We start from the raw sequence: 70,210 nt of genomic DNA, 5'->3' as shown, positions 1-70,210 counted from the left end.
GTCCTTAATTAATTAGTACAGTTGTTTCACATGTAAGTGAGAATTACCCTGAGAAGGTATGAGGACAAGCAAGGCTAGGAGGCTACGATCCGACCACGTATCAGTGAGTGGGCATTTGTTTTTATATATTATATATAAAGTTTATAGTTTCCACATGTGCTTTTAGATTGATTTTACGCCTATCATGCCATGTTTTATTTAATTTTAAAAAATGCCATTATGTTGTTGAGATTTATATATTGTCATGGCATGTTCATATATATTATACTTGCTCATCATGCATGCTTGCACCGGTGTAGTACTCGTTTGTGCCAGGGTCAGGCTTCATGTGTATGTTCACATCACACCGCACGCTTACCTTGGATCCATTGTAGGTGCTAGTCCTGTCATACAGGTTGCAATAGGCAACTCCGACTCGTATGTGATGCTCCTAGCGCCTGTCTTCACATGATTGTAGTACTAAAGCATATATTATGATCACACCCAGTCCTGTTCATGGCAAAACTTATCTGCATGAGCTCATGTGTTAGCATAGGTTGATGAGCACTTGATTTTACTTATGCTACTGTTGAGATATTATGATTGGCGTATTTATGGATTTACAGTTGATTTCATACTTATATGTAGTATGATTTTTTGGAAACTATACATGTTTTACGGCGAGTGGTTAGTATGTTAAAAAATAAATGTGTTTTATAAACCTTTGTTTTTGCCCACTCACCCTTCTATTTTTTGCCCCTCCAAGACTTAGATAGCTGAACTCATTGTGGCATACAAGGAATCTTCGGCGTATTTTGACATTTCCATAGATAAATGTAAGGCTTTTTTCCGGTTGTGTATTAAGTACTTTAATTAGTTTCGACTGCACTACTTTTGTCGTACTGTCATCTATGCTCTGAACATTTGTGTTTTATAGGTTCTTCCCACTACTGCGCACCCGCTACTTTAGATTAAATAAATGTTAGCTTTGGTTTTAAATTTATCCACATTTTTCTTATGCATCATTTTCCTTTTTGGTTACGTCACCTTCGGGTGTCGGCCATTATGCCTAGACTCCAGTCGGGGTGTGTCAATTCGAGTTTGTTGCAGCATGCCGGTCTACTCTGCTTGTCCAGTGTTTCTTATGAAGTAACCTATTCTAATACTACGTTGTTTTCTCGAAGAAATATTTTTAAGAAAATTAATAAGAAGAGCAACTCCTATATGAGATATTTTATCAAGCAGTTGAAGAGCATGCATAAAGAACAACTCCATAAAAAAAACAACATCTAAGTCATTTATAAAGATTCACAAGAATTCGGAAGGTCAACTAATCATGCTCCTTCATCCATCCACCCTTTGAAGAAAAAGGGAGGTAAAAAAGAAAATTATAAGAAAAGAAAAAAAAAGGGGGGGGGGGGAATGGGTGTACCCTAGACCTAGAGAGAGAAAGGGGAACCGCACTTTGAATTCCCAAAATCAAGAAAGCGGGAGGGGAGAGTGGGTGCGCGCCAGCTACATCTTTTGCAAGGAAATGGTAGACTTCAAATCAAATTTCAAATTTATTCAATTTTCTTTCTTTTTCCTTTTTTTATTGTATTTTTATTTTTAAATTAAATTGTTAATTTGTTACATAAAAATGGTGAGTGGTATTTTGCTTTCTTGCTTGCTAGTAGTAGGGCAATTTTTTCCACCGTGGTCTCTCAAATGTGCACTTGCTAGGATAAGATCCGACAGCTTTGTTCCTGACACATGTACGTCATTTACCTCTCTCTCTTTTTTGTTTGAGAAATTATTCATTGTAATTGGAATATAAGTGGTACACATAGAAGTGGTGAGAAATTTTATTTTTTAAGTTATTAACATTTTATCACACATACTCTACTATTTTTATATTGACACGTGATGTAACACTCCAATCACACTGCAGAATCTCTCCCTTTTCCCGGTGACCGCTTACTTTATCTCCTCCTTCTTTTTAGCTTCGGTTTGCCTACTGGCTAACGACTATTGGCTGGCTTGGCCTTTTATTCATCTTGGAGGTGGAGCCCAGGTAATACTTTTGAAAAGACTAAACTACCCCCATAATGCCAATGACAGCACATCTGATCGTACTTGGGGAATGATTCGAATGAAGGTGAGTGAATCGCAACCGTAGGTTTGGTTGTCGGACAAATGGCAACAAATTACATCACATGCAGTTTACAAATTACAATATTTTAATACAAAAATTACAAAAATTTACAATGCTTTTTTCAAAAATACTTAAAACAAAGGGAAATTTAACGAAAAGCTTCTGGTACTGTTCACTTTAACGAAAAATCACATTTTTACACTAAAAAGTCAATCATGGTACTATTCATTTTACCCTTTATTTTGTCCTTATCGTTAAAACTCAAAGTTTTCAACCATTTTTCATTAGTTTTCCTTAAAACAAATTACAATGAATATTCTCTCTCTCTCTTCTGATAGGATTTACAATGGTAATAGATTGTTTGTTATACCTAAAGCCTTTTATAAGTATTTTGAAAAGAAAAAAAAAAAGTTTAGGAAATTGACTAAATAATTATTCTACAAATTTCAATGAATGAACTAGTCATAATCAAATACTTACAATATATGGATAAAAAAATTAACGAAATATCTATATCGAAACACATTCACAAAACAAAACGCTTGAAGCTAAGTGTCTATGGTTTCTTGGATTGTGGGCCTTAGGCTACATGCCTCTTTCAGGTTCCCACCCTTGGCTACATTCATTACAATAATTTAAATCTCATAGACGCCAATTATTGAACAAGGGTAATGTTAGGGAGAACAAGAGTAATGCTAAAGAGACCAAATTTTTTAACCAAAGTTTGCAAACCAAAATGATGTGGTTGTTGATAATTAGATTATTACTCAAGTGTTGATTAACATGCTTATTTTTTTGTTTGTGGCACATATTTAATTTATAAATTTAGTTTATAGTTTGGTCTTCCTTAGCATTATCCATTGAACAAATGAAAACTACCTTGGGTATCATTTTTTTGTTTGTAATTTCTAGTTTTTACCTACTGTTGTGGTCTATATTTATCTGACAGAGAGACTAGGGCCGACGGCAGGGAGAGAGAGGAGAGAGATGTGTGTTTGAAGAATTGTAGGGGAATGTGTGTGTTGTTATCCCTCCTACATTGTGCCTTTATTTATAGTAGTAAAAGGAGAGAAGATATTCCTTCTCCTCCAAGTAATACAAGTTGTAATAGGAAAGGATAACTAGAATCAAATCTAATCTAGGATTTACACAATCATACTTATTCTAGGAATGTTTACAACACTCCCCCTTGAGTGTGCAAATACTTAAGGTAGATTCAGCATCATGCAGAAGTTGAGGAAGTCGACTCGTCGGCACTGATTCCAAGGAACAACGCTTATTCTCAATAAGGTATGAACTTGCATAAGTAGTAAGTCTCACTAAAAAACCCTAAGGCTATGGCAAAAACCCAAGTAGGGACAAAATCCATAGTCTAAGGAAAAATGCGTGAGAAATGCAAAGTCAAAAGAAACGTCTACAGGACGTCATCAGGGATATGACCAGCCCAAGGTGGGTGCCTCGTTAAAACCTAGTTAGGTAGCAAAAACCCAGTGGGAAAAATGCTCCTAATCGTAGGGAAAAAGAGTACATTAAGATCAAGCAAGTATCCAGAAGATACTCCCCCTGAGTTTGACATAATTCCAAAGAGAAATAGCAAAGTTACAACTCAGAAAGTTTACGCATACCAATTCCATGAACAAGCTTCTGAAACGTCGCCTTCGGTAGTGATTTGGTGAAGAGGTCGGCCAGATTGTCTTGTGATCGGATTTGCGTGACTTCAATCTTCTGATGCTCTTGTTGTTGATGTGTAAAGAAGAACTTTGGCGTAATATGCTTGGTGTTGTCTCCTTTTGATGTAACCCTTCTTGAGCTGTTCGATGCAAGCTGCGTTGTCTTCAAAAATCGTCGTCAGGGCATTAACGGCGGGATGAAGATCACAGGAGCTTCAAATATGGCCCATTACTGCTCTCAACCAAAAGCATTCCCGAGTTGCTTCATGTAAGGCGAGAATTTCAGCATGGTTAGACGAAGTGGCAACTAAGGTCTGTTTAGTTGACCTCCAAGATATTGCGGTGCCTCCAACGGTAAAGACATAACCCGTTTGAGAACGCGCCTTGTGCGGATCAGATAAGTATCCAGCGTCGGCATAACCAACAAGGCGAGAATCAACCCGATGAGCATAGGGTGCGGCATCACTCGAGGATTCGTAGGGATAGAATAAGCCCAAATCCGTAGTACCCTTAACGTAACGGAAGATGTCTTTCACGCCAGTCCAATGTCTGCGTGTTGGTACATTACTGTATCTTGCCAAAAGATTAACAGCGAAGGAGATGTCGGGTCTAGTGCATTGAGCTAAGTACAATAAAGTGCCTATCACACTTAGATAAGGAACTTCAGGTTCCAAAATCTCTTCATCATCCTCCTTCGAACGGAAGGGATCTCGATTTGCATCTAGCGTACGAACGACCATAGGAGTACTCGAAGACTTCGCTTTATCCTCATTCAAACGGCGCAACACCTTCTAGGTGTAGTTCGATTGATGTACTAAGATTCCATCCGAACAATGCTCTATCTCGAGACCAAGACAGTATCGAGTATTTCCTAGATCTTTCATCTCAAATTCCGACTTCAGGTGCGAAGCAGTTCTCGCGAGCTCTTCAGGAGTTCCGATGAGATTCATGTCATCGACATATACTGCAACAATCGTAAATCCGGAATGTGACTTCTTAATGAACACACAAGGACATAGTTCGTTGTTCACATATCCCTGACTAGTCAAATACTCACTCAGACGGTTATACCACATTCGTCCGGATTGTTTCAAACCGTATAGTGAACGCCTCAGCCGAATTGAGAGCGTGTTCCGGGGTATGGAAATATTTGAACCAGTCAATGTAAGTCCTTCGGGAACTTTCATATAAATTTCCGTATCAAGATCCCCATAGAGATACGCGGTTACTACGTCCATCAGCTGCATATCCAGTTTTTCGGAAACTACCAAACTGATAAGGTATCGAAAAGTAATCACATCCATAACGGGTGAGTAAGTTTTGTCATAGTCAATCCCGGGGCATTGTGAGAAACCTTGTGCTACAAGACGAGCTTTGTAACACACAATTTCGTTCTTCTCATTATGCTTCCGAACGAAAACCCACTTGTAGCCAACGGGCTTCACATGTGGAGGCGTAGGAACTACAGGTCCAAACACCTTACGTTTCGTAAGTGAATCAAGTTCGACTTGGATTGCTTGTTTCCAGTTTGACCAATCAGCTCTACGTTGACATTCATCAACGGAACGCGGTTCAATGTCATCGCTCAACATGATCTCAGTAGCTACTGCAAATGCTCATGCATCGTCGACAATCATCTCATTTCTACGCCACACATCATCTAAGCTAGCATAATAGACCGAAATCTCACGATTCTCGAGAGGAGGATTCGTCTCTTCAAGGACGCTTCCATAATCTAGAATTTCCTCATGAGTTGGGTAAAATGAGTAAGCGATAGTCGGATTCACGGTAGGCTCTTCAGGACCTTGTGCCGTGGTTTTCCTCTTCCGGGGGTGTGAATCCTTTGAACCAAGGGGTCTACCACGCTTTTGTGTAGGGGTAGATGATTGGCTAGCCGCTAATGTACGTGGATCACCAGAATTGGCGTCCCGGGCTTCCAGGAGGGTAGTCCGTCGTACATTTGGTACATCTATCTTTGCAGGCGTATTCGTAGCTGGAATATGTGATCTTGTCACGCGCGCTAGATCGGTGAAAGCATCTGGCATGCTCTGAGCTATGCTCTGGAAATCTAATATGTGCTGCACTTCAGCTTCAGACTGAGCGGTGCGGGGATCTAAATGAGACAAAGTGGGAGTCGTCCACGATAATTCGCGTCGTTCATTAGGAACGTTGACGTTCTTATCTCCCCCTAACGGCGGGAAGATTGTCTCATAGAAGTGACAATCCGCGAAACAAGCGGTAAACAGATCGCCTGTCAAAGGTTCTAAGTAACGAATAATCGAAGGAGAATCATATCCGACATAGATTCCCATCCTTCGCTGAGGCCCCATTTTTGTACGTAAGGGCGGCGAAATCGGCACATAGACCGCACAACCAAAAACGCGCAGATGCGATATGTCGGGTTCGCATCCGGTGACCAACTGAAGGGCACTAAATGGTTGTGTCGCAACAGGCCTCAGGCGGACCAACTTTGATGCGTGCAATATTGCATGGCCCCAAGCAGCGATCGGGAGCTTGGTACGTATGACCAACGATCGAGCAATCATTTGTAAACGCTTAATGAAAGCCTCTGCCAGGCCGTTCTGGGTGTGAACATGGGGTACAGGATGTTCAACTTCAACCCCAACCGACATGCAATAGTCATCAAAAGTTTTAGATGTGAATTCTCCAGCATTATCCAATTGAATAAATTTGATCGGATAATCAAGGTGGTGAGCCCTGAGCTTGATAACTTGAGCCAACAGTTTGGAGAATGCAACGCTCCTTGTGGATAACAAGCACACGTGTGACCAACGAGTAGAAGCGTCAACCAAAACCATAAAATATCTAAATGGTCTGCATGGAGGTTGAATTGGTCCACAAATGTCCCCTTGAATCCGTTGTAGAAAAATGGGAGGATTCGAACGAATCTTGTCATAAGAAGGCTTAGTAATAAGCTTTCCCATATAACATGTTTGACATGCGATTTCATGGATCGAACTTAAGCTTCTGGTTAGTGGATGCCCGTATGAAGTTTTGAGGATACGGCGCATCGCTATTCGTCCAGGATGTCCCAAACGATCATGCCAAAGTGTAATTTCGTGCGCGGTCCCTGTGGTAGGGTCGGCCACATAGTGGCATTCGATAGGGTGTATGGTCGTAGTATACAGACCACTCGGGTTACGCTCCATCTTTTCTAGAATACGCTTCTGGCCATATTCGTAGGAAGTTACGCACAGAAATTCAACTTCGTTTTCTACGTGGATTTCAGCGTGGTAATTGTTATTTCTAATGTCCTTGAAACTTAGTAACGTTCTTCCGGAACGTGGAGAATAGAGTGCCTCAGCAATGGTCAAGATTGTACCATTGGACAACATTATACGTGCCTTACCGTATCCTTCTATCAGGTTGGATGGGCCTGAGAGGGTTGTCAGAGGTACATTCTTAGGTACGAAGTTAGTGAAATAGATGCGTTCACGCAAAACAGTATGCATGGTTGCACTATCTGCCAGACAACTAACTTCCCCACTAGTCATACCTAGAATGAAAAATTAATTTGAATTGGTCACATGCATAAAAGTTTATAAAAACAAGTATCAATTCAAAATAATTTCATTTATTCAAGGATTAAAACTGAATATCCAAAATAAATCGCCAACTAATAATCCAAAACATGAAGGAAAATTGTTCAAAATCAACCAAAAAACAAGGTGGGGTGCGGCCACTAGGTGGAATTCGGCCCCAATTGTCTTATTTCAACTAAAAAAAAAAGTCTATGTCTAAGATTCTAATCTTCAATAGGAATGGTATCCTCCTGAAAGTCAGAAACCTCCATCTTTGTAGTCTCTGGTTCGTCCACTTGCATGAAGTTTGATTCAAACTTCTTACGACGAGAATGATATTCATCTACAACCTTCTTAGGAGCACGACAAATACGGGACCAATGGTCCTTTAAACCACAACGATAGCACATATCGTCATTCATTGTGGCAAGTGCTTTGCCCTTATTCTTGAAGTTCGGGGCCTTAGGAGCGAGGTTTGGGCGCTTATGGGCTTTGTTTCCTCCCTTGGATGAGCCTTGACTCTGTTGACCTTGGTGGGATGGCTTCTGGCCGCCCTTACCACGCCTGTTTTGGCGTTTTGGGTGCTGATTAGTGCTATAATGTGCTTCAGGCACAGCAGTAGCCCCAGTAGGTCGAGCTTGATGATTCTTCATCAACAGTTGGTTCTGCTTTTCAGCAAGAAGTAAAACAGAGATCAAATCCGAGAACTTAGTGAACTTCTGAGCTCTATATTGTTGCTGCAGGACAATATTAGAAGCAGAGAAGGTCGAGTAGGTTTTCTCCAGGAGATTCTCTTCAGTCAAAGTTTCATTGCAAAACTTGAAAAGTGATCGGATTCGACAAACTTCAGAATTATATTCATTCACAGACTTAAAGTCTTGGAAACGCAAGTGCTGCCAGTCGTGTCTTGCTTCAGGCAATAATATGTCCTTTTGGTGATCAAAACGATCAGCCAAAGCGACCCATAATGCACGTGGATCCTCCTCAACAAGGTACTCAGTTTGTAGAGCATTATGAATATGTCTTCGGATGAAGATCATAGTAGTGGCTTTTTCAGCTTCGCCAACAGGTTCAGTTGTTGCTTCTTCAATAGCAGGACGCAAGTTCTTGGCAGTGAGGTGGAGCTTCACATCTTGAACCCACTTGAGGTAGTTCCTTCCAGAGACCTCCAAAGCGGTGAAGTCGAGTTTGTTCAAATTCGACATGTTCCTATCACAAATAGATGGACAAGATGTGGTTAGTGTAATAGAGAAAAATCAATCCATTCACATAGGAGTAGAACATACAGGTTCTAATAGACATGTATTGGTTTAATTTTGCATGAAAAACTTCGGGTTTTCATGGGTGATATGTTTAAGAGAAAACTTCAGGTTTTCAAACAAGGCATGTTTATAAGAAACTTCGGGTTTCAAAGTAATTATGAACTTCAAGTTCATATATTCCTGCAGGCAAACACAAATATATATGCAAACAAATATGCAACAAATATATGCAAAAATATTGTATAATGATAATTGAATTAATTTATTTGGTCTTCGAGGCCAAATTAAAGTGTGGGGGAAAAAATAAAAACCCATATGATTAAAAAAATATTAAATAGAAAATCTCGGGGCCTAAAAATATAGGCCGAGAACCCTTGGGTGTAGGCTGCAGGTCCACGGGGTGAGAAGGGGAATGGGCTGCTGTGTGCAGCCCCAAAAAAATCTTTTGTTTCACAGATACGGGCTGCAATAAGCAGGCCCAGAAAAAAAACTAAAAAAATATTTTTTTTTCGGTCTGGGCCGCTGCAGGCGCGCCCAGGAAATCAAAAAATTTTCTTTTCTTTGCGGGCTGGGCCGCTGCAAGCGAGCCCAGCAAAAATTTGTTTATTTTTTTTTCTTGTCACACGGGCCGAGAAGCGGGAGCCCGTTAGGGCTTCGGGGTGCAGGACAAAACAAACCCAGCAGCGCTGGGTGTGCGTGGCCGAGGAAGAAGGTCAGAAAATTTGGGACGGCGCCACTGCAGGTGGTTGTCCATGGTTCAAAAATCACGGCGAAGGCCGTGGGGGTTATTGCTAACCATAAATTTGGACGGAGAGTGAGGAATTCTCAACGTAGTAAAACCCTAGACTCGTCGATTGAAATTTCAAAGAAAAAATCGACTGTCAATAAAAAAAAACTCGTCGGCGACGACTGCAGGTTGTCGGGGGTATCAGGGCATGGCTGCAGGCCATGTTGTTTGACGGTTTCATGGGTGGCGACGCCTTCTGGGCGTCGGGTCTGGGTGTTGAGCCTGGAGTCGTGGCTCCAAGATTGGTTCTCGACTCGGGAAAGCATGGGGGATGGGTTGGGCCATCGCAGGCTGCGGGCCTGGTGGCTTGTAGCCTTGCGTGATGCAAAGGCACGGGTTCGAAGAACCCTAATTCCCCAATCGCAAAAAAAAAAAAAAAAAAATTTATTTTTAATTCAATTATATTATATGCATGTATAATTCTAATGAATCACATATTTACGTTGATGCATATGCAAATAATAGTTTCAATGCATGTACATATGTAAGATTCAATTCATGGTAAATATCAAATTCACATAATTGTAGCAATTTTGGTTATGAAACATACACAATTTATGTAGAATCTAAAATACGTAAAACGTAAAGTTGGGTCATGCATCATGGTGAATGTTCATGCTATCAGGGCTTGCAAAATATTGAGTTAAAAGCCGTTGTTTGGAAAAGAACATGATTGCGTGATGATATGGATGAACTGGTTTGATGCAGAAAAAAATCTCCAACGTCAAATTCCTAAGCGCAGCGGTAGGAGCGTGCTGATAACGTGTTGTGGTCTATATTTATCTGACAGAGAGACTAGGGCCGGCGGCAGAGAGAGAGAGGAGAGAGATGTGTGTTTGTAAAATTGTAGGAGAATGTGTGTGTTGTTATCCCTCCTACATTGTGCCTTTATTTATAGTAGTAAAGGGAGAGAAGTTATTCCTTCTCCTCCAAGTAATACAAGTTGTAATAGGAAAGGATAACTAAAATCAAATCTAATCTAGGATTTACACAATCATACTTATTCTAGGAATGTTTACAACACCTACATGATTATCTATTTTTTTTGGAGTTAAAAAAAGAGCCCACAATATCACGGGCAAGATATGTATGGGCCACACATTTACATTAGGGTGCATTTGTTACATTGGATTGTCTCGAACTGAACTAGCTTAAGGAACTAAGTTGGACTGGCTTAGACTAAACTAAACTAGACTGACTTAGTGAAGCGTTTGGTACATCGTCAGTCAAAAAACAAAATAATTAACAAACTATAATATTATATTATTTAACACATTTCCAATAATATTTTATTATTAATTAAAAATCTTTCTTTCTTCTTTTTTTTTTTTAAAAATCTCTACCCCTCTCTGGAAATTTCTTTCCTCTTCTCCCTCTTTAGCTTTGTCCCATCTCTTATTTCTTTCACTTTTTCCTGCAAAAGCCAGATCCTTCCCATCTTTCCTTTGAACTCTATAGTCTATACAACCAATCAATCATCATCTCTATCAGTTATCTGACTAACTCCATTGATCGAGAAAGAAAAAATCCTTGAGCATTATTTGAAATAGAGCAAAAGGGTATTTTAGAGATGGGTAGAAGAAGAAAGCAATTCCTAAGGTTTTTTTGGAAATTTTCTATTCATCCCCAAAGCTAGCCATCTAGGATGTTTTTTAGGAAAAAGGAAGAACAAGCATCACCTACTGCTGGCCACGGTGACGACTCAGCAGAAGAAGAAGGAAATCCAAGGATTGGATGTTGTTGTTTAGCAAGCAAAAGCTGGGGTCTAGATCTTGGCCTCAATTTTATTTTAGTCTCGCTTAATACGAAGCGAAGTATGGAACTAGATAATGGGGTTGAGCAAAGCGGGGCGGGCCTCGTAGTCGAGGCAAGTCCTATTTATTGTAGTCCAAGACCTTATCAAATGTAGGATAATAATCTCAGTTAAGGCAGTCCAAGCCAATCCTTCCTAAGAAGGTGAAACAAACACACCCTTATGAGGCATTTGTTTGCCCTCACAAAGTAGGATTGGACTAGACTGGACTAGCTGTTAATCCAATACCATGTTTGTTCCGTGCTAGGATTAACATTAATGAGACTAAAGGGGACTTGTATGGACAAAACCCTTCACTAAGAGGTCTTAGTGAAACCTCCCAATAACCATGGGACTGCTAAGACCTTCACTGCGTCTTCATCTTCTCACGTTCTCTCTCATCGGCATCCTCATTCTCCTCTCTTTGCTCGCTTCGTCTGCTCGCGTTGCCAACATCGTCAAAACTCGCCAACCCAGAATCGCATCGTCTGCTTGTTTCAAATCTCGCAAAACCCAGAACATTCTCTCCCTGCTCTTGTCGTTGTTTGATTCACTCTTATTTGAATCGCAAAGCCCAGACCCAAAAGTCAGTAGATAGAGCCCAGATTCGCTGAAATTGCAACCCACATTCGAATCGCGAAACCCAGATTCCATTACAAATCCTAGACTCGAATTGCAGAACCAAATTCGTTAGAAGCTATGCATCTTTCAATTGCCAAACACGGATTTACACAGAACAACTTTTCAAGAATAAAACAGTGAGAGCTTTCATTCATTCAAGATAGTTTTCTGGAAAAAGGAAAGGGATAAAGAGAGAGGGAGTTCTTTGGTTCTTGAGATAGTGGAAAAAGGAAAAAGGATAAAAGAAGAGGGAGAGCTTTGGTTCTCAAGAGAGTCTGGAAAAAGGAAGAGTGTTCTAGAAAAAATGAAAAGAAATACGAAAAAGAAAAAAGAAATAAATAAATATTTTTTTTGTTAGTCCGACACTGCAACAAACACTTTACTAAGTCAATCCAGTTTAGTTTAATCCTTTAAGCTCCCACTACACGACAAAACCACCCGGCTCACAAAATCCCAGCCGAGCCGGAGCCTCCCATTTCAACCGGCACTACCCGTTTCTACCGGTTACAAAGGCGTGACTGTACGGCAAATGGCAGGTGGTTTCCTTGGCAGTTGGTAAGCATTTAGTGTGCTCCTTCCTTCCTTCCCCACCCTCTCTCTCTCTCTCTCTCTACTTTCTCTCTCATCAGCAAATTCCAATCCTTTTCACTCTTTCTCAAAAAAGCTTCTGCATTTTTCATAATCTGCAAATCCTCCATTTCTCCAGTCTTCAAGGTCACTCCAAATTATTCAAAAACTTGTTTTGGGTACTTTTTCTTACCTGGGTTTTTCTCAGAGCTTCCTATTATTTTCTCGGCATCCAAACAGGTAATGCACTTTTTCTCTGCTTTTTTGAATTGGGATTTTGACACATTTGGTTTCACAGCCATTTGCAGTTTTTACTGGTTTAAGTTCAAGTCTTTGCTGAATTTGGCTTCAAAAGCTGCTATTTTTTAGCAGCTCCCTCACTGTTATTAATTATTTGAATATTTTTTTTTGTAAATTTCACAGGTTGTAATGCCATCAAGTTGTAAGAATTCATGGTGGAGCTTATTTTTTGAAATAAAAAATTAAAAAAAATCCAGTAGCGGGGGCACAAACAGTTGAACCAAAAATCCAAAATTTTGTGCCGGTTTTGCTTGTTCTACTTTATTTAATCATGTTGGTTTTTATTTGTCTGATTAGCTCAGTCAAGTGGGCTTTTTTAAATAAATTTTTAATTCAGTTTTTAAATAGGCCAAAAAATTTGGAAAACTTTTAATTTTTGAATTTCTGACACTTTCTCAGCTGCCAAACAGAAGTTTTGGGATTTGCTTTGGTTGAGTGCTGACGTAATTTCACCATAGAAGTAAATAGATTTATTTATTTATGTTATTATTTTCTGAAAAATGTTCAGCTGTTTCTGGTGAATTTTCAAAGAGAAAAATCCCCTTGAATCTAAATTCAATGCAGAAATTGTGAGAAAACAAATCGAATATATAATACATATGTATATTGTGTGTGTATTGATTCAGGTTTTGCATGCAGAGAGAAGCTTGGTTAAAAGCATATATCTTTGATCTGAAGGAAATAGTGCTTCATTTAATGTGATCAAGCTTAGCCCGTGAACCAGTGATTGAAATTCTATGTTTGGCATTGAAGATTTCCCTAAAGATTTCGTGTCAGAGCTCAAGAATTACTCACATTCATAAAGAAAGGTTCCTCTCTCTCTCTCTCTCTCTCTCTCTCTCTCTCTAGAATTAATTCCAGTCCCTGCAGGTCTCTGGTTTTATTTATAACATAAGGCCTCCATTTTTCTTGTGCCACAGGATCAAAGTTGGTGGTAGGGATTTTCTTGGCTAAATTGGTTCATAAGTCTGTCTGGTTAAGTTTAGCAGTAATGAATGTAAGCAAAACCCATGTGAGAAAACGGATTTAAGATTGAAAACGATGGGTTTTTGTATCTCGAATTGTCGAATTCAGAAGTTGGATATTGAACTGTGAAGTGGTTTTATTTTGGTTGTTTGATTGGGTTTAGTACAAGTTGTACTGTTTGATTGAAAGTGGGAAGAATGCTGGAGGCAGAGCTCTGTGGTTCTCGGATTCTATCGCCTTTTCGCGAAGAAAGCGGGGATGAGGAACTTTCAGTTCTTCCCAGGCACACAAAGGTTATTGTCACTGGAAACAATAGAACAAAGTCTATTTTGGTGGGTCTTCAAGGCGTGGTCAAGAAAGCTGTTGGCCTTGGGGGTTGGCACTGGCTGGTATTCTTCCTTCTCACTTTTTTTCTTCAACTATTTTTGTTTTAATTTAATTGTTTCTTAATTTGGTTATTTGTGGACTTGTTTACCATTATTGCTTTTATTTTTTAACTGTTTTGCCAATTTTGCTCTCATGTGGATTTGTTGTATTCTATGGAAAGAAAATATCTTTCAAATTATGGGATACAAAATTAGGCATTAGTTGCCAGCAAGGTATATCATTTCATGTGGTTTGTTGTTTCCTGCTGTGAGAATAATTGTACAAATATGATTCCGGATTAACTAAATGTATTCTAACAATAATTGAGGTTCTTGCATTTCAAACAAATTTAGGGTTTTAGGTTTCTTGGAGTGGACAACTACAATTTGTAGTTCTTTTCCAAGTGGGTTTTCATTGGCGGGAATCGGGATTTTGCTCTCATTCTTCTTGATCTTTTTTGCATCATATAAGCAATCATGTCTTCCATTTTTTTTTTTTTTTTTTTATGTAATTGTGAATATATTTTGTATCAGAAATTCTGTTCTGTGTTTCTGTTTATTTGGAATCCTTCTCATCATTGGCCATGTAGGGCTTGTTATTATCCAAATTCTTTCAAAACTTGAGTTTCATGTATGGATTTTCATTGTTATCCTATTCTGCACTTTAGGGATTTATTTTTTAAACCGTTAATTTTTTGCGATACAAGGTTCTGAAAAATGGGGTTGAAGTTAAGCTGCAAAGGAATGCATTGAGTGTGCTCGAACATCCTACAGGGAATGAGGAAGATTCCAATCTTGAGTACTCTAGCAGCAGCTCTGACCACGGTGATAAGGAAAATGATTTCTGTAAGTTGCATATACCATACCTAACGAAGCATCAATTGAGTCAATTCTAATTTCTTTAGGTGTGGTATTCAACTGGTAAGGTTGTTCCATCGCAACCTAGAGGTTGTGGACTCGAAATGGGAAAACAGCCTTCAGAGAACGAAGGATACGACCCTACATCTGTCCTGTTTTGGATCTTGATGATGGGATCCTTGTGTATGGGGTCACTCTTTTTATGATGGTTTACATTTGGCTTTCATTTAGAGCTTCAATCTAATGTTAATAATTGTATTTCTTTTGGCAGCTAGATGTTTTGAGTTCCATAAGCATAGTAAACCAAGAGTTCGATTTTCAAGGCCATATGTTCCATCCTCAGCAACCAAGTCAATGAATCGTGGCAGTTATAGAGAAGTTCAATACATCCAAGCACCCCAGTCGGTAAGTAACTTGGAAAGAGAGATCTGGGTATTCATGTTTGTCATTGAAAATTTATCTTGTCTACTAAATGAGTCTCCTCAATATGCTTTCACTTATTTGAAGAACAACGCTGTAAATTTTGTGAGGAATAAAAATTATGAATTGGGAGTTTTACTGCTTTAAGTCCTTTGAATTAAATGGTTTTTATGCTTATGATTTCCTACTCAAGTAATAACAAACGGTTTGCTTCAATATGCTTGTGTCGGTCACTCCAATGGTTCTAGTAGATGACACGTTTTCAGGCTAAGCATAATGTTCATGTTCTGATATATAGTTATCCTTTTACACTTAATGCTGTATGAATATCTGAATTTCTATGTACACCATTATTGTGTTGCCTAATGTGTTGCGTGGATGATCAGAGAGTAAACTTGGGAAAACTAGGAACAAGCTCGTTGAGGAGGTATTGCAGACACTTCAATCTTGTGGGTATCGCTGATTCCTGCTCTTCTTTTGTTTGTTCTGCCTGGTGATGAAATCTTTCGACTAAATCCAGCTCTTGCAATTTGAAATTGTAGTTAAGCGGGAATTCTAATCCAACAAGGGAACAATTGATCAATGCTGCACAACGACATTTTACCTCGCAGCAGGTCTCTCTCACTCATGATTGTGTACACAGAAAATTATATATATGCTTTACAAGCATAAATAGAATACTCGGTGTCATATTTTTTGTTCTTGGTTGCAGATGCCGTTGGATGAGGTATCTGTGGTCACTGAGTTCGTCGATGCAGGCAGGAGTAGGAAGTGGAAACAAGCAGAGCGACAAATGTGAATGTTAAAAAAAGGAAGTATGTTTGTATAATAATATACATATGTATCTACTACCCTAACCGTTAGATCAGATCTAATCATAGACTGATGTAGAGAGTCTTCGGCTTTAGTATCGTCCCCCTCGAATCCTAACATTGTAGTACAGGGCTCATACCTGAGTTGTTCTATATCAGTATTAGATATTAATCTCATCATCATATCTGCCATTTGAGTATTATATGATGTGCTTGGTTTTAGAAGCATATGGTTTTGTACAAAATCTAATGTGCAGACTGCCGAGGAGAGTGAATAATTTACCTCTCTCTCCTTCTCTCTCTTCCCGTGATAAGACATGGTCTCACGTGAGGGGAGAGCGGTTTTGCACCGTGGGAGTTGTTTTTCTCCAATCATGTAGTTTTTTCAGGTTCTTTATTTACTGGTGTAAATTGCTGAGATGGTACCTTTATTTCCTGTTTAAACTTTTGAACGATGGAAAAGCATGGTGGAAATAGAACTAATCAATCCTCAATTATTTTTGGTGCATTTTCGATCATGTATTTCAAAAATAGATACGTATGAATTATGTGTAAATGGAAAGTCTTTAGTTCGAATGTCATCTACGAAGCTTGGTAACAACAATCAGCAAACCCAAACAAAAATTTCAACCAAATAAATATAATAATTTTTAGGCATTAACTATTGGACTTGTACTTTTTGCCCGTTTCTTCTTTGTCGGCCGGAACCCAACAACTCCAAAATTATCCATTAATTATTTATTGTAGTTGGCCTTGAAGACTTACATGCATTTATATGTTGCATATTTTCTGTATATATTTCGTTTCCTTGCAGGAACCTATGAATGTGAAGTTTATAAAATTCGAACTCGAATTTTATTTTTCTTAAAATAAGTGCTATGAAAACTTGGAAGTTTTCTTAAAAACACTACACCCATGAAAACCCAAGTTTTTCAAGAAAATTTAAACCAAAACATGTCTAATAGAATCTGAACGTTGTACTCCTTGTGTATGGATTGATACTTTTTTATTTCATTGCACTAAGCACAATCTTGATCCCTTTTGTGACATCGACATGTCAAATTTGAATAAACTCAATTGTACCGCTTTGGAAGTTTCCAAAAGAAACTAAGTGGGTAGAAGATATAAAGCTCCACCTCACTACTAAGAGCCTTTCAGCTACCATAGAAGCTGAGACAGATGTCCCAATTGGTGAAGCTAACAAAGCCATTGCCATGATGTTCATACAAAGGCATATGCATGATGCACTGCAAACCGAGTACCTTATTCAGGAGGATCCATGAGTTTTTTGGCAGATCGTTTTAATCACCAAAAAGACATATTATTGCCTAAAGCAAGACACGACTAGCAACATTTATGCTTCCAAGACCTTAAGTTTGTGAATGAATATAATTTTGAAGTGTGTTAAATCTGATCACCTCTCAAGTTCTGTAACGAGGACTTAACCAAACATGATCTCTTGTAAATGACCTATTCGACCTTCCATGCCACTAATATTGTCTTACAACAACAATACAGGCACAAAAGTTTACTAAGTTTTTGAATTTAATGTCTGTTTTACTTCTTGTTGAAAAGCAAAACTAGATGTTGATGAAAAATCATCAAGCTGGACTCAATGGCTCGACCGCTATGCCTAAAGCACATAATAGCGAGAATCAACACCCAAACCACCATTTTAGTCGTGGTAGGTGCAACCAAAAACCAAAAGCCCAAGGTCGTGAAGTGAAGGCCCATCCAAGGGAGGAACAGAGCCCAAAAGCACTATAACCTTGCTCATAAAACCTCAAACTTCAAGAACAAAGGTAAAGCACCTAACACCATGGATATTGATATGTGTTATTGTTGTTGTTCGACCCCGAGTATGCCGAGCTCCCGCCAAGGTCATAGCTGAGTATCATTCACATCGTTAAAAGTTTGAATCAAACTTGCTCAAGTTGTGGAATTTGAAGATTGTGGAATTTGAAGATATAAAGATGGAGGTGTCTGACTTTGAAGAGGTATTTGCTCCGATGGAAGAATAGAATCGCAGGCATGGGCGTACATGTAGCCGGATTCAAACCCCCTTCCAAATTATTTTATTGGTTTAAGTTTTGAACAATTTCCTTTATTTGGACTATTTGTCGGTGTCTGTTTTAAACTTTGGATATTGAATTTATGGTCATTTTCTCGAATGCAATTTTTTGAGTTTCCTTATATTTGTGACCAATTCAATTAATTTATTTCTAGTTATGACTAGTGGGGAAGTTAATTATATGGCAGGTAGTGCAACCACGAACTCTATTTTGCGTCAACGCATCTATTTTACAAACTTCATACCTAAATTATCGCACCTGGCAACCCTTTCAGGCCATTCTAACCTAATTCAAGAGGCTCTTTATTCTCCACTTTCCAGAAGAAATCACATTCCTGATTTGCGATTGTTGCAGTTTATGTCGACGACATGAATTTCATTGAGACTCCCAAAGAGCTTGAGAAAACTGTCACTCACCTGAAGTCAGAATTTGAAATGAAAGATCTTGGTAAAACTCAATACTGTCTCAACCTAAAGATCGAGCCTTGTTTAGATTCTTGTCCATCAGTCGAACTATACCCATAATTGTGTCGTTTTAATAAGGATAAAACGAAGCCTTCAAGTACTCTAATGGTCGTCCGAACGCTAAATGCTAAATGAGATCCTTTCCGTCCTAAAGACGATAAGGAAGAGCACTTGGAACGTGAAGTTTCATACCTCAATGCAATTGGCACTTTATTGTACTTAGCTCAAATGCACTATACCGGACATCTCATTTGCCGTTAAATCTGGACAGGTGTTGAAGACATCTTCCGCTACCTTAAAGGTACGACAGATTTGGGTTTGTTCTATCCCTACAATTTCGAGAGAGAACTGCTAGCCCCTCGGTTTTCAGGTTGATTCTCGCTTTGTTGGTTATGTTGCACAAGGTACTTGTCTGACCCGCACAAGACACATTCTCAAACAGGTCATGTATTTACTGTTGGAGACACGACAATATCTTGGAGGTCAACCAAACAAACCTTAGTTTCGACTTCTTTGAACCATGCTCTCACTTTACATAAAGCTACTTGAGAATGCTTTTGGTTGAGAGTAGTAATGGTATATATTCGAAGCACCTGAGACTTTCACCCATTGTTGACGTCCCTACAAGGATTTATGAAGATAACGTAGCATGTATTGAACAATGTATCGAACAAATCAAGGAGGGATACATCAAAGGAGACAGTACGAAGCATTTTGCGCCCAAGTTTTTTTTTCTCTCACCAACAACAAGTAGATCAGAACATTGAAGTCAAGCAAATCTGTTCCCAAGACAACCTAGCCGATTTATTCACCAAGTCACTGTTGAAGTTTACTTTCTAGAAGTTTGTTAGAGGAATTGGTATGCGTAAACTTTTTGAGTTGTAACATTGTTAGTTCTCTTTGGAATAATGTCAAACTTAGGAAGAATATCCCGAAGTATACTCGCTTGATCTTAATGTACGCTTTTTCCTTAAGATTAGGAGCATTTTTCCTTTTAGGGTTTTACTATTTTAACGAGGCACCCATCGTGGGCTAGTCATACCCTTGTGTACGTCTCGTAGACATTGGCGGAGCCAGAAATCGAAGCTATGAGGGGCCTCTACGCCATATGCAAGAAACTAACAAAAATTAATATAACTAATGAGAAAAAAAAGGTTCATTTTTTGCAGTGGAATGAAAAATTTTAATCAAAAGAAAGCGATAAAGTCACGATTTTTTTTTTAGAGGTAATTATATTATAAACACCGAACTCCTTTATAAGTTTCTACATTTAAGTTGAACAAAATTTAACATGCATGGCTTCTTCAATTAGAACACTATTTTTTTGTCAATTAGAGAAATATAATAAAGTCAAAGAATGCAGAGTCCAACCAAAAGGATACAAAGAGAAGCTACAAAATGAAAAATTTCAGGGTTGGCCCGGACCTCTCCTGGTCCTCAAGTGGCTCTGCCATTGCCTGTAGACATTTGATTGACTTTATTAACTCACCCTTTTTTTTTCCTTTGACATGAGTTTTTGTCGCATATTGGGTTTTACCATAGTGGGGCTTGTGAGACTTATGTCCATATGCAAGTTCCCTTGTTTGAGACTAGCATGTTCCTTAATCAATGCCGATGAGACGACTTCATCAACTCTGCTGAATCTGGTGTTACATCTACTTGAGTATTTACACACTCAAGATGGAGTGTAAATAATATGTGAATGTGTAAATCCTAGTTAGATTAGGTTTTAGATTACCTAGGAATTGTACTTACTTGGAAGACAAGTTAATTATCTTATCTTGTTTACTACATTTTAAGGCACTGATATAAGAAGAATCACGCGATTCTAAACATTCTACAATTTCTCTGCTCTCTTTACTATTGTTGCCGCATCCTCCATGTGAAATAGGCCACAAACAAAAAACATATTTTATTTATTTATTATAGTTCATAGTTTTCCCAACAGTGTCCTCTCCGGATCCTTTTGGTGAGGATCTTGAGGATCCGTGAATCATGTATGTTCATCGTACATCATGCGGTCAGTTTTTGTTAAGTACTGTTTGTGTTTAATTTTAAATAAAAATATTTAAAATAATTTCTGACCGCACAATGTAAATAAACGGACATAATTCATGAATTTTTAAGATCCTCATAAAGAGGATCTAGCGAGAACCTGGATTCATAGTTTTCAGCCTAACTAATAATTTAGTATTTTTTTTATTTTTTTTTCCTTTCTGAAAAGTTCACACATACAAAAACACACCCAAAAACAAAAAGAAGAAGCAACAGCCATCACACCTCCAAAACGCACTCCACCGAGTCCACCCTCTCTCTCCCTCCTCACCTCCTTCCCTCTCTCTAAAATTCCCAATTCCAACTCCGATTCCGATCGAAGCGTCTTCAATCAACAAAAAGGTACTCAAATAATTCTCAAACCGTTGCTAAATTCGGGTTGATATTATTTACTTCTTCTCCCATCCTCTTTGTTTTTTTATTCGGTTTTTGAAGAATTATTCTGTAAAACCCTGTTCGATTTTTTGTTTCCGCTTTTAATTCATTGGTTTCGAGCTTTTACAGCTGATTGTATATTTGTTTCTATAAGTATAATTTGATTGCTTTAGTTGCTTCCATGATGATTTGATGATGTTTTACTCGTGATAATTGTTCAAAAGTGTATAAAATTTGGTGGTGGTATTGGAGAAGTTTGGCTCTTCACTAATTTTTAATTATTTTTTGAGCTCCATGAATTGGGTTTTGCTGCTAAATATGATGGATTTATCGGGTTTTGCAGTAATTAACATGGTGGGGGGTTTTGTACTAATATCACTAGGAACGTGTTGGGTTTATTGTGTTTGAACCGCTGGTTTAATCTGGGGGTGTCAATACTCGAAATGTAGTAATTGGACATGGCGTTTGAAATCGTAATTTATATTTTGTTGGTGTTGTGGAAATTGTTCAACGTATTACCTTGTTACCGTTGTCTAACAGCCTTTTTCGTGTTTTTTATGTTGAAGGGGATATGTGGCACCAAGTGCCTCGAGTTCTAGGTCCGCAGCGAAGATAGTAAGTAAAAGAAGACGATGGGAGGCTGCTGCTGCTGTTCATCCAAAGGAACGGAGCTGAATGCTGCACCAACATACTATTACGTAAGCAAAATGCTTTCCCTCACTCACCCTAAATACTGTTCTTTAGTGTTGAGCTACGTCTCTTTTGTTAAAAACATTTCGCGGGGTTGTTTGTTTCTTGTAAATGTTTAAGTGGATTTAGCCTTTGATAATCAACTTGACAATGAATTCAATCTTTAAGTCAGAGTGTGTTGGAAGTGAAGTCGATTTTGTGATTTATCTCGTTTCTTGTTCTATATATCTCTTGAACTTGAATTGTAATGCAGTGTCCAAGGACCTCGGATGAGCACATTCCCTTATCGTCTCACCAAGGAGGTGCCTCTGCACTCTCTACTGGGCTCCTAGTTGATACAAATTTGGATACATCAATACCTGACACTTATAGACCACCTCCTGCCCCTATTCCATATGATGCGGCTTTAGAGCATCCTCATACTCCACCACCGGTGCAAGAGATTTGTGGCAGCAAGAGTGAAGCAGCATTGCAGATAACAACAAATTCTGATTCTGTTCAAGAAGCAGTTGGTGGAAATACCCAAGAAGCTTCACCCAAGTGTGCAGACCTGAAGGATGTGGACTGCAAAGCCCAAACGGATTTGGAACTTGATCCAGTGAATAAGTCAGAAATTGAACTTGCCAAATCAGTGGAATCTATTACTTTAGCAATAGAGGAAGAGGATGTTTGTCCCACTTGTTTGGAAGGTAAAGTCCTTAGCTCAACCATTCTAGAATTGTATAGTTAAACTGTTATCTTTCTTTTAAAGAGGAAGTTCCTTCATTTAATTTCTAGTGTTCAACAACGTTGTTGCTGGAAGTTGTCTATTCAAACTGCACTCTTTGTTTTCTGCTTGCCTCTAAATATGTGACACATTCAGTTACTAGATCATTTCCTTTCTTCTCTGCAGAGTATGATCCACAAAATCCAAAAATTACTACAAAATGTGATCATCATTTTCACCTTGCTTGCATTCTTGAATGGATGGAACGAAGTGACACATGTCCTGTGTGTGATCAGGTTTGCCTTGTTTAATATTTTCCTATTGTTGTGATTTAATGAGAAGAGATATCCATTGTCACCTACAATATTGAGAGGCCTTTTCTTCACTTACGATGCAGGAAATGATATTTGAGCCTCCAATCTAGTAGCAACCAGCAATTGAAGTCCAGTTATTTCCTTATTGAATTATGGTTTGAGAAGCAGAGGTTACAATGCACGAAGGTTCTTCTTTCCTCCATTTCTGTGTTACTGTTTGGTGCCAGTTACAGATATGGTTGGTCTTTGGTTTTGTTTCTGGGGCTATGCTCATTCAAATGCTGTGCCCTTATGCATTTGTTTCCTTCAAACTCAATGATAATCAAAAGGGAAGAGGGGGGTAGAGATGACACTGGCGTGAAATTAGTATTGAACTCGATTTTCTATTTGCAGTGCATACACATTAGATCTTAGAGCAACGTATTATGAATGATAGAATGACGTGGGTTAAATAGATATTGAAGATGGGAATGGTAGTCAGATTCGTTGTCCACAACGGGAAGTTAGTTTCCAAACAAGAAAGATGAACGTATTCTTCTCTCTTTTTTCCGTGTGTAGTTTCTTTTTTTACTCGTGTGTTGAGCCTGTCCATATGTGAGCTGCTGATTTTTGTTTACTCCCTTGTCATATAAATGGCATCAAATTACTTGTTCGTTGCGGGCGGTGGATTCGATTAGTGTAAGGGAAGATGGAAGGTTCTTGTTGGTTTTCAGATTTCTTGTATATAACTCTTCAGTTTGGCGATCGGTTTTGATTGACATATAGATTCGCGTTATACATGTTCATCGGTCTGTCTTTTATTAATACTATACTTATATACATATAGTTGCTCCTGTTTTTGGGTCACCTTGGCTGCTCCCTTAAAAAAGCACACCGAGTCTGTTAGTATTTAAGCACACAGTAGCTGAAGTTTTCTATATTTTTCTGCGATATTTGAGCTTAGACAACATTGATGCTTATACATTTACAAGGTACTTCCCCAAGCTGCTTCTGAAAAAAGCACTTGTATGATTTTTTATGTTATGCTAAACACATGCGAACGCATACACCTCCAACTGCCTGTTCATGTAGGTACCTTGTAGGTACCTGAGAGGAATGTGATTACATTCCAAGGAATTTTTACTAGTTCTTTCAAACGGTCATTATGCACTCGTACTAGACCTGGTGATCGTGTGGTTTTCGTGACGTACCTAATATCTTAACCGATCGTGTTGTGTCAAGCCTGTTAAAATGAACTAGTAATATGACTCAACCCAAACTCGACGTGTTAAAATTAACAGTAGTATGACCCGACCGTTAATATATTTTATTTCAATAAATAAACAAATGAAAAATGTCATACTAAATTATATAGAGCACACTATCGCATAAATATTACTTCAAAACATAAAAACACATTTGTCTTACAAGTATCTACAACCTAATTTTAAAATACCAAAGTCGTATAGCACATGTTGTGTTAATTGACAACCCTAAATTCTAAATTACAAATTCTGATTATGAAATACCTAATTTTACAATTTCTCTTGAATCGAAAGATACTACAATCAAATTTAAAAAAAAAATTAACTTAATTTGGAAGGATTGGTGGTCAAATATGAATATTAGCTAGGAATTTGTATCTTGATTCGCAACCTTGCATTTAGGTTATGGGCGGGTCGATGGTGGTGGTTGTGATTCATCACTAGTGGTACTAGGAGTCTCTTGACTGGCACGGGAGAGATATGATATATAGAGTGAGAAGGTATTAAAAAATTCAACCCTAAGGATTTAATCTAACTTATGTGAGATTAAATTCTACGGTTATTGTAGTAAACTTTTTTTAATAGTTTAAAGGCTTAAATGCTAAAATGGTCTCTGTGTTATGGACATATGGCCAATTTAGTCCCCGTGTTTTCGATTTGGCTAATTTAGTCATCGTGTTTGTCTATGTTAGTCAATTAAGGACACTTCATTCAATCCTTTTTAAAAAATTCACAAGAAAAATTATATGAGATATAATTATCCTTTCTCGAAAACTAAAAATCAATGAGAAATAACACATATAATAGATAAAACTATTAAGGTTGTGGCATAGAAAAGAAATGCGGTAATGTTAGGGAGGAGGTCGGAGAGTTGGGAGGAGAATAATTTTTCTTACAATTTTTAATTTTATTTCATTTTTAAATATTTTAAATCAAAAATAATTTTATAAATAAGTTTATAATAATTTATAAATTCTTTTACAAAAATTAGATGGAAATGTCCTTAATTGGCTAACGAAGATAAACACAAAGACCAAATTGACTAAATTGAAAACACATGGACTAAATTGACCCTATTACTAAAACACATGGACCATTTTGACATTTAAAGCTGGTTTAAAATTACCAAACTAACATTTTTCTTAATGGATTGAAACGGGTTATCCGCTGGTAGCTGTTAACGGATTCTTAGGGGTGATCCAATAACGACTTGATTAATTAACGTGTTGATCAGAAACTTGTTAGCTTTCATGTCCTTTTGTGTCGGGTTAATGAATCGTACAAGAAATTATCATATTTAACTCATACCCTTGTTTTCTAAATTAGGAATGAGTGCAAAATGACTACTTTGAAGCGTCAATAACAACTTCATTATTGTAAACTAGTAGCATTTCATGAGGTGTTAACTTTTTCAACTAAAATATAGGATAGCACTTTACATGGTTTGAGGTGATTAGTGAAAATGAAGATTAGCACAAGAAGGGCTGGTGGTTTAAGGTGATTAGCGAAGAGCACACTATAATTGTTATTATTAGCTTTTTATAGTGTGCTCTGTTCGTCATGGCAAGAGAACCGAACGGTGGTGGTGGCGACGACGACTTTCGTCGTCAGAGCACCTTGGAAAGGCGTCGGAAAGACGCGTCCAGGGATCGGGTCGCGGTTACAGAGATCTGAGTCCCTCTGGATTGGCCCGCAGGTCCACCTTCCAGAAATGGTAAGGCCTTCCAAAAAATTTGGGGCATTCTATTTATAGAGGTCCTAATGACTATTTTGCCTCTAACTTTACATGCTTATTTCTTATTCGTTATATCCGTTTTGCGAACGGTTTTCACCTATGCATTTGTGGAATTGAGCTCTCTGCAAAAATTCTAAGATTTACCCCGAAAGTTATACAAAAATTCAAACTTGAAATTGTAAAATTCCTGAAAATGAACGAAAATAAATTTAATTCCTGAAAATACAAAATACAAAATTGAAATAGTAAAATTCAAGAATGGAATTTCACGAATGTACCCATATTAGTATGGATAAATTAATATGAGTAGATTATGAATGGTCGATCAAAAGGCTTATGGGTATAATGCTATAAGTAAAAAAAATTGTACCCATTCCATTGTACTATGAATCTATGTGGTTTGTGTATTAATATAAGATGTTGACGTAATTTAACCGTGACCGTTCAAATAGAAGAAGAGGGAATGGGAGGGAAAAAAAGAAGGAAGATAATCCTTCTCCATATACAATTGGTTATATACTAAATGAGTAGTACATGAAGAACATTGAAAGAGGGCAAGAGAGAGAGAGAGAGAAAGATGAATACCCTACTTTGGATATCAATTATTTCTCTACAAAGAAATTTGAAAAAAAATTAGTTATTTATTTGGATTTGAAATTATAATTTTTTAAGTTAAAAAATAAATAACTAAGATGGAAATATATTAATAGTAAAATAATTATGTATATAACGTTTAGAGACTTGGATCAAAAACTGAAAACAAACAAAATTTCAATCATAAAGCATTGGTAACTAGGGACTGAAACCTAATTTACACTAAAATTAATGTCCAACTATTAAAATTCTATTGTATTCCACAAAAATATTCATGGTATTTCGATATAATCTATACACTAAAATATTTGAACGGTAAATATTGGTCATTGTATCATTAACCAAGAACCATATGACCAAAAACCGGTGTATCACTGGAAAGCTCAATGGATCATGATTCTATTAACATTTTATGGCGTTACATTTTTTTTATTTTTTATGAAAGTGTTTGGGCCCAAAATAATGGTTTGGGCCGAGTTTTATTCTCGGCCCGGAAGGTACGAAAGGTTATTGTGGATAGTCTAGTCTATGGGCTTCTTAGCCTAGGTCGGCCAAGTATTACTGCCAGACAAGTAATTGAATCCTGGCACAATAAGGAGTCTCGGCAAGATAGGACTGGTCGAGATAGTGTTTGATTAGAATAAGAAGTCCTAATCCGAGTAGGGTTTTAACTCGATCCAGAAATGACCTAATGCTATAAATAAATGAGGTTGTGCATCATTCAAACCCCCCTCCAATTCAACACACAACTGCCCTGCGCAAATTCTCTCAACAACCTTGAGATTTTTTTCTTTTCTCTTTTCGCCGACACACCTTAAGTTTGGATAAACAGCACTGTGAAGGCAACCAGTGATATCTTCAGTTGGCATAACAGCACTATCACCGTAGAACCAACCGGTCTCGCAGCATCTTCAGTCGGCATAGATAGCACTGCGTCGAGGGTGACTGGTTATCTATCCAAGTCTCGGTCGAAAAGGATTTTCGAATCCTTATTGGTCGAGATCATCTCATTAGCCTTCTCGGCGAAGTGAGGTGTTACAGTTTATTAGGCTCGGCACATTGCACGCCGAGTTATTTTATGATTAGATACTCTCAAGTGGGATTTAGAGTTCGGCATTCCGACGGCCGAACCACGTTTATTGTTAAGACATATATCCGCTTTGAGTATTTGTGCCCTTACACTTTGGTGTCGATTCGGCATGAGTTTACTCTGATGAATACAATCACAGTGACCGAATCCGACGACGACGATTTGTGAACTTCGTAAGAATATTAGCCTTGTCTTCAGGTTCGAGAACTCAAGAGGTCGAGACGTGTTCCTTTCTTGGTAGCAATCGCAAGACACAAAAGTCAGCCGCGCACTCAACACAACATTAGCATATTTTATTCCTCGGTCGAGCTCGGCCAACAAGTTGGCACGCCCCGCATTCAACCGAATGACGTAGTTAGCTCATAGATTATTCGGCCTGCGCGCCACGTAGGCTTGGTAGTTTTTAGGATCAACAGAAAGTTATGGAGTTACATTTGGAGTCTTTTAGGTTATTATCAAATTTTATATAAAAAGTAAGATCACAATGTCGATTACAAATCGTCAACGTGTCTAGTGCTAACGTGTGGGTGCAAAATCAGCTGCAAACGACAAGAGGCAAGATGATTAAACAAGTTTAAAAAACTTTAATTGCAAATTACAATATTGCTTTTTCGATATTTTAAGTCGTTTTTACCCTTTCTTGCATTGTTTTTTCTTAGTACATCGATATTTTTACATTAAGAAAAAAGATAGTTCAGCTAAGCCACACAAAAAGCAGTCTAATTTGGTATCGAATTTATCATCCATAAGATTCGAACCTAAGACATCTCACTTCCAATTCTTGCATTTTATTTACTCTATCTTTTGACAAACTGTATTATTATTTTACTCAAATTTTAAAACAAGTTTGTTTTCTATTGACATATTAATCTTGACTTTTATTTTTATTATTACATATAAAATAGGACTTTTTATATTAGCACCCCACAAAATGTTGAATGCACCCCATATTAAAAATTAATATTAATGACTTATTTACTCTACTATGCAATGACAATTTTGACCTTATTAAGTTTAAAAAATAATAAAAAATTTATAAATACACCCCAAATCATTTTTAACGTATTATTTATCTACTTCAACTATCAAAAATCCCTCCCACCCTCCATTGTTGAATAAAACCCTAAGCAATGAAACTACAAACATGTTGATTGAGAAAAAATATTTTTGACGAATGAAACACGAAATCGGTGTTTCGAAAGCTTTGAAATCATTATTATTGTTATTAAAAAACGTTCAAATGAACCTAAACATTTTTTCAAATCATTCAATTTGAAATCATTCGGCAAACTAACGTTCAGATAGTTTGAAATCATTCGGCAAAATTAAAAATGAGTGTTGTAAGATTTGAGAAATGTGGGGTATATAAAAAATGTGGGGTGTATGTAGAAAATGTAAGGTGTATATTAAGAATGTGGGGTGTGAGGGTATTATGGGGAAGGAAGTGTGGTGTATTAAAATAATTTTTAATTGAAAAAGTAAATGTGGGGTGTATTAAGTATGTGGAATTTATTCAATAATTTGTGGAGTACTGATATAATAAGCCTAAAATAGTAACATCATATGAGAGTGTTTTTTACACACAATTTTCTCGAAAGAAAATGCGATAAGAAAAACTGTCTCAACTTGGTTGGTTTGAAATTGAAAATGTACAGGCAATTACAGAAAGGGTATCTAGTATCTACTAGTGTGCACCCAAATGGGTGGCTTAGTACATGTCTAGTTAACTTTTTAGGCATCAAGATTTAAAGGCCTAAACTTGGATGAGTACCACTATCATTTTGTACACATGCATACCTATAAAAAAAATTTCTACCTTTTACCTCGGTGGTCTAAATTTAAAGTTAAGCAATAAGTGCTGTATGTACAACAATAAATGTAATGTTTAAAGAACAAAAATAGTGTTTTGATGAAATTTTTAACAAAGATTAATATATTTGCGCACACCCCTAATGTTTTTTTAGTGGTCAACGACAATTTTTTCGTAAAAAAAAGTTTTTGACGTGGTTATACATATAAATTAATTCAAAATCAGCCCTGCAAACAAAATTTGAAAAATTCGAGATTTTACTATAAATTATTTTTAAAAAGAACTAAAGTTGTCAACACTCCAGACCTCCAAATTTTTGCATCTGCAAATTTATAGTAACTATTAAGACTCTTATTATTGAAAAAGAATAAAAAAAAATCTCGTAACATTATTAGGTGATATGCACACAATTTATACAAATAAATGACTTAACAAAGTTAAACGCATACTATTAATAAACGCTCACATGCGCACAAATGACTAAAGAACCGTCCACGAATTGCCTATATTTGCAGGGCCGCACGGTTATGCCTAGAACATCTCCTAAAAACTAAAAGGAAATAAAAATTGTCATTTAGTATTACGGTCTAGTAGTATTTCTCTTCACTTGTAAGTAAGAGGTTTTAGGTTTGATTCTTACCAAATGCGAGTTTAAATCACATTATTGCTAGCATATTATGAGGCTAAACCCACCCTTACCATCTTAACGTAGATAATATCGTTTGTTAAATAAATAAATAAAATCTAAGAAAAATGCAAATAATCTTGAAATTTTAACCATTGAAGCAAAGGGAAAAAGGAAATTACTTAGTATTCGACCACTTTGGCAGAAGAGGAAATTACTGTGGGCCTTTGGAAATCTAGCAGCAACTCAAGAAATTTACTGGACCATGACTGCAAAGCAGGCGACTTTTCTGAACACGTACATATATATTCCAATCGTATTTCTCTGATTGTTTGTCCGAATTTATTTTTGTTGTTGCAGAAAGCTCTCTCAGAATTTCCCTCAGCCTCTATCTCCACCCCAAAAACCCCAACTGAGCCACAAAAAATGTCTTCCCCAAGCAAACGCCGTGAGATGGATTTGATGAAACTGTACAAGTTCTCAAATTTATATAAATATTAATATTTTTTTATTTATTTCTAATTTTGATCGTTTAATTTCAAGTTTGTTCTGTTTTGTTTTGGGTGGTATGAACCAGGATGCTGAGTGATTACAAGGTGGAGATGATCAATGACGGCATGCAAGAGTTCTATGTGGATTTCAATGGCCCCAAAGAGAGTAAATCATCCGAACCCAGAACATGATTTTTCATTTATTTTTTTCAGTTTTTTTTTAATCTTTGTGTGTTCTTATTTATATTTCAGCTATTTTTTATGATATCTTTGGTGGGTTTTATCCATTTTAGGTAAAGATGTGTTCTTTTGTGTTCATCATGTGCAAGTTTTTTTGGGTTTTGGAATTATTAGTAGTGGGAATTTACTTAAACTTTTCTAAATTAACTGATTTGGCTATAGATTAGAGTGGTTTAGAATTGCATCCATGTAACTAGTATGTGATTTTAGAATTTCGACATGGATTTCGCTTTACTGCTGTTTCTTCAACAGGAGGAAGTCTATGGGTACTTTTGCTTCTGGGTAATATGGATATTGAATGAAAGGTGGGATTTTTTCTTTTCTTTTTTGCCCTTTTTTGAACGGAACGTGGCAGGTCTGTATCAGGGAGGTGTCTGGAGAATAAGGGTGGAGCTACTGGATGCTTATCCTTACAAATCTCCGTCAATTGGCTTTGTCAACAAAATCTACCACCCAAATGTTGATGAAATGTGAGTTGAACGATGCCAAAAATTCACCACTTTGGCATTTAATTGTGTATTATGTTCTTTTAAATAATGTGGCATTGTTTGTAAAACTTGAACACACTGTAAATCTTGTACTTACGTCTGGCTAATGGCGCTTTTTTGAGTTCCAGGTCGGGATCTGTTTGTTTAGATGTTATCAACCAAACTTGGAGCCCCATGTTTGGTAGGCCTATACATGTTTTCTTTTACCTGTAAAATTGATATGGTTTATCCGGAGACCAAAACATTTTACTTTCATTTATACTTTGTAGTTATCCTTTTATAACTAGTGCTGCTACCTTGACGAAATGAGAAATTTACATCTTGTCTTTCTTAACTATTTGTCAGACCTGGTTAATGTGTTTGAAGTGTTTCTGCCCCAACTTCTTTTATATCCCAACCCATCAGATCCATTGAATGGAGAGGCTGCTGCTTTGATGATGCGTGATCGCACTGCTTATGATCAAAGAGTAAAAGGTGGTAATGCAGCTTTCGTAAATTGAATATATATTGGTTGTCACTTATATGGGCTGCCTGACATGCTTGAACTTTCCGTTTGGTTCCTTGTTTTCATTGTTCACATATACAAAAAGCTAAATCCTAACTGTCGCATTTAAGAAAGTGTTTGAAGGTCCTGAATCTGTGATGTTTAAACATATAGTTTTTGGTGTAGGTTTAGTGGAACGTTTAAACTGGTTTGAATTGTTATGAAATTTCACCGTATGGTAGTCAAAAGGGGTAGAGGAAGACCTAGGAAGATTTTGAAAGAGACTATAAGAAAATATATAGAGTAATTGGAGCTAACGGAATACTTGGCATGAGCGCAATGACATTCTAGGATTCATTCAGCCAACCCCACTTAGCGAGATAAAGCTTGGTTGTTGTTGGTAGTCAAATTAGGTGGGAAATATTTGAGACGTCCAAATCTACTTGAGTTCCAGTGTTTTAATTTTAAGACTTGGGGGGCTCTTTAATCTATCTTTCAGGGGACTCCAGGTATCAAATGACAATATTAGTGTTCTCTTTGAAGATTTGAATTCTTTAGAAAATTAAGTCATGTGCAAATAGTAAACTTTAGCTGTATTTAGAATTTCAGTGTATGCTTTTGAAACTTCTATACGTCACATATATTTGAAGCTTTTTAATATATATGATTATAGCATGGAAGATATCTTCTACTCGGGAGATCAGATATTACTGTCTATTCTAAGGTTACAGTTAAATGGATTAGAGAAATTTTTTTCGAAGGATTAAGGGTACAATCACGTGCTCATCTACTAGGAAAATGCCTGCAATTGTGAAGATTTTGGGGAAAATGTAATTCAATTCTTCCGGTTCTGAAATATTGATCTCACTGAGGATCAAAGTTGGCTGTTTTCAGCTGTCTTTTAAAGGTATTCTTAGGAGAAATTTGTTCTCTGATGTCTAATACACAAATCTATACATCCGTCACTTAAACTGGTTGACTTGTAACACAAGGATGCCTGGAGCTGAAGTGACCCGATGTCTCGGAATTAGCATATAAGAGCTTAAATTTTCATGCTTTGTTGGTCTTTAGGTTCAGTTGAAATTATTGGAGTTGCAGAAAATTAAAATCTTTAGAATCAGTATCTGATCTGATACAAGGATTAAGAACATGGGTCTTAGAGTTTTCAAATAGGAAATAGCTTCACACCTACTCTGTATGTATCAAGGTTTCAAATATTATGACATATTTGGTGACGAGCTCGCTTCACCAAATATAAGTCATGATATCTCCGTGTTCAACATCTTTACTTGGATTGTCCCAACGGCCTCGTACCCTACTTCACCATGTCATTTTGCTTTAGGATCAGTGTTTGTAGATATAATGCTGATTATTCTTTGTATTTTACAGTGTATTGCGAGAAATATGCAAAGCCGGAAGACATAGGGGGTGCTCGAGAAGATCAATCAAGTGATGAGGAGCTGAGTGAAGGTGAGTATGACTCCGGTGACGATGCAGTCGCAGGCCATGCCGATCCTTAGGTGTATAATGCTGGCCAAATGAATTGTCTGCTGTACATTATGTTCTGCTTCGGAATGGAAAATTAAACCGAAAAAACTGAGGGATTACGGAAAAAGTCCTGCCCTTGTGTCATTGCTGTTCATGGAGGTTGTGTAAGTTAATCAACTATGATTAATTGTTTTGAATGTTGTGAAAATGTCTCTCTCTGCATAATTACCAACAATAGACGATCAATTGGGCCGAGTATTTGAACTTTGGAGCTTTTCCATTATTAGGAAGAAAAATATCACTGGATCAAGAGTTGGCTGATTGCGAACGCTGAACTATAAACATTGATTAGAACGATCCATTACAAAACTTAAACATGGGATTCAAAAAAGTTTTGGACTAGTGGTAATTTTGACTGAGGAATGCTTGGCTCCAAGGGTTGAGGAGTTTTTCCTCAAAACACTTTGCGATCGATTTATGAAATTTTGTGCTTATAGTTGGAACCGTTCATATTATAAATATTTTGTAAAAGATCATTTTTGCCAAAAAAAATCAATTAAAAAACAAGGTTGTTTAGTTAAATCAACTATAGCAAATAAATAAACGGTTCTTAATGCTTTTGCACTATCCGACCATTCGTTTTTATAAAATTCGATGATTAAACGATCTCATACTTTATTTATTTTTTGCAAGGATCTTTATAGACTGATTTATAATATGAACAGTTCTGAGTATAAGCACGAAGTTCCATGATTCAGTCATAAGTATTTATTGGAGGAACTTCTTCTCACGTTTTGAGGAGCCAAATTAATTGCATTCTGATTTCCATTCCATGTAGACAGAGTAAACTCCTCTAAGCCAGACTAAAGGGGAGGTTGAAGAGAAAACCCTTATCCACCAGAGCAATTTACCGTTGATTGCAGCTCTATAAAACGGCACGTATATTTTAAATTTCAATGAATAAAAAATAAATCCATATATTGCATGAAATAAATCAATAAATTATGTTTACACCCTTCCTTCCCACTAAAATTTTAAACTGGAATGTGAACCAAAAATACATTTAAGCAAGAAGCCCTTATAGCTCAGTGGTAGAGCGTCAGTCTTGTAAACTGAAGGTCCGTAGTTCGATCCTGCGTGAGGGCATTTCGTTTTTATCTTTTTGGTTCTTTATTTTTAGTTTTAATATTTTTTCTGAAAATGTTTTTGCAGATTATAATTTCGATGCAGAAGAAGATGTCACGTCCAACAGTTAACTACACTTTCGAATCGGGTCCCACTTTTATCAGAAATCAATCATACAATCTAACAGAGGAGATGGAGGTCACCAGATGGATTCGTGACAATTTGTTCGTTTCCTTACTTATTGTCAGACTATTTACTTGTGTTCGACAAAGAGTCATTTATTATTTTTTGACTTTTTTGTCCAAATGTTTTAAAGATTTATAACTGCTACTGCTCACTCTAATTCTCAAATTTAAATTTGATACAAATTTAAATTTGATACAAATGAATTTGTTCATTAATTATTTTAGCTTTTTCGTGAATTTTTTTTTGTTAAAGATGATGTATTCAATTAGGATTTTGAGAAATTTTAATTCTTTTAATGAATTTAAAGGTATTCAATCAGGATTTTAAGTGATTATTTGAAATTACTGGTGTATTCAGTTAAAATTTTAAGATAGTTTATTAAAAGGAAAAATTAGTATTCGGTCCCTAATTCTTACTGTTCATTGACTAAGACCTTATTAGTTCTCAAATTTTGATTCAAGTCCCTAGCATTAATGTGATAATGAATTTACATGTTTATTATATAATTTTTTAATATAAAAATTAGTAATTAATTTAGGGTTTAATACTCACACCTCTATTAAACTTCTAATTAATTTTCAATTCAAACATTTCCAAAATAATACTAAATTAAATTAAATTAAGTTTGTACCTATTAGTTTTTTTTAAATATGTATAAAAAGATTCTCAATTTTTTAATCTTAAATGTACCCATTCATATAATTTTTCAATTTTTTTAATCTTAAATGTACCCATTCTCAAATATATCAATTTGTTATATTTAAAATGTACCCTTTTTTTTTAATATAAAATCCTTTCAAATTTTATAATCCATGTTTAAACTTATATGGATACATTCTTTTCGTTGATTTGAGAATGTATCCATGTTTTGGTACAATAACTTTTTTTTGTTAATTTTGGTTAATGTACCCATACATATATGTACACACACACACACAATATAATAGAGAGTATAATTTATATTTTATTATTTTTAATCCCATAAATTATGGGTTTTATTTAAAATCTCATTAATATAAACAATTACAAATTTCAATTTTTTTTTTTAATTTAAAAAATATAGTAACTTACATTATTACATTAATGTCAGGGACCTCAATCAAAAACTAAAAACTAACAAGGTTTCAATCAAAGAATATTGATAGTTAGGGACCGCATCCAAAGTGTCCCTTATTAAAATCCGTAGAAATCCAGGTGTATTCAATTAAGATTTTAAAGATGTTTATAACATTCTAGGTGTATTCAATTAGAAGTTGATTTTAAAGAATTTGAGAAAGTTGAACAATTAGAGAGAATTTGAGAGATTTTGTAGTGTATTTTAAACATCCACAAATCTCACAGCTCCATGAGATATCGAGGGAATTGAATCAAAATTTTATATGGAATCTCTACAAATAAATTATAAACTCCATAAAAATTCATGAATTTATAAATCCATTAAAGTCTCTCAAATTCTCAATTAAATACACAAAGATCAAAATAAATTTTCTAAGTTTTACAAGTAATGATACATATTGTTAATTATTCAAATTTAATGAATTTCTTGCTCCAATCATTTGCATTGTATCATTTGTATATCACCCACAAGTCTTGTGATGAGAAAGAAATTTCCGCTCAAACCCATTTGTGAAAGAAGGAAAGAGATCTGAAAGATTCTCTTCGGATCTCTTCCACCAAGATCATCGGATCAAGTGATTCGGACTATTAAAATTTCATATCACTTGATCCGGTAGCCTTGATGGAAGAGATCCGGAGATGATCTCTTTCCATGAAAGAAAAGAGTAGTATGTGATTAAGGACTAATATATCATTATAAATTAAGAACAGAATATCTCATTACTTTTTGCTTCCTTATAATTGGAACCGTAATAGGACGCTCATTTGAATAAACAATAAGTCAAAATGGTTTACTGAAATTGAGGATACTTTTGTTATTGTATCGTAATCCTAACAAGTTTTCGCAACTCCAGTGTCGCTATAATCCAAACAAGTTTCAGCAACTCCTGTGGTGCATACACGCTCATAAGTTCATCCGTCAAACTTCGGCACAATAATAAAAGAAGCATCTCAATACGTATTCAGATTCACCGTTCCGACAGCGCTGTAAGCTCACAACAAATTCAGAGTCACAAGGACACACCGTTGCATTTCCGACCACGGCAAGACAGTGCGGAGAAACAAAGAAGTTGTTGCAAAATACTTGCCTACAAAATGAGCAGAAAAGCATCCCGTCAATTCAGATATTACATTGATCTTCCTACGTTGTAACACAAGCATGACAAGTACTACGTCGATATCTTGTCAATTATCAAATCCTTAACCATCTGTGCTTGAATTCAGAGATTAATAGACAACTTCAAGTCAAGCATTTGGTCAGACGATCATCGTATGAATTTGTACGTATGAGTGCATTCAGTTTCGGATGTGATACGTATAAACAACTTCGAGCACATGGGAGCCCGTTATCTATGCAGAATGTACGTCCAAATGTTAAGCTTTCTGCATCTTTCCGTATAGCTCACACTCCTAATCGAGACATAAAATTACAGCTCGGAAGTTAAGAGATGAAAGAAAGAGTTTACCTGGATTTGCACTCGGAATATGGCGATGAGCTGTGAAAGTCTTCACTCATGACAGCAATTCGGAACTCCTGTGCTTCTTTCTGCCCTCAACGAACATACAACAAAGTAAGACAACGAGATAGAAATACGGTAGAAGACTGATTCTACATCAAATTAAGATCTCGAGATGCCAAACTCAAAAGTAGTAAAAGAGAAACATATTACCCAGAAGTTAACATGGATGCAAACAATATTTCATATGCCCGACTCCCGCAAGTCATCATCGAACAATCCTTCAAAAACTCTGGAGCTGCATTACAGTTTATTTATAATATGAAAGAGCAAAATCAAAATTTTAATCCCCAATCTGGAGGCAGACAAATGTTATTCACATAAGCATAACAAGAAATGATGATGTTCTGCGAAAGGAATGGAATCTCTTTCGGACTAAAAATTGGTATAGAAAAACTATCAGAATGGGGTATACAACTGTTTTATTTCAGACTCTATAAATGCTAGAATAAAATCTGCTTACGAAAAAAAAATGGGATCTACGGTGAAGTATGAATTTGAACATTTGCAAGAAGCCTGGTGACTTTGCTAAGAGTTTCGCGAGCAGCTACAGTGTCTTTATGATCTTCACCACAAACAGAAGTTCTGATAAAAAGCGCCTTCCTAATTAGATCATCAGCTATGTCGAATTGTCCCCCTCTTAGCATCAGCTTGGCCCTAGTTTCTAGCACTGTGGCTCTTGATAGCGCAAGCTCCTGCCAAAGATAAGGATTCAGCTGAGCATTAGTCTGGATCGGCCTCCAACAAAGTGATTTATCGAGCCACTTCTCAACTGGGGTTACAAACGCTTGGTCTGCTGCTTCCAGGGCATTGGTGCATAGGCGGAGGAGTTCTAGGGCAGCATTGCAACGAGAGAATGTTATGAAGGCCCGTATTGCAAGAGGCAAAACCACTTCCTTGACAAGATACAGCAGGTCCGAAACCTTAAGCTCAACGACCACAGGGTCATGGCTGAATCCAAATATTAAGAAACAGGCTGCCCAGATATGTTCTGAGTGTTGAGATATTGATCCACGGCTGATAACAGCTTGAACCATCGCTTGTGCAACTCCGCTCGCAACTCTCTTGCGAGCATAAAGCTTGACGAGTTCATGGAAATGGATATGGTCCTGCCTGGTGCTGCTTCTGGCAATGTTAAACCTTAACAACATGGAAGTCGCTTCTGCTTCTGATTTTTTGGTGTATGATGAAGTAAAGCCACAAGTTAAAGACTTCATCAGCTTTCTCCATAACCACGTCCCTTGATGCTTTTCAGGTATCTTGTGAGCAGCTTGGGCCAACAAAGAAACTGGAATCGCGGCCGGTGCAAACCAAGTACTTGCCTGGACCATTCTCGTTGACAAGCTCCTCGGTCCGTCTGCGTGATCAAAAATCGAGAAACACACCTCGAGGAGTTGCATAAGGAAAGTATGCCGCCTCAACGAATTAGTCCCCCTGCTACTCCATGAAAATTCTTTTAATGGCATTCTATTAGTTGTTTCCAACAGCTTACTTGGAAGTATGGGCAGCTCAGACAATATTGCACCTACAATAGAAAGTCCCAAGGTTGAGCGTCCCACTTTCTCCTCAATAGCCCGTAAAGCATCCAATTCTTCATTTTCTGTGTATTCTTTTACGCTACCCTGCATGAGCGACATTGCTTCTGCCCCGGATAAGTACGAGAGTTTCAAAGGCTCCAAATTCATCACAGAAGGAAGGCGTGTGGATATTATTATGTGCGTCTCTCCACCAAAACGGGGAAGAAGATCCATTACAAGTTTGTGGTCCCACCAATCCTTTTCACTTTCTAAGTTATCAATCACCACCAAAAATGGCATGTTTCTCATGAGTTCTCTGCGTACTCTAGCTATGGCTGTGTCTTCCTGTTCTTCAAAGCTTTTGATTCTGTTTTTGTCAAAGCAATTTTCAACCCCTACATCGACTTCTAGAAACGACCAGAGATTCAAGTAGTTTTGCCTAATATACCTACTTTCCCCTCCTATCCATAAAACCATCTTGTACTTCTGGTGATATCTGTAGGCAAATTCAAGAAGAAGTTCCGTCTTGCCAATTCCCGAGTCCCCCGACACACAAGCAATCCCCTTCCCATACACAACCTTTGTTGATCTTTTTCTCCTTGAATATCTTCCACCACTTTTGGGCTTTGATTGTCTTTGAGGAATTTCTGTGCTTTGCATCTCAATCTCTTTCTCTGACTCCTTCCACACAACTGGTTCTTTTCCCTTTCTGCTTCCAATCTCCAGTTTTCGTTCCCTTCGCCTTTCATCAAATGAACTGCTCCTACCCCACCCAATTGTCAAGTTCTTTCGTCTAGGCCTAGCCTTAAGCTCAAAATAATCTCTTTCTGCTTCTCCACTGACATCACCAAAAAGTATGAATTCCAGCTCAGAGAGTTCCTTCTTCCTGCCAATAAAGTTCTCATTTCGAGGGAAAGGGAACTCCTCTTTCTCCACCTTCTCTCTCCACTTGCTTAACCGGTCTACAACACTTCTCCTCCCTAATCTAATTGCTAATAATGTGACGGCCCTTAATATACAATCTCTCCAGTTACCATCCTGAGCCTCCAATTTCCATTCATCCACCCGGGAGAGGCTATGAAGAGCTTCTTTCCACTCCTTCTCGAGTCCTCCATACAAAATCCATAACTCTCCCCCATGTCTTTCCCACAGCTCTCCTCTCTTCTCAACGATATCCCTGACAAGGCAATCACCTGGACGCAAATCAAAGAATATTGGGACCAAGTTCTTCTTGCTAGCGAAAAATTGAAGTTCCTCGATGGTATATGGATTTCGGAATGACTTCCTTGTTAGGATGACAATCCCAAAAGAAGAAACGTCCATGGCCCTCTCAACAATTCCATGTTTGCGAGAGTTCCTACATCGAGCTCTATCAGATACAAAGCAACTCATCCCCTGAACTTCCAACTCAACTCGGAGCCAATTAGCAAACCTCAGCAAAGAAGGTTTACGGCCATGCAAACCTATGAAAACATCACAGCTCCTCAGTCTATTAGATGTCATTGAAACCGGACCAGATATATATGAGTCTCCAGAGTTTCTCCCAGGCCTTCTCTGCCTCTCTCTTTGCCCAGAATACTCATAGACCCAGGCATGGCTGTGACTAGATAGAATGCTATTAGAAATGGCTGTTGAGGAAGACACGCGGTCAAACTTCTCAAAATCACCTGAGACTGAAGCAGCTGGGGCCGGTGACATGTTTGACAATTTATATCTTACATTTGCTAGAGATTCAAGGTCTGGAATTCCAGAGCTGGAACTGAGGGGATCTGTACTTAAAACCATGCTATCACATGGAGCATCAGACCTTGTTGATTCAGATAGTTGACAAGATGGCGATCTTGGGGAGAAAAATGGCGACTGGTTTGCTGAAAAGAATGCCGAAGATGAGGTGGACATATTCCTTGAAGTTGTAGCCGGTAAAGAACAGAACCTCGAGCTATCATCTCCGATATCCATATCTACAAACTTTCCCTCTTTCCGAATGACTCAAATACAGTGCAGTTGCATAAGATGTAAACGCCACTCTGAAATGGAAGACACATCTTCAATCAGTAGTCGAATTCCAAAATCCCATGTCAACAACTTTAAAATGCAGTAGAATTGAATTCTCTTTTCCAAACTAATCGGTTTTAGAGTCGAGAAACTAAGACAAGCATTCTACAACACTGTAAGAAATGTACACATAGTCGATATCTGACAGCAACACACAAATGGAACCACGAAACGAAAGTCTACTCTTCACACAATTAGGAAGAGGACCAAGACAGCAGTATATGCCTTAACACAGAAAAACAACGTTGTTCGTGTTCGAAACCAAGAGAGAAAAACAAAAGAAATTCATTCAAGCGATACAGTAAATGATATACGGCGACAATGCAAATGGAATCCAAAAATATATGGAAACCCAAAAGTCAATACCTAAAATAATTGCAGCCAAAAACTTACACAAATCTTAAATTTATGCTTCCCAAAAACCCAACCGACACTTGAAACACACTCACTCACTAAAATCATAGAAACGAAATTTGATGGAAGATGGTATTTTGAGGCAATACAGATCCAATGCGAAATATAATAACACGGAAAATAATAAAACTTGAAAATTCAGATATGAACACTTGCCAGGATTCAAATCTAAGAACAAGGAAGCAAAAAGTCCATCTTTTCTCCTCGAGTAGAAGAACCCAGTTGGCTGAAATCAATGAGGCCCCCGAAAAAGTTCAGACTTTGGCAAAACCCAAATCTCTGGAAAATGAACACAGCGGAGTTAAACCAGACGTGTAGAGAGAGAAACCACAGGTGTAGAGAGAGAAAGGAAGACTGAAACATGGAAATATGTAATTGCCCCAAAGGCCGAAACGGGGAAAGGGAAAGTATCTTTAGGACAAAGGACAAGATTTTTCATTCGGAAGACGAGGTTTTGACAAAATGCAATCACTGTGGGATTGAAATAATGGGCATTTAAGATATATACCATTTTTAGACACGGTTTTTATTCAAATTTTCAGCCCCAAAAATTTAGAGTTAGGGACAAAGCGAAGATTTTTCGTGAAAAAAATGAATTTTCTGAGTGTTGGGTTTTGGTTTTTACCTCTTTGGAGACTACAAAAAATGGAAAAATCTGAGAGACGCTTTATTTCTGCTCTCTCTCTCTCTCTCTCTAAAGTCACTGTGATGTCTGAGGGACTGAGGAAGTGGTCTGAAGGGGAAGGAACACCGTTGAAGTGAGGAAAAAGATGGGGCCCAGAAGAAGAGATCTGACGAGGTATGCCTGGTAGGCTCCATGTTCCAACCTCTTATTGCTGTGAAATTTTTTCAGAGAAATCCACTCTGTTTTGGGGTTCTGGATTCACATTTGTAACTTTTTGGACTTTGGTCACACTGTTCATGTGGGTGTGTGTCTTTAAAAGGTTTTTATTTTTTCATCAATCTTGTATAAATTTCTCTGTTTAGATCTTTAAATTGTTGTACTTTTTAGTTTTTTCATATGGCATCTTGGTGTTTGGATGCTTGACTCAAGTCAGGCTGATTCAAAGATATTTCAGTTGTGAAGCTACGTTCTGTGAGTTTCTGAGATACTTTTTGGGTTTTACAACTTAAAGTCTTAGTCTTTTACTCGCCAAATTGAATAAGTTTTGGTTAGTGGCAAATTGGATTAGCTTTGGTTATATTTGTTCGTTAGTGGTAAATGGTTAACTTGTTTCGTTAGTTATGATATTGTCGGTATTATAAAATTAGGTCATTCGACTAAATAATAAGCTCGTTTAAGTTACAATTATAAAATTTGGCTGAAGTTGATTTGATTCAAAGATAATTTAATTGTGAAATTCATGGGCTTGTGAGGCAATCTCTCAATTTACCATCTAAACCCTATTTTTGTGAGTTTCAATCAACTCGAATGAGACTTTTATGTATTAATTCGTTAACAGTTAACTTATTATGTAAGAGTATATACGATTTTGTCGCTATTGTAAAATCGGGTCAACCGATCAAATAGTAAGCTCATAAAAACATATATTAAACCTGTATTTAATTAACTCCCACTAATTATACAATAGTTGTTATTATGAATTAATTGAAGGTAAGTGTTTATACCATATTTAGGATCTCGTATTTAAACCTCGTATAAATACTCTGGATGACTTAAATATAATTATGTAATAAAGGAAGGGGCAAATATGTAATAAGTGAGGAGTCCTTATTCTATAAAAGGACCCTTCACCCTCACAATTGGGGGAGGCCAATTCCTAGGCCCTCTCTCACCCTCAGAAGCTCTCTCCATCTCTCTCCCTCACAAACAGATAAATACAATATCAATGTGGACGTAGCCCAAACCTTGGGGTGAACCATGATACATCTTGTGTTATTTACATTTCATGCAGATTCACGTTCGGATTTACGTTGTTCCAAGACCTCCGATTTTGTGCATCAACATTTGGAGTCGTCTGTGGAAATCGATATGAAAAGTTGTGTCAGTTCTCTTTCATTTTTTCACTTCCGCAGTGAATCTGCAAAATCCATTTCAAATCTCCAAACACCACTCAAACACAACTCAAGAAAACCTCAACTCATCGTTGTTTATTTCACAATGAACTTCTCTGCTGCTTCAATCTCTGTCGTCCATCACGACATCATCACAGTAATAAACTCACACATCACAGTTTACAGGGTCGCAACTTACAGAGCCAATCAACAAATATCTTTTCTTCTCTCTAAACCCACAATCTCATATGAAGCTCGTTGTTTTTCCCTCTCTCAGATTCTCCTGCAATTTCAAATCTGCACTGCCTATGCAAATCTCTCCGACGCCGTCCTCTGCAACCCCTCCAACATCGCCACCTGGGTCGACTCCCTCATCTTTGGGTTTCAGTTAAATACGGATTCAACCCGTCCCGAGCTGCAAGAGCGAGGAACAAAGCTTGGGACTGATGGTCGTGGTATCCGCATAGATCGGTGGGTCCTCGAGAGCTGGTTTGGGCTGTTCATTTCTCGGATGCGGTGCCAATTCGTCAGTGAACACCTAAGCCTGGACATCGGGGTTCACTTCCTTAGTTGAATCAGCGGAATTCGAAGCCATAAAAGTACTGACGCGCTGGGTGGTAGCGGTGATCTCGCCACAACTGCGCCGACAACTGGTGCTGCCTCTGACGACCCATCCGTCTCGATCTCGTCGATAACTAGTGCTGCCTCAACTACGGCGGCGACCAGTACCACTACTGCTTGCACGTTTTCGTCTGCGCCCGCAAACGTCGCGTCGATGTTGGCGGATGATCAAAGCAAGAACGAGAAGCAGAAACACAGGAAGCAAATGAGGAGATTACTGAAAGTAATGATGAAAGATTAGCTGACCCTCCACGACCTCTCCCTCCGCCCCCAGGGAAGGAAAATGCTCGTCCCCCTTACGGCGTCGATTTACGTCCCCGACACCTTCCACGATGCCCACCAAGTCTTGGTCGACTTTGGCACTAGCTACATCGGAAAGATTTTTGTTGAAGCGGCCCGTCAGTTCCACAATGCAGATTGGGTCACGGTTAGAGATGGGGAGTCAGATTTTGTTAAACAACACCAAAAAAGAGATTCAATGTGCACTGTTCTAAAAGGCCGCGTGTACAAATTGTCTCCATACATGAGATTTCACCCTGGAGGTATGTACATATTTTAGTCTGCTCAAGTTCAAATGTTAGTTGGAGTGAGTTGTGTCATTCCAAGTGTGTATTGCTGACATCTCATCAGCCATAAATAAAATATGTAAGCATTACACATGAAAAAGAAAAAGAGGGATTTCCTGGGACACAGATGAGGAATGGTTCAAGGAATGGTTCAAGGAATATTTCAGGAAGTATGGAGAAGTGGTGGAGGCTGTGATCATGAGGGATCATGTAAAAGCGGAGATAAGATTAATGTACTTATCATTCCTTGTCTGCCATCTGCAAAAGAGAAAAGAAGACATAAACAAAAGCAAAAGTAAAGCAGAAAAGGAAAAAAGAAAAGAAGAAGAGAGGCACATGGGACACTGCAAAAGTAAGGAATAAACACCCCACCAAAAAGATGTGATTTACTTTTCTTATTTCTAAATGATGTAAATTATTTTTCTTATATTTCGGATACATCTGTATAAACCCCATCAGAGGGTAATAAAAAAATAAAAAATAATAAAAATAAGGAGGGCAAAGCCCAAAACAAATGGGCTGGCATGTTGTGGAGGGCGAAGGCCCATAAGCCCGAAATAGCACCAACCAGGTCATCAAAAGTATGCCCAGTACTCCACAATTATTCGGCAACCCGCCGCTATTACCACCAATCAAGTGATCAAAAGTACGCCCAGTACTCCAAAATTATTCGGCAACCTGCCACTATTACCACCAACCAGGTGATGAAATGTACAATCCGTACTCTAATATCATTTGGCAACTAGCCATTCATGCCACCAACCAGGTGAGGAAATGTACAACCCGTACTTTAATATCATTTGGCAACTAGCCATTCATGCCACCAACCAGATGATGAAATGTACAACCCGTACTCTCCTTCATGCCACCAACCAGGTGATCAAAAGTACGTCCAGTACTCCAAATTATACATGAGCATTACTCATGTCATTTATACATAAACATTCATGAGCATCACTCATGACAATCATACATAAACATTCATGACCATCATTCATGTCAACATTCATGAGCATCACTCATGACAACATCCATGAGCATCACTCATGTCAATCAGCTTCAAAAGCTTCATTTACAGAGCTCTAACTTCAAAAGCTTCATTTACAAAAGTTTCAGCTTCGAAAGTTTCATTTACAGAGCTCTAGCTTCAAAGCTTCACTTGCAAAGCTTCACCTACAAAGCTTCAGTGCAGGGTATACAAATACAGCCTCCGAACAACCGCCACTTCAGCCCATACATGGATTCAATTTGAAGTCTTCAGCCAAGACTCTATTGACCGAAGACTTGGGGGACTACACTATACAACATATATTGGGCCTCAACTGGGCCCCATGAAAAATACTTGGGGGACTTAGCCCATTATTTATGTATTGAGGAGCGAGCCCTTATTCTATAAAAGGGACTCCCTCACCATCATTAGAGAGCATCACTCCTAACCCATTATTCATGTACTGAGAAGCGAGCCTTTATTTTATAAAAGGGACTCCCTCACCTTCGTTAGAGAGCATCGCCGCCAGCTGAGCAACCGCCTCGCCGCGAGCATCACTCATAACTCATCATTTATGTATTGAGGAGCGAGCCTTTATTTTATAAAAGGGACTCCCTCACCATAATTAGAGAGCATCCCATCATCCATATATTGAGGAGTGAGCCCTTATTCTATAAAAGGGACTCTCTCACCTTCAAACGCCACAAGCCGAGCCACCCAAGGTAATATAAGCCACGAGCCCAGCAGCCTCGCATCGTGTGCTACTTCTAGTTAAGCATCATTTCAGATTGAGCACCACCTCATATCGAGCATCAGTTCAAGACAACATCTAGTTACTTCGGCTGACACATGGACTGAATTTCAAGTGTCCAACTAAAAGACTCTCTTGACTGAAGACTTGGGGGACTACTGTTTATACCATATTTAGGGCCTCGTATTTAGACCTCGTATAAATACTCAGGGGACTTAAATGTAATTATGTAATAAAGGAAGGGGCAAATATGTAATAAGTGAGGAGTCCTTATTCTATAAAAGGACTCATCACCCTCACAATTGGGGGAGGCCAATTCCTAGGCTTTCTCTCACCCTCAGAAGCTCTCTCCATCTCTCTCCCTCACAAACAGATAAATACAATATCAGTGTGGACGTAGCCTAAACCTTGGGGTGAACCACGATACATCTTGTGTTATTTACATTTCATGCAGATTCACGATCGGATTTACGTTGTTCTAAGATCTCCCGTTTTGCGCATCAACAGTAAGTATCAATAAATTTAGCATAACCAAAAATTGACTTTGGGATAAAGAAAATAATAAGAAAATGTAGAACAATACTTCAATATTTCAAAGAGAGAAATTTTATGAGTGACGCCTCTCATGTCTAGCCTACAAATGGCGGAGGCAGATTCTCTGCCCTCCCACTTCTCGTGCCCTCCCGTACCCTTCTGTTTTATGTGGTCATGGTTAAGCCACGTCAACATTTTATATATATATATTTTTATAGGGATAATAAGACAAAAATGAATAGTAATATAAAATGTTGACGTGGCTTAACCATGACCACACAAACGGGAGGGCACGAGAAGTGGGAGGGTAAAGAATCTGCCTCCCCACTTACCCTACAATTGGAAAGCTTTTTAGGTGAAATGATCTTTGAGATTGTCATATTCTTCATTTTGATTCATGAAAATGAAAATCGATAGGAATGGTATTTGAGTTTGTCTACTGTAAATCATTTGATCATCTAGTGGATATTCTGTCAATATCCTCGTTAAATGGAGAAGTTAGTTTGATAAAAATACCTTTAAAAGGTGGTTACTACTCGTCCATGTGACAATTTAACAAGGTTATTGACAGATTTTTTACAGAAATACCAAATGATTTACGGCGGACAAACTTAGGGAACCACTTAAATCGATTTTCTTTGTCAAGGAAAAAACTGAGTAATGTTAATTTCAGAGACCATTTTGGACAAAAAGTCTATTTTGATATAATATAAAGCATGCATGTGGTCCAATGTCCTAGTGGATAGGGTGTTGGGTTTTCATCCATATGTTCGGATTCTGAAACTTCCCTTTCTCCTAAATTATTGTAATAGTTTCAAATTTTCTCCCACCAACTTTTGTGGTTTGAAGAACCCTTTGATTTGCTCAGGGATATTTTATTTGAAGAAAGTTTGTAATTTGTTATGTTTGTTATGTATTGTCATTTGAGGATAGTTCTCTATGTCGTCCGGGACACTCTTTTCCCTTCGACCGGGTTGGAAGCCCCGACAAGGTTTTTGCGATGCCCATTAAGCACACTATCCTCAGTTTGTACGTTTTATATTTCAATGCAATGAATAGCGTACTTTTCCTTTTAAAAAAAAAAGATCACTTTGTTAGCCTAATTTATTCATGAATCTAATAAAACTCAACAAAGGCATAAAGCAGCCCATAGATGAAGCAATTCACTTACCATCGATGAACTCAGTCGGAACACACATCTTAGGCGAGGGGTCAGATTCCCATTCTTCCCTAACCTCCAAGGTATCCCTTGCCCACTTATGAGCACATTTACTCGAGGCGTCGAGCAATCTACAGTGATACCTCAGTTGCTCCACACCATCTAGTTTGCTCTACATTGCACCCCTAGCGCCTCAAGTCGTGGCCCCAATCGCACGACCTCCCTTGGCTTCAACCGAACTAAGTAGCCTAAGCCATAGGCCTCTACCACGCCACCTCTTTGGTCCACGCCAAGCCGACTCCCAACCCCTGCCAACCAACGTGTCGCACCACCTCAAAGGTTGCCCCGCGACAGTACCACCTAAGAAGAAGACAAAGAAAATTTTTTTTTTTTTTACCTTGGTACGGCACGGAGAAGAAGAACAACTCTTTGTCAGGGCAAGCAAAGAAGAAAGTTAGGGGAGGTGGAATAAATTTCCTATGGCTTTCTTTCTTTCTTGTAGGGATAAAGATTCTCTAAATTTATTTAACAAGGCTAAGCAATTTGCCAAAGTTGTGGGATGTAAAAATGCATTGGTAAGGAAGCATTCCGCCTAGAGGGAAGCACCTGCGCGAGCGGCAGTGGATGAAGAGGAAGCGAGAATGTCGGCTTGACTAACATAAACATTGGTAAGAATCTAATGCCCCGAAAACCTAAGGGTTCCTTCTCAAGGTTTGTCCACGGAGGGTGAGTCAAGGCCTAAGATCAGGCCGAAGTGCGTAGTCGATGGACAATAGGTGAATATTCTTGTACTACCCCTTGTTGTTCCTGAGGGATGAAGGAGGCTAGGTTAGCCGAAAAATGGTTATCGGTTCAAGGACGCAGGGTGCTTCTGATTTTTCAGGGTAAGAAGGGGTAGAGAAAATACCTCGGTATACATAGTTATCTTTCTATCTATGATTAATATTTCTAGTATCAATACACAACTTTTTCTTGAATCAACAAAAAAATTATTAATAAAAACATTAACAGTAATGAAGCAAAGTTTAAGCAGCAGACTACGACTACTCACAGCTCCCCTGCTTATGAACTTGCTTATGGAGTAGAAAAGTCAAAAGGTATTAAAGATAAGGATTAATTACCAAATCCTATCTTTAATGCAATCCTAAATAGAGACCAACACATAAGTAAAGATCCTTATCACAATCAATTAGGGATATTCCCATCATCATTCCAAGATATTATGTCCAAATTAATATCTTGGAAATATTTTTTCCTTGCACATCCTGTGGATGACATAACTTGGCCAATAGGAAGCTGCCATGTGTAGGGCAAAACCCTATCCCATGGCCGGCCACCTCCTCCTACATATACCCATCATCCCCACAAAATTTCGGTAAACTTTTCGCTATAAAAAAAAACCCCTATACAGTCACTCTATTCACAGTTAGTGAATTAGGCATCAAAGATCCACTGGTCAATTCCCACTCCAAAAAAAAAAAAAAAAACTCTTCGTGGGCTTGTGAGGCTTTGGTCTTTGATAAAAAATGTTGATTGTTTTATAGGCACTTTTTTTGTCAAGACTGAAGATCATGAAAATTGTCTACTATAGTAATTATTGTTTGATTTGTAATGAATTATGTATAGTCTCATACCTCGCTTGGTGTCGAAGATTGATTTGAATTAAATAACTATTAGATTCAACGAATGTTGAGTGAAAACATGAATGTCAACTTATATCATTTATTCAAATTAAAAAGAACATATAAATTTACTTTGTTCATAACCGCTCACTTTTTTGTCTCTCATACGCTCTAAAATAGTGTCTAACTTTCTTTTTTGACCATACAACAAGAGTTTGGAATCAATGAGTGAGGATTAATCGTCATTCATTCTTGAATTTTGTATTAAAGATAGAGATTAAAATATTAAAATAATATATATTTAATTCAATCCTTAATATCAAATATAAGAGTGAATGCTGACACAAATTTCGTAAAAATTTCTCATTGAAAAATTGCGTGTCTTTTAATTCCATTCAAAATACACATATCTTTTGCCAATCATTTTTAATAAAAAATACATGTGTTTTTATTTTTATTTTTATTTTTATGAAACGATATATTAACATTAAGTGGGTGAGAGAATAAATTGGTTGTGAATTTGTTCATATTAGATTTGCATTTAAGACTTTTTATTTATAACTGAAGAAAAATATCACTAAATAATAGTATTAAGTGACAACAAAAATACATGTTTGTTTTGGTAAACAATTTACACTAAATTTCCCATGAACCATTAATGGATTATTATAACAGTTTTATCCACCAACTAGAGGACTTACCAGTTGACTTAAAATCATATTGGACATGTGGCTCTTTCAACGTCAGTCCAAAACACTCTTTTGCTACTTACTTCTTGAGAGCACATGCTTCCATGTGAAACCACACACGGATAGAGAGCTATGATTTGTTCCAACTCATTATCCTCCATGCAATCAACGGCTTAGATTGCAACACCTGCATCACTCCCTAAGAAAAATAATAATAACAGTATATTTTACAAATTAAAGATTGGAGTTTTAAAGTTTGAAATGGGTTGAAGTTGAACACACATTTGCCCCACAGATTTGTAGACAGCTTGTCTGCTTGATTGTGATTACGGACAATGTAAAATTCTTTTTATGAACTCGAAAATAGTGAATAACCGTGGTTTATCATCAGTTGTCTCCTTTTTTTATGAGAAGAACACAATACAAGTAGGGATGTCAATTTTAACCGTTAAATCCAATAATTGTGGATAATCGCCTGAATGGAACAGTTTTGGGTATGGAAGTTTGGGTATATTTTGGATATGGAGAAAAACCGTTTATATTAGTCAGTTATGGTTTTTGATATGATTATAGGGATCCTCAATGTTAGATCCTGCATCGTCCAGGTGAGTGGATCATCTATGCATTATATGTACATACTCACCTCCATATAGCACGAGGCCTTTTGGGAGCTCATTGGCTTCGGGTTCCATCGGAACTTTGAAATTAAGCGAGTTCACACGAGAGCAATCCCATGATGGGTGACCCACTAGGAAATTCTCGTGTGAGTTCCCAGAAACAAGACCATGAGGGCGTGGTCGGGGGCTCAAAACGAACAATATTATGTTACGGTGGAATCGAGCCTTGAGAATACAAAAGTTGCATTTTGTAGGAAAGTAAAGTTTTGAACCAAAACCAATGCGAACTCAATTGTGTTTATGAGAGATATCAAAGATAAGCTAACATCATCATTGTTTTAATTTTTGTACTCATCAAGATTCATTCGTTAGATCATTTTATACATCAAATGTTTAATAACGAAATTAATATCTACTAACTTATAATGTCTCAACTGAACTAAAATATATTTTTTGTATTGACGAAGAAGGATATGCTCGTTAACCGATAGAGAATCCGTTACCCGGTGGGTACGGTTATGGATTATACTCAATGGTTAATTTGCGATTATAGATATGGTTAATTTTCGTGGTTATGGGGATGAATATAACATTTTTCGTCCCTAAACCGAACCGTTGCCATCCCTAAATACAAGTTTTCAAAGTAGAGATGGATATAAACTACTCCAACGGTTGGTAACTATATTGACAAAAGCTTAATTATTATATTATCATACTTCGAAGTAGGCTTTACTCGATTTTATGTGTTAAGTTGTTTGTCAATAAGTAACTTCTAGGTGTACTTCGAAACACTGTTTCGTTGTGTTATTATTCGACTTAAATTATAATTAGACATGAACTTAACCATGGCGGAAGAAAAAGGATACATTATATACCAGTGCACCTCAATTCTATGTTATTTGTGAATTATGATTTGGACTTATTTTCTGTTTAATATTTCATTTCAGCATATCGGCTTTTGCCTTGTTGTTAGCTTGTCATACGTGATTTAAAATGTTGTGAAAAGTTTAAAAATTCCTTCTTCTTTTTTTTCTTTTTATAATTTTTCATTTTTGTCAATTTCAAATACATATCAAATCCATATGTATGGGTGGTTCATGGCATTTGCAAATTGCATATTAAAAGTGGATTTGGATTTTATTCAGAATATCTTTGTGAGGATTCTAGAGATTTTCATATCCTATTCATTTGTTGTATATTGTGTAATCAGAAATTATTTTAAATTTTTTATAAAAAATTAAATAAAAACAATATCTAACTATTTCTAATCATACGATGTACAATAAACGAATAAGATGAGATGCTCAACAAAAAAAATATCCAGAGAAATCCTTATGCATTATAAGTGGGGTCATAGGGTAGGGGGAATTCAATTGTCCACCCATCTGCCATCACCATCCTAAAGTTTTGTCCAATCAACTCCAACAATACACACTTGTCCAACTTTAAGCAACATATAGCCAACTAATTGGACAGCAACTCTCAGATTTGAGGTCTCAAAATCTAATCGAATTATATTCACGTCCGTGTCGGGTTGCAAAGTTACCATACTAGATGATGCATAAACATGGTCATGGTGAATAAGTCTTTGTACTATGGTTGTTTCTGAAGAGACCGTCGGTCTAAACGATACTGGTTTACGAGGAAGATTTAAATTCAAATATAACAAAAACAAAAACACAATGGGAATAAACTGACTTAAGGTAAATGATAGATTAAGAGATTTTCTTAAAACTAAAAATTGGAGGTCTTGAGCTCGAAACACACTGCTGGTGTGGAAGCCAGACTTATAACTTCGGTAAGTTTTCTCGACCTCAGAAGAGGTGGAGTATTTATCATCATTTGTCTCCCATATATGTGTGTGTGTATATAACTAACATTTATAAATATTTGATATTTGTACAAATTAAAGTGACTTAAATTTTCAATTATTTTTTTATAAAAGCGCACTAGACAACACGTACAAAGTTACATTAATTCACAGTTTTTGCTCTTAATAATGATGCCCATAATCAAGAAGTTGCCTAAGCTCCTTTTTCTTAAATTAAATATAGCCATTAGCCTTTATAGGTGCCATTACCTCATTGTTTATCAAACAAATTCATTGAGACTTGAGCATTTGAGAAAGATGCTTTTGTTTAAAATTATGAAATTTCCAGTTGTGCTCTCACTTTTCTCTTTCACTTTTAATATACCAATTTCAGACAACTTATTTTAAAACTAATGCGGTCTATAATGAGATGATAAGAAGAAGAAATAGGTTACTTAATGTCTAATCTTCTCGATACGAAAAATACTTTGAATATGATGGGTTATCAAATGTGTTGTATCTTAAATACCAAACGATTCTTTAACATCTAAAATATACAATTAGTTTTGAAATAATTCAAACACTATAGTAGTATCATATAATTTTGGCTTTTTAGCTAATATGGTCTTTGAGATAGGCATAACTCTTCATTCTTTGAGAAAATTGATAAAAGTGATCCCTGAGTTTTTCTACCGTAGATCATTTTGGTCACTCCCTGAAAAATATGTCATTATTTTCGTTAAGTAGAGGGGTTGATTTGACAAGAATACTAAAAAAGGTAGTCACATGGTCGTTCACATAACAATTAAACTAGGATATTGACCAAATTTTTATGAAATGATCAAAATGATTACAGTGGACAAACTCATGGACCACTTATATCAACATTCATTGTTGAAGGTATGCTATTCATTAGGTTCCTTTTAGCGAGACAGTGGTCGATTCTAACTCTTATTAATCGGTTGTGAATTGAAACTTATATTCGATTCTCCATTTAGTGATTATATGTCTTCAGGGCTTCCACAAACCATGAGTGATAATTAGCAGTACGTCATGGCTAATCAAGCTAATCAGAAGACTTTGGAGAACCTACTCCGTTTGGGATTATAATGCAATACGATCCTTCTCTAATTCAATACCATTGATCACATTATTTGGTTGATAGTTTATTCATGTCTGTTTATCCAATGTGATTATCTTGTCTATTTGTCACATTTATCCATCGTGTCATATGAAGCAATTCTACCTTATATTTGGAATTTAAATTGGATCTAACTTCTTCCCTAGAAGCAAAAGTTTTGACTCAATAGACTGCAACCTCAACAGAATCTAATTGCTAAACAAAATCTTATTGCATCCAAAATTTTGATTGCTACACCCACATTCAAAAGAAAATTGTTATTCATGGCTGGTCGAAGGTCAACCATGCTCGACCGTTTGAGATGAAATCCGATGGAGAGTGACCGATCAACTATGGAATTCGTAGGTTTGAAACAACTGTAAGAAATAAAATTGATGAGGATAAAATTTGAGTACATTTTTTGAGAAACATGTATAATTCGAATGAGGATCATTTCCGGATTCTCTTTGTGAGGATTTTCTCCGGATCCTCACATCGAGATCATTCATTGTACATCGTACAGTCAGTTTTCGTTAGGTACTATTTATGTTTAATTTTAAATAATAAAATTTAAAATGATTTCTGACCGCACGATATACAATAAACAGCTACGATGTGAGGATCCCTAGGATCCCCACAATTTGGATTCGGATGGAATCCAAATCTGTATAATTCTATTGATTGAAAGGAGTTACAAGGTTTAGAATTAAAATGGTGTAATAAAGCCTTGCATCGATAAAATTTAGTGAGAAGAATCCTGAGAAAAAAAATAGAGTACAACACTATATCACGAATCAATTTTAGACTTTAATTTAGACCGTTCAAAAGAAATTTAATGAATTAGAGTTGTGACGCATATTTAAACCTTTTTTTTATTGCTTTTGTTCAAGAATTCTTCTTCTCGTTCACCATTGTTCCCGCCTCCACTTACCCCCTCTTCCATATGCGAGCCATGGTTGGCCATTTTCTATCTCCGTCGGTGTTAAAAAGGTTGAAAAAAAAAATTTGATGTTCATGTTTTGGCCCGAGATCCGTCGGACCTTTTAGCCGAAATGTAGAGTAGTTGACGTGTAGCCGGCCACAATGGTGGTTGTAACCTCCATTCTTTCATTGGTTTTCTTTTTTTGTTTTTTAGAGATTCAAAGAAACAAAATAAAATGTTTTAAAGGTTATTTTGGGTTTATTCCTAACCGTATTAGTGTAAAAAGACTTTAAAATTTAACTAATGGGTGGTCAAAGAAATTAATGGCATGTTTGGTATTTTACTTGAATCTAATATTTTAAACTAAAAAACAATTTTCAAATTTTAGGTCTTAAAAACTTGTTTGCTAGGAATATTTAAAAAAACTAAAGTCACTAACTAAAAAATATAGTCTATTATCTAAAAACAAAAAAAATGAGTTTGTACAGTTTTTAAACTTAAACTCACTCATTTTTTTTTCTCTCCCTCCTCTCCTCTCACTCCAAATCTATCTCTCTATTTTTTCTTCTTTCTCTTTCCTCTTTTTATTTTTTTATTTTTTATCCTTTTCGTTTCTCCTCCAATATGCTCTCTTTATTCTCTCGGTTCTTTCTCTCACTTCTCTTCCTCCCTATCTCGTCTATTCCTCACCCTTCTTTCTCTTTCCCTCAATCATCTCTTACTTTCTTTCCTCATCTCTCATCTTTCTCCCTCTCTTGCGACCCCCTCTTTTTAGATATTTTTGTCTAGTTAAAGTCGTAAGATTTAAAAATTTTAAATCGCAAACCAATCAAGTCTTTGAGTCTTAAACAAAATTGTTTTCAAGAAATGTTAGTAAGAAATATTTTGTGAAATGATAAATTTTTTAAAATAGGATGCCAAACAAGCCCTAAGTGTCAAGAAAAAAACTTTGGATGTACATAGAATTACTCTTAATTGACAAAAATATTATTCTTATCACTTATTTGTACCATCTTTCTAATAGAGCCGGAACTCACATGTATTGAAGGGCCCTAACTCTTTCAAAGTGATGATACAAATTATGACACAAATAGATGGTAAATGTGACATTACTTTTAAATTTAACCGTCCACAAGTAATGATGACACAATCTAAACAAATATTAGAATATCTCACCCATCCATGTTGGGCCAAGTTAATAAGGCCCAACTTAGGTGTCCAGGTTGAGGAAGCAGCAGATAATATTAAAAAACATAAAAACAGTCACCCAGCCCAAACATTGGACATCATAGTATTTTGCTAAAAAAGAGGAAAATGATTATCATCAAATATCCCCAACAAAATCAAATGTATTTAGAATATAAAAACATTTGTTTTTTGTCTTATAACAAATAGTTTCAGTGGGGGCACCTATCAATTATCATTGCTCCTTATAGCCCCTGACTTTTCCCTTGCATTTTGATTATCAAATCACACAAGGTAATTGCAGAAGAAACCACCCAGCTTCTCTCTCAATTTTTTTTTTCTTCAGTAATTTTCAGTTTCAATTGAAAACCAGGATTAGTTTTATGGGGGTTTTTTGGTTATTATTTTATTGAATTTTGATGTCCATAATTTGCATTATCCATATATCCTTTATAACGAGTGTATCAGTATCAATGGGTTCTATTCTTTTTTCATCTGGGTCATTTCTGATCTAGGGTTTTAGGGCCTCTTGGGAGTTTTGTTGGGGTTTTGGGCGTCTGGGTTTTCGTTAAAGCTTTGATTACTTATTGGGGTTCAAGGGACTAGTGCTTGGAGTAGGTTTGTTTGGGATTTTTTGAATTGGGATGGCTCGGTTGGTTCTGCCATGCAAGAGTTCTGCTTTAGTGAGGACAAGTATTTTGGGTTTGATCTCATCTACTCCTGTGATTGCTCTAAACCCTTTGTTTAGTGTGTGTGTGTGCGTGTGTGTATTTGATTGGTGTGTGTTTGTTTGTAATTGTATGTATTGAAAGATTGTAACTTGCAAACAGTTTCACTGGTGTGTGTGATTGTAAGAGGTAGTCTATTTTCTAGTAAAACACAGAAGCATATTTGAAATCCAGACTAGGAATCTGCTAAAGGGTTGAAGTCGTATCACTTTTTCGTGGTTAATAGCTTTGAGTCTTTTGTTTTTTTCTTCAACTTTCTTCACATTTGCGATCTCTTATTTTCTGGCCGGCTATTTATCATTCTCTTTGGAATATGGAATGCCATGTCTTTGTGTTGCATGGTTTTGGATAAAAGGATTACGGAGTGACAGCGTGTTTCAATGGTGTAGATGCAATTTTGTATTTGGTTTGAGTATTTGAAACTTAGTCCGCTTGCTGAATGTTTTCTCTTTCTTTTCAGCTTCAGTGTACCAGTCGTGTTAGATTGTTGGGGAATTCAGCTAAAAGGCTTACCAGATACAGGCGCTTCCTTACATCGGAGGTCTGTGCATATTTGTCCACTTTTTCATCAGTTGCATTTCAGTGCTGACTTTGTTATATCAACTTTGAAATTCGAACCGAAGCTTCTGAAATCTAAACTCTCTTAATGAACTGATGTTTTCAGGTCGCATGCTCAAGGAATTATCGCATTCCATATACTGCATTACCTGTGAGTTGCAAATTCTTTTATCGGAAACTGTGTTCTGATATTTCTTTGCACACACACATATTTGTATGTGTTGTGTCCTTGGATCTTTTTGTGTACAGAACAAATTATTCATGCTCCAAACCAATGTTATGGTTGTTCTGTCTTATGGTTTTGTTAATCATGTGCAAATCTTGAATCATTCCAGAGGGACAAACAAGGGAGCAGGAGGCTAATCTGTTCAGTTGCCACAGAAAGCTTGCCAGATCAAGTTGACGAATCCAAAATGGCTGCACCAAAGGAAATATTTTTGAAGGATTACAAAATGCCTGACTACTACTTTGACTCGGTATACTACACTTTAATAAATCAGATTAATATATATTCTTTTGGTTTCTGATCTTTTGTATGCGAAGTTTATCTGAACTTATGGAGCTACTACTTCAGGTGGATTTGAATTTTTCGCTGGGTGAGGAGAAAACAATTGTTAGTTCAAAAATATCTGTCTTCCCCAGGGTTGAAGGTAGTCCTGTGACCACTCTTCGCATTTAGTATTTCATTGGTGAAAATATCTTTGTCTTTGTTATCCTGGTAACTTCCTAGTTATTTTAATGAATTGATTGTGCTTGTCAGAAAATACTATCACTTGTCTGGCGCAATGTTTTAAATCTAGATTTGCTTGTCTTTTCCAGTACACCACATATATTTTTGTTGAAGAATTCCTAGTAATGTTTTTATTAATAAATTTTTGTTATTTTGTATGACAGGGTCTTCTTCCCCGTTGGTTTTGGATGGAACAGATCTCAAGTTACTCTCAGTTCGGATCAACGGCAAGGATTTAAAGGCATGTAATTTGTATTGTGTTTGAGCCATTTTGGTTTTTGGTTAGTTTCGTGATTGCTTTCTGCAGAATATAAGCATTGACTCAAGCTTATTCCTTAATGTAATGTATAGAAGGGATTTTTTCGTACTTCATAAAATTAGGAGTTTAAGTTGCCTCTTTTCGTTGACATCTTACTTGAACCTGAGATCATGATCATACCTTTTCTATTATAGAAATATTCTATGTCCTGATTTCTATTTTCGAAGGTTCTTCCACCCCTTTCTAGGAAGCCAATGATTTATTGCATGCTTATTTCTTTTTCTCCCTTGATAGGAGGAGGATTACAACTTGGATTCACGCCATCTGACACTAAAATCACTACCTAGTGGTGCATTTACTTTGGAAATTTTAACAGAGATGTATCCTCAGAAGAACACATCATTAGAGGTGCATGTCGTCATATCTACAATATTTTTTTTTTGCCTGGTATGTGTTTCTTTTTGGCCCTGATTGTAGTTTAATTTTACTGCAGGGACTTTACAAGTCATCTGGGAATTTCTGCACCCAGTGTGAAGCTGAGGGTTTTCGTAAAATTACATTCTATCAGGTTTGGTAAATTTAATTGATTATTTACAAAATGTTAATTGACTTCTGTACTGATAACATTTCATTTGCAACAGGACCGTCCTGATATAATGGCAAAATATAGATGCCGCATTGAAGCTGATAAATCATTATACCCAGTGTTGTTGTCCAATGGAAATCTCACAGAGCAGGGAGACCTAGAGGTGATCATCACTTACTAAACAAAGCAGTACATGGAGATTTACTGTTGTTTTATTTGTTCTAATTTTGTGGTTGTGGTTCAGGGTAATAGACATTATGCTCTCTGGGAGGATCCCTTCAAGAAACCCTGCTACTTGTTTGCTTTGGTTGCTGGACAGCTCGAGAGCAGAGATGACACATTTACTACTCGTTCGGGTCGAAAAGTGGCTTTAAGGATTTGGACCCCTGCTCAAGATGTACCAAAAACAGCGCATGCCATGTATTCGCTTAAGGCAGCTATGAAATGGGATGAGGATGTGGGTTTCTTTTTCTTTTAAGAGATTATTGGTTTTGATATCAAATTTCTATTATTGAATTGTTTGTAGAGTTTATTGTTATCTGCTAATGCTAACATTTGACTATTCTAATAGGTTTTTGGTCTCGAGTATGATCTGGATCTCTTCAACATTGTGGCTGTTCCAGATTTTAACATGTATGTTTTTCTTCTCTTTCTAGGTAGAAGCTTAAAATATAATTATGCTACATCTAAAATTTGAACTTTATGTGGTGGAATGTGACTGATGGATTCATTTTATTAACCTTAATTTATTCTATAGTTTAACTACTGATACTTTTGGTTCTTATTTGATTACCAGGGGAGCTATGGAAAACAAGAGTTTGAATGTACGTATACTTCCTAGAATCTAATTTTTTGATATATGTATGTATTTATAATTTTATATACATGTATTTATTTATATGTATAATGTTGATTAATTTTTAATTTTTGCAGATCTTCAATTCCAGACTTGTCTTGGCATCTCCAGAAACTGCTTCCGATGCAGACTATGCAGCCATTTTGGGAGTTATTGGCCATGAGGTTTGTTTTTCGCATCTATAAGATTAGGACACAAACCTTCATCCTATGAAAATTTTGAATTGGATGGCAGGAGCAAATTGGTGCTGATTTTTTTTTTTCCATCCATTTTTGTTTTGCAGTATTTCCATAACTGGACTGGCAACAGGTTGGTTTGCAAAGTTTTTGGTTTGTAGAATACGCATCCTATCCCATGAGAGGGTTCAGTATTTACACCAAGGCATTAGGGTTTAGCTGGACAACCTCTTTGTAATTGCAAGATTATGTTTAGTGTTGAACTAATTGTTTGGCTAATATACATGCAGAGTGACATGTCGTGATTGGTTTCAACTTAGCCTGAAGGAGGGTCTAACTGTTTTCCGTGATCAGGTTTTACTTTTTATCTTTTCTCATGGAGTATACTTGTAGTTTTGATCTTATGACATGGGGAATGTTGCTCATTAAGGACATATATTATGTGTAGGAATTTTCATCTGATATGGGGAGTCGCCCTGTAAAGCGGATTTCTGATGTTTCCAAACTTAGAAATTATCAGTTTCCACAGGTTTGCTTTCTTATTTTGTAGTTCTTTGGTTATGTAGTTTGCACGTCATCTTATTTTATACTATTTTATGGAGCTTATTAGATGAGTTATGAATCTATTTATTGCGTACATTTGATGTTCTAATGATATGTTGTATGGTGCCACATTTAAGTGCTGATATATGTTTTCTGGTTTTTTAGGATGCTGGTCCCATGGCTCATCCCGTGCGGCCACATTCTTACATCAAGGTCAGATGTCATCTTATGTTTGGTACCTCATACAAAGTTGGCTTTTTTCTAATCCCTTTTTAGTTATTGCCTTTTGTTCATATTCATGTTTTCTTTCTTTTATGCAGATGGATAACTTCTATACAGGCGAGTTTTTTTTTTGTTTTGTTTTATACTCTAGGGTAAAGGTCTTTTTTGTTTGTCATAGAAACATGTGCTCTCAGTTTTGACATATTTTGGGTTTCTTGTGCAATCACGTTGGATCTGATTGTTTGGGCCTTCATCAACATCTACTTGCAGTGACGGTAGGGATTAAAAACTATCCTTTCTATCTTGTTTTCCTTTTCTATAATGTGTGGAGAAGACATCTAATTATCCTCTTTTATTCCATTTTCTTCTGACAGGTGTATGAAAAGGTTTTTTTTTTCTCTCTTTCTCTCTCTCTCTCTCTCGCTCTCTCTTATATATATATATGTTACATATGCACGTGGACAAAATCGATTGCTAGAGTCAATGATACAATCTTACGGTCCAACTTTATCAGGGAGCTGAAGTGGTCAGGATGTACAAAACCTTACTTGGAAGTCAAGGGTTCCGAAATGTAAGACTGAGAAGCCAATTTCAAAAACTAATGCTTGAATGATTACAAGGTTTACTTCATATGTTCAAGCTCACCATTTTCGAAAGTTAACTTATATGAGTTTTCCCCATTTCAGGGCATGGATCTTTACTTCAAGAGACATGATGGACAAGCTGTAACCTGTGAAGATTTTTATGCTGCCATGCGAGATGCTAACAATGCAGATTTTGCAAATTTCTTACTATGGTGTGCTTTTGTCCCTCACTTAGAGTTTCTTAATTTTGTTCCTGATGGTTCTAATGCTTACATTTTAGAGTGTAACTAAACTGTAGGTACTCCCAAGCTGGGACCCCAATTGTCAAAGTTGCATCCTCTTATAATGCTGAGGCCCGTACTTTTTCTTTGAAGTTTAGGTATGTAATCAGGGTATAATTCTTTATGTTGCCTTTATCTATCTTTTTGTTTGGTGGCACTGCTTACTACCTCTGTTTGATGGTGGACATGATCAGTCAAGAGGTACCACCAACTCCAGGGCAGCCCATTAAAGAACCCATGTTCATTCCCATGGCGGTAGGTTTGCTTGACTCAACTGGCAAGGAGCTGCCTCTCTCGTCTGTGCATCATGACGGGACGGTGCAGTCTATTGCTAACAATGGTCAGCCAGTCTACACAACTGTTCTTAGAGTAACAAAGGTTGGCTCAGATTTTCCATCTTTAGCTATTCATCTTTCATATTTGGGATCTAAAGAATCTTTAGCCCCCACTTTTGTCTAAACAAGACACTGCGTAAAGCGGGAGCCTTGTGCACTGGGTACGACCTTTTTAATAATTTCACTGATATGCTATTAAGAGTTTGTAGTAGCTTGACTAACAGAAATTTTTGTGTGAACATATTATTTTTAACTTGTAAAACTGAAATCTCTTTTCAAACATGTTAACTGCAAAGCCTCTAATTTGTTTTCTAGCTGGTCAGTCTTAACATATTACTAATTTTGCTTTACTCTCCTATGCAGAAAGAAGAAGAGTTCGTCTTCTCTGATGTGTCTGAACGGCCAATTCCATCTCTGCTCCGGGGCTATAGTGCACCTATTCGTCTGGAGACTGATCTCACGGATAGTGATCTATTTTTACTCCTTGCTTATGATTCCGATGAATTCAACCGGTTTGTCTTGTGCAAAGCAGATAAAATCTCTCACTAAATGAACCCCTGTTTGAAGTTTTCTTATTTACTTGTTTATATTTGTGCTGCAGCTGGGAGGCCGGACAAGTGCTGGCACGTAAGCTGATGCTCGATTTGGTTGCTAATTTCCAACAAAACAAACCGTTGGTTTTGAATCCGAAGTTTGTGATTGGGCTCAGAAGAATACTATCTGACTTAAGCTTGGATAAAGTATGATGAAGCCTTTTATTTTTTTTTCAAAAATATTTTTGTGATGTGGGAAGACTTAATTCTTTAGTGAACTGTATATGCCTTTGGTTGACCAGGAATTTGTGGCAAAGGCAATAACTCTCCCCGGTGAAGGAGAAATAATGGACATGATGGAAGTTGCAGATCCTGATGCTGTTCATGCTGTTCGTACTTTTATCAGGAAGCAGCTAGCCCATGAACTGAAAGCAGAGCTTCTTAACACAGTATGACAGTTTGGATTCACCTAGAATTTTATTTAGCTATCCATCGTGTACTTTGTTTACTTTTTCTATTCTACTGTGAACAAACTTGAACTATACATGTTTCACAGGTTGAAAACAACAGGAGCTCAGAAGAGTATGTGTTTGACCATCCTAATTTGTCCAGGCGTGCTCTGAAGAATATTGCTCTTGGTTTGTTTTACTCTTCTGAGACATAATGTTTTCTATGTTGGTCAAGTTAACTTTTCATGAACGCATTGTGCTAATATTTTGTTTCATCTATAGCATATCTTGCATCGCTCGAAGATTCAAAGTGTACCGAGCTTGTTCTAAATGAGTACAAGACTGCCACAAACATGACTGAGCAGTTTGCAGCTTTGGCAGCCATAGCACAAAACCCTGGTAAAACTCGTGATGATATTCTGGCCGACTTCTACAGCAAATGGCAGGAGGACTATTTGGTAAAGCTCTATTTCCAACTTAATAGTCCCTAAATTGCTAGAATGAGTTATATTTATTAGTTCTTTGGCGTGCATTTTCCTCTTTCTCCCTCCCTCCTTCCTCGTCTACATGTTTTTCTGAGCTTCATTACATGTAGCTAATGATATCTTGTATGATGTTCATTAAACCTACATTTCCTTCTTGTTAAGTTGCACTGTTTAGGACTTTAATGGAGCAACGTACCAGATTTTTTGTTTTCTTTCCCAAGTCAATTTTAAGGCAAGATTGAACCCAGGAGGCTTTATGATAGTGACTCATTGTCTGTTTTGCTGAGACTTATGTTGTTCTTCATCGAGCTCCTTGTCAATTTCTTATTACCAATTTCAGCTTTTGAAACTCCTTCAATGAACATCTGCTATCGTATATCAGATGTTTAATTTTACCTGCATTTTCCCCACCTATCCACCTTTACATACTAAGTAACTTAGTGCTATTGGACCTCGAAAAAAAAGGGCTTAGTGCTAACCTGGCCTACATATAGTTTTGATACTTTTGTAATAGTTGTTTAGTACCTTTCTCATGATGTATTCTCTCATTTATTCAACTGAAAGATTCTTCATTTGTTATTTTGTATTGTTGTATTCCTCTCCTCAGGTTGTGAATAAATGGTTTGCACTTCAAGCCATGTCTGACGTTCCGGGCAATGTTGAGAATGTGCGGAACCTCTTAAGCCACCCAGCATTCGACCTGCGCAATCCAAACAAGGTGTACTCACTAATCGGAGGTTTCTGTGGTTCTCCTGTGAATTTCCATGCAAAGGATGGGTCAGGCTACAAGTTTTTGGGAGAAATTGTGATGCAATTAGATAAAATAAACCCTCAGGTCCTTTCATCGAGTCCTCTTGAATAACATTTAATTGTGAATTGCTTGGTTGTCGTTATATGTTATTTCTTCCCTAATACCATCCATGGTCATGGATTGCAGGTGGCCTCCCGCATGGTGTCAGCCTTCTCAAGGTGGAGGCGCTATGATGAAACCCGGCAAAACCTTGCCAAGGTAACTATTTCATTCTCATCGCTCGCATTTTTGTTATCTTTTCTACTGTACATTTATCGGGCATTGCTTAGTTTCTCGGACTACAAGGCTCAATGTTGTTATAAAGTTAGAAAAGAAAAATCGATTTTTAATAGGGAACTTTAACGAAAAACACCTGGTACTGTTCACTTTAACAAAAAACCACATTTTTACACTAAAAGTCAATCCTGGTACTATTCACTTTACCCTTTATTTTGTCCTTATCATTAAAACTCGAAGTTTTCAAGTCTTTTTCATTAGTTTTCCTTTTTTAATATGCAGTGTTTGCATTTTTTGTATTCGGGAGCAGCGCAGTAATAGATTTCTGGTATGGTGTTTGCAGGCACAGCTGGAGAAGATATTGTCTACCAATGGACTGTCAGAAAACGTGTTTGAGATCGCCTCCAAGAGCTTGGCCGCTTAGTTTTTGCTTAATTTGGATGAGAAACTGCACATGCATGTGTATCGTTCTCTTAATATATAGAGAAATAATCACCTTTTGACTTGTTATCCAGGAGGAGGATCCTCACAATAAATGTCTCTCTCTGGTCTCTGCAAGTATACTATACATATGCTTGTTTACTGTTTATGCTTTGCACTTGTGAAGTTCCATTTTCCCATGTTCAAATTCTGTTAATGGTTATTGGGTTGCTTTTATGAATTGTTATAGTACTCGAGAAAAAGTTCTTCTGCACTCGACGAATTCTTTATTTATTTATTTCCGTTACGGAGGACCGGAGGAGTACTATTTTTTTAGAGTGTCAATATCAGCTTCGAACTAAAAACAAACTGCAAGTGAAAACATCTCTCACCAACTTGATCCAAAGAAAACTACAATGTAAGGAGTTCATTCAACGATGACCTCTGCATTTTAAAAATGTTTTATGCATGGTGCTCAACCAAAGATCTTTGGGAATTTTAACGAAAAGCATCCGGTACTGTTCATTTTAACGAAAACCCATATTTTTACACTAAAAAGTCAATCCTGGTACTAAAAAGTCAATCCTGGTACTATTCACTTTACCCTTTATTTTGTCCTTATCATTAAAACTCAAAGTTTTCAAGCCATTTTCATTAGTTTTTTTAAGATCTTTAGCTTTATATATATATATATATATTTTTTTTTTCATGTCATTGTAGCATTTGGGTGTTGCAACATTAGCGGTCTTGCTTCATGTAAATTAGTTTTGAATGTTACAACTTTAGTGATTCTGTTTTATGTAAGTTTATTCTGCTTAATGGTCATATTTGCAATGGAATGTATTGCTCGACAATGAAAGTGGGGGGCGGGGTATGATAAACTCTCCTTTGCATTATTTGAGATGGAGGTCACGCCCGCGGCACGTGAGATGTTGACTAATAAGAAGCTCAATAACTTATGGAATTTGGGTTTTGCCTCTTTTTCAAACGTCCTAGAAAGGTTGATATCACGGAAGAAAACATGAGTTCCATATTTTCCAACGAGGTATCTACTTTGTTTTGACCAAATGGCCCCAAAGGGAATCCTAATCCATTACTCATGGATGCAATAATTTGTGAAATCTCAATCAAATTTTACTTAATTAGTGTTCTTAAGACTCAAAAGTAGCCACTTAGTATTACAATCTAGCATTATTCATTTTTATTTGTAAGTGAGATGTCTTATATTTGATTTTCATCAAAGATAAATTTGAACCACGTTATTATGGCAAGTTCACTGTAAGGCTTAACTCACTCCCCAAACCCTAGTGTATATACTATCATTTGTTCTAAAAAAAAAAAAAGAGTCAAAATATCTCTATCCTTTTTTACTTATAAAAGTTAATTTTCAGTTAGGTTTGATGTAGCCCAATCCCAAAGCCTTTTCCTTTTGTACCAACTTTGGTAACTCATTAAATGAAGCATTTCCACTTTTAAATATGATGGTGATTTGCTTTTTAACCTCATATAAAGAGAGAGAAATAGAACATAGTAATGAGTGAATAACATATCCCAAAAGCATGTGGTTGGGAACAATTTGTACCAAAAAAGTGGAAACCATGTTTGTAGGCATATTTGTGCCCAAGTCTCTAAAGTAGAGATGATGAGTAAGCTTTTTCCGCACAACCACACATTGGGGTTGAACCAAAAAAATAAAAAATAAAAATAACAAGGAAACATAGATTGAAAGGCTATTTGTTCTGAAAAAATTTAGAAGTGTAGTTCAATAATTAACAGACGAACCTGATGCAAGTTGTATACTTAAACATCCTATACCAAAATTCTAAATGACGCCGTGACGCACACGAAACTATACTTATGGTTTAAGAGTCAATGCGCTTATATTTGTGTATGAAAACAATATGCAAAAGGGGTCAAAACTTAAAAAGTAATAAGAAAAGGGAGAAGAGAGAAGAGTAAAGGGCCTTTAACCTTTTGCAATTAATTGAAACGGGATGGGGAGGAGGCTTTTGGCCCTTTGGGGCATAAAATTCTCAAAAGATACATAGGAAAGGCATTACAAAAGGAGAATACTTTTCTGGTTCCGGGAAGGAGAAAAGTCTTCTTTCTCCACTAACGTGGCAATAAGAATAATAAAATAATGTCTTTTTCCTCCATTATTACCATTTAATGATCATTTCTAGAAATATTTATGTGATTTGTAGACTGTTTAATCATAAATTAATATAACAAATAGCATTATCATGATGAATTAAATAAAATGATGATACATTAAGAGCAGTAACTGCCCAATTGTATCTTCATTCCTAACTAATCAACCTAGCCAATTTGTATTAAAATATTAGTATTTTCTATTTTTATAAAATAATAAAAGGTAACTTTATTTTTAATTTCGGATAATAATAAAAAATTGGTTGAAAGTATTTGAAATATTGAAATGTACTATAAAGTGGAAGAACATGGTTATATATTTATAAAAAAAATTATAATTTTTTTATATATTTTATAAATTTTTTATAATTTAAATTGTGGCTGATTTCACGCGTCGCATAGCCCATGCACTGGGCAGTGATTATTGCTTGACTTCTCTATTAGACTCGCCTTGAGCTCAATTGGCCGACTGGTTTGGAGTGTTTGGGGGAGGTAGAGTGGATTGGGTTGCCCATTTCCAACGCAATTAGCAACAGTGGAGTTGCTCGAATAAGGATTGGGGAAGGATTTTCCTACTTTTCGAAAATGAAGCAAGTACATATTATATTTTTTTTAATACAAAGATATAGTTAAACTAAGAAGATAAGGGGAACAAATTGTTAGTATTATTTTTTAAGTGAAAAAAAAAGAAGTGAGTTTTAACCAAACATTCCTACTAATGTTCATTTTTAACAAAAAATACATTTTTACTTTAAAAAGTCACTCATATACTATTTACTTACAACACTTTATTATCATTTTGATTAAAACTTAAAGTTTTTGAATCATTTTCATTAATTTTCTCAAAAAAAAAAGAAAAAAAAAAGAGGAAGAAAGAAAGAAAAAGAAAGGGGCAAGTGAGAGATGCACCAATCGTGCAAGTAAGTTTAAAGTGGCGGGTAAAGGGGGAGAAATGAAGAATTGTAGGCCCCACATTTGATTAGGCAGTGGCCAGTGGGGACTAGTTGGTGTCGCTCTTGCGCACGAAAGCCATCAAGAACTGGGTGCCCACACGTGCACACTTGTACACAAAATAAAATACCCCCCCAACCTTTTTGTCCCTCTCTCTCTCTCTCTCTCGCCCTATATATATATATATATATATATATATATAAACAATTGTTAATTAATCTCCTACTAAAGCTATCACTTATTGTCCCTCCCAGTACGGCAATTGACAGAACTACCCTCAACCGAACCCATCATTTATTAATACTCGGAAATTATATTTACGACTAAATAAGTACTGATTTGATACTGAAGTATTTTTATAAAAAAATGGGTATAAGAAAAAGTTGAGCTCAAAAAAATGTTTGGTAAACACTTGAAAACAACTTATTTTTACAATTTTGGGTGAAAAAAGCTGAAAACGTAAAGCAGTAAAAATGAGCTTTGAAAAAAAGCTGAAAACGTGAAGCAGCATACATGTTGGATTATATGTTGAATGTTGGATTATGATTTTTTTTGTTGAACATTGGATTATGATTTCTTCTTAAACGTTGGATTATATGTTTAAGATCAAGTTTATAAATATTTTTCTTTTAAAAATAAATTATATTTAATAATTCACCTCTATTTGTTAAGAAAATTAAATTAATGGCACATCTAGTATACCATTTTTGGTTATTTCACAAAGTCACAACTGTTTTACATAAAAGTTTACCAAACACTAATATGTTTTTCTTTTTCCAAAAGTACTTTTACAAAAAAGTTTACCAAACACTCAGCTGCTTTATTTCACAGCTGCTTATTCTCACAGCACAGCAGAAATAATTTTTTTTAAAGCACATCAATACCAAACCAGCCCTAAGTTAAATAAGATTTATTTGCTACTTTATTTAAAAAAAAAGGGAGAAAATTTAGGTCCTGACCGGTCAGGAGCCAATACACTGACTGTTGCACGTGGCCCAACTAGATAACGACAACTGTCCATTTTAATTCTCTAAACTCATAAGCAAACACCTCTATTTTTCTAACCAAACATCATCTTCTCTCTCGCCAAAAATCTCCAGCCACCGTCCTCTCCCACCCAACCCAATCACTTGCATCGTTCACCGTCCGCTCCCACTGGCCAAACGTCCTTCATTAGAGTTCTTCTCAAACTTCGAATCAGACCATGATACCAAATTGATGACAAATCCTCCGTTGACGACATTCGCGTCTCTTCCTCCTGCCTCTCTCCCCAACCCCAATCCACCATTTTTTTTCGATGCAACCATGGCAGCAAGGAGAGAAAGGTGGCGTGAGTCGCGACCTGTGAATGGGTAGGTGCAAATGTCATTCCATGGCGAAAGAGAGGGTTGGATTATGAGTGGGCAAGGCTGGGTTCGACGAAAGATGTTTTGGTGGAGGCAAACAGCAAAGTCTTAGGAGGAGAGAATGGTTGTTTGGTTATAGATTTAGAGAAGGTATTGGTTGACATGTGTCTTTTATTTGTTGGTGGCCTCTGGCCAGTAAAACTATACCCTAACCAGTCAGTGTCTAAGTATTATCCTAAAAGAAATATAAAAATATTGTTTCAACAGGTTAATTAAACGATTAGCTATCTTAACTTTGTTTAACTTGTTGCATCGGCTACCTCTTAATTTAGGGTTTTACTTCATTTTAGGGTAAATCGCCAAAATGGTCCTTGAGATTTGTATAACTCATTACTTTGATCCATGAGATTCCAACTCGATAAAAGTGGTCCTTGAAATTGTCCACCATCCATCATTTTGGTCATTTCATAAAAAACTCCGTTAAGTGTCCCGGAGCTCTTGGCAGAAAGTTTAGGTAATTTTCAAAGTTTCGTAACTTAATCGTTTCTTAACAAAATTCGACCTATAATATATCAAAATGAAGATAGGAAAGTGTAGAATAAGATTATACCTATTTCGAAGCCCAATGGTTGCCGGAGATTGCCGGAAAATAACCTTAAAGTTGACTGGTCCGAATGAAAACTTGAAAACTCGTCGGAAATTATTTTTATTTTTTAACAAACAATATTATCTACATTATGGGGTTGAGAGGGTGAGTTAAGCCCACAATAGGCTAACAATAATATGGTTTAAATTCGTCTTTGTCAAGAATCACCTAAATTCTCTCAAACAAGTGAAGATGAATATTACTAGATCGTAGTACTAAGTGCTTGAGTTTGCTACTAGTATAACCATGAAAAGAGAAACGAGGGTATTTCAGTAAAATGGGATCCCAATCATAATTTAGAGGTGTTCAAAATCACAACACAAAACAAAGTCATTGCCGTGTTTGACCCCAAAAGTTGTCGCCCAAAAATATTTAATTAAAACAAATATATAAATATATTTACCACTAAATATCGTTTTATTAATTTCTACATAACACACGCGCACACAGTATAGAGAAAAATCAATCAAATCTCGGGGACTCACAAAAGTTGGATTTTTGATTCGTTTTTCCATTTCCCGATTCAGTCTTCAATACCCAAGTCTCCAAAATTTTCGTTTGATCTCTCCGTTTCCTGTTCTGGGTTGTTTGGTTTGTTCAATTTTATCTAGAAAATCCGACTATTTTCTCCCCGGGAGTCGGAAGTCCGATGAAAAACGGCGAGTTCCGGTGAAAGAGAGAAGCGGAGATGAGGGGGGTTAATGGAGACTCGAGAACTGGGAACACCACTTTGGAGACTATAAACGCAGCTGCCACCGCGATCGCAGCCGCGGA

At 36.8% G+C, this 70,210-nt stretch overlaps 6 protein-coding genes and 1 non-coding gene across 16 annotated transcripts in view; 6 read left to right on the top strand and 1 right to left on the bottom strand.

The window, feature by feature from the left end:
* The first annotated feature begins 12,321 nt into the window (after positions 1 to 12,321).
* LOC103454770 (uncharacterized) lies at positions 12,322 to 16,252 on the top strand. 4 transcript variants are annotated; one of them, XM_008394371.4, is made up of 8 exons: positions 12,322 to 12,594; positions 13,294 to 13,463; positions 13,575 to 14,009; positions 14,693 to 14,831; positions 15,115 to 15,248; positions 15,650 to 15,712; positions 15,806 to 15,877; positions 15,976 to 16,252. In XM_008394371.4, exons 3-8 carry the CDS (start codon positions 13,818 to 13,820, stop codon positions 16,060 to 16,062), a joined length of 687 nt encoding a protein of 228 aa, XP_008392593.1. In that variant the 5' UTR covers positions 12,322 to 12,594; positions 13,294 to 13,463; positions 13,575 to 13,817; the 3' UTR covers positions 16,063 to 16,252. The 4 variants fall into 4 exon arrangements, with proteins under 4 accessions (XP_008392593.1, XP_008392594.1, XP_017192762.1 ...); XM_008394372.4 differs by having other exon boundaries at positions 12,326 to 12,594; positions 13,281 to 13,463; XM_017337273.3 differs by having other exon boundaries at positions 12,356 to 12,533; positions 13,281 to 13,463.
* Positions 16,253 to 20,854: 4,602 nt separating this feature from the next.
* On the top strand, positions 20,855 to 23,536 carry LOC103454769 (probable E3 ubiquitin-protein ligase RHB1A). The gene is made up of 5 exons (XM_008394370.4): positions 20,855 to 21,008; positions 21,608 to 21,739; positions 21,985 to 22,420; positions 22,624 to 22,733; positions 22,835 to 23,536. Exons 2-5 carry the CDS (start codon positions 21,674 to 21,676, stop codon positions 22,859 to 22,861), a joined length of 639 nt encoding a protein of 212 aa, XP_008392592.1. The 5' UTR covers positions 20,855 to 21,008; positions 21,608 to 21,673; the 3' UTR covers positions 22,862 to 23,536.
* A 6,599-nt stretch (positions 23,537 to 30,135) lies between these two features.
* Positions 30,136 to 33,248, top strand: LOC103424408 (ubiquitin-conjugating enzyme E2-23 kDa-like). 4 transcript variants are annotated; one of them, XM_029092943.2, is made up of 6 exons: positions 30,136 to 30,319; positions 30,427 to 30,506; positions 30,833 to 31,050; positions 31,197 to 31,249; positions 31,414 to 31,542; positions 32,942 to 33,248. In XM_029092943.2, exons 2-6 carry the CDS (start codon positions 30,459 to 30,461, stop codon positions 33,070 to 33,072), a joined length of 579 nt encoding a protein of 192 aa, XP_028948776.2. In that variant the 5' UTR covers positions 30,136 to 30,319; positions 30,427 to 30,458; the 3' UTR covers positions 33,073 to 33,248. The 4 variants fall into 4 exon arrangements, with proteins under 4 accessions (XP_028948776.2, XP_028948775.2, XP_008360712.3 ...); XM_029092942.2 differs by having other exon boundaries at positions 31,414 to 31,545; XM_008362490.4 differs by having other exon boundaries at positions 30,141 to 30,319; positions 30,936 to 31,050.
* An 866-nt stretch (positions 33,249 to 34,114) lies between these two features.
* On the top strand, positions 34,115 to 34,186 carry TRNAT-UGU (transfer RNA threonine (anticodon UGU)). The gene has a single exon. It is a non-coding gene; the product is annotated as a tRNA-Thr (tRNA).
* Positions 34,187 to 36,140: 1,954 nt separating this feature from the next.
* On the bottom strand, positions 36,141 to 41,823 carry LOC114821024 (uncharacterized). Of its 4 annotated transcripts, XR_011575384.1 has the most exons (6): positions 41,596 to 41,729; positions 41,127 to 41,249; positions 37,448 to 40,528; positions 37,138 to 37,222; positions 36,934 to 37,013; positions 36,141 to 36,555 (listed from the first exon to the last, which is right to left on the bottom strand). XR_011575384.1 is itself a non-coding variant. In XM_070812125.1 (3 exons), the coding sequence occupies exon 3, from the start codon at positions 40,458 to 40,460 to the stop codon at positions 37,464 to 37,466; it is 2,997 nt and encodes a 998-aa protein (XP_070668226.1). In that variant the 5' UTR covers positions 40,461 to 40,528; positions 41,127 to 41,249; positions 41,596 to 41,823; the 3' UTR covers positions 37,353 to 37,463. The 4 variants fall into 4 exon arrangements, 2 of the variants coding, with proteins under 2 accessions (XP_070668226.1, XP_070668227.1); XR_011575385.1 differs by lacking the exon at positions 41,127 to 41,249 and having other exon boundaries at positions 41,596 to 41,734; XM_070812125.1 differs by lacking the exons at positions 36,141 to 36,555; positions 36,934 to 37,013; positions 37,138 to 37,222 and having other exon boundaries at positions 37,353 to 40,528; positions 41,596 to 41,823.
* Positions 41,824 to 55,872: 14,049 nt separating this feature from the next.
* Positions 55,873 to 64,583, top strand: LOC103454768 (puromycin-sensitive aminopeptidase). Its single transcript, XM_017322450.3, has 32 exons — positions 55,873 to 56,292; positions 56,759 to 56,839; positions 56,963 to 57,007; positions 57,192 to 57,332; positions 57,431 to 57,506; positions 57,751 to 57,827; positions 58,140 to 58,253; positions 58,339 to 58,413; positions 58,487 to 58,594; positions 58,676 to 58,888; positions 59,003 to 59,064; positions 59,228 to 59,255; positions 59,365 to 59,451; positions 59,571 to 59,596; positions 59,754 to 59,817; positions 59,912 to 59,992; positions 60,172 to 60,219; positions 60,327 to 60,345; positions 60,499 to 60,503; positions 60,603 to 60,614; positions 60,743 to 60,799; positions 60,915 to 61,024; positions 61,111 to 61,191; positions 61,288 to 61,471; positions 61,792 to 61,940; positions 62,030 to 62,168; positions 62,264 to 62,410; positions 62,518 to 62,599; positions 62,693 to 62,868; positions 63,503 to 63,730; positions 63,833 to 63,904; positions 64,266 to 64,583. The coding sequence occupies exons 1-32, from the start codon at positions 56,215 to 56,217 to the stop codon at positions 64,344 to 64,346; spliced, it is 2,946 nt and encodes a 981-aa protein (XP_017177939.1). The 5' UTR covers positions 55,873 to 56,214; the 3' UTR covers positions 64,347 to 64,583.
* Positions 64,584 to 69,837: 5,254 nt separating this feature from the next.
* The window catches only part of LOC103454767 (uncharacterized), a 2,988-nt gene continuing 2,615 nt past the window's right edge, over positions 69,838 to 70,210 (top strand). The window contains exon 1 of the mRNA XM_029092607.2: positions 69,838 to 70,210. This exon is cut by the window's right edge and continues 28 nt beyond it. Within this exon, the coding sequence (XP_028948440.1) occupies positions 70,125 to 70,210 (86 nt within the window). The 5' untranslated portion in view covers positions 69,838 to 70,124.

This window comes from Malus domestica, chromosome 14 (genome assembly GCF_042453785.1).
Source record: "Malus domestica chromosome 14, GDT2T_hap1".
Classification (NCBI taxonomy): domain Eukaryota; kingdom Viridiplantae; phylum Streptophyta; class Magnoliopsida; order Rosales; family Rosaceae; genus Malus; species Malus domestica.
Note: the sequence above shows the minus strand (reverse complement) of the source record. Positions and strands in the feature narration are given on the sequence as shown.

Bases quoted from the DNA above. Each gene is read 5' to 3' on its own strand.
- LOC103454769 (XM_008394370.4), top strand. From the start codon at position 21,674: ATGGGAGGCTGCTGCTGCTGTTCATCCAAAGGAACGGAGCTGAATGCT. The intron at 21,740-21,984 runs GTAAGCAAAATG...ATTGTAATGCAG, and splicing joins CTGCACCAACATACTATTAC to TGTCCAAGGACCTCGGATGA. The intron at 22,421-22,623 runs GTAAAGTCCTTA...TCTTCTCTGCAG, and splicing joins TTGTCCCACTTGTTTGGAAG to AGTATGATCCACAAAATCCA.
- LOC103454770 (XM_008394371.4), top strand. From the start codon at position 13,818: ATGCTGGAGGCAGAGCTCTGTGGTTCTCGGATTCTATCGCCTTTTCGC. The intron at 15,249-15,649 runs GTAAGTAACTTG...GTGGATGATCAG, and splicing joins ACATCCAAGCACCCCAGTCG to AGAGTAAACTTGGGAAAACT. The intron at 15,713-15,805 runs GTGGGTATCGCT...TTGAAATTGTAG, and splicing joins ATTGCAGACACTTCAATCTT to TTAAGCGGGAATTCTAATCC.
- LOC114821024 (XM_070812125.1), bottom strand. From the start codon at position 40,460: ATGGATATCGGAGATGATAGCTCGAGGTTCTGTTCTTTACCGGCTACA.
- LOC103424408 (XM_029092942.2), top strand. From the start codon at position 30,459: ATGACGGCATGCAAGAGTTCTATGTGGATTTCAATGGCCCCAAAGAGA. The intron at 31,051-31,196 runs GTGAGTTGAACG...TTTGAGTTCCAG, and splicing joins CACCCAAATGTTGATGAAAT to GTCGGGATCTGTTTGTTTAG. The intron at 31,546-32,941 runs GTAATGCAGCTT...TGTATTTTACAG, and splicing joins TGATCAAAGAGTAAAAGGTG to TGTATTGCGAGAAATATGCA.
- LOC103454768 (XM_017322450.3), top strand. From the start codon at position 56,215: ATGGCTCGGTTGGTTCTGCCATGCAAGAGTTCTGCTTTAGTGAGGACA. The intron at 60,800-60,914 runs GTAAGACTGAGA...TCCCCATTTCAG, and splicing joins GAAGTCAAGGGTTCCGAAAT to GGCATGGATCTTTACTTCAA. The intron at 61,192-61,287 runs GTATGTAATCAG...GGACATGATCAG, and splicing joins ACTTTTTCTTTGAAGTTTAG to TCAAGAGGTACCACCAACTC.